This window comes from Nelumbo nucifera, chromosome 1 (genome assembly GCF_055504915.1).
Source record: "Nelumbo nucifera cultivar China Antique chromosome 1, China Antique-T2T, whole genome shotgun sequence".
In the NCBI taxonomy this organism is placed as follows: Eukaryota; Viridiplantae; Streptophyta; class Magnoliopsida; order Proteales; family Nelumbonaceae; genus Nelumbo; species Nelumbo nucifera.
In genome coordinates, this window is record NC_142649.1 from 189,610,149 (window position 1) to 189,663,075 (window position 52,927).

The following is a 52,927-nucleotide window of genomic DNA, read 5'->3' on the forward strand; positions in this document are numbered from 1 at the left end:
TATGCTGTGGTATGGATGAAAAATTGATGGATACCCATATACATTTTATAAATGATATACACAGTTAATCATAAATATCTAATTTTTATATTTTATATGATAAATGCATTAATGAATTAATATTAACCAATAAATAAAACAATAGTAAAATAATTAAAAAATTAAAAAAATATATATTTTAAATATTTAAAAATATTATTTTATTGATATAAATATTAAAAAATTAAGTAAAACAATTAATATTTTATTGACAAAATTATTAAAAACAATATTTAAACAATTGAAGCATGGGATCAAAAATAGGGTTTTGATCAAACGGTAATGAAAAACATACAATAGGGTTTCAGAGAGACTCGTAAAGCATGGGATAAAAAATAAACCATGGAGGGGATGCATCCACGAGTTTTTCCTATTGACACTATATTGGGGTGTGGCATGGACCGATTCCGTCCATACCCAACCGAACAGGTCTTCATCCTGAAACGGTCCCGTTTACGAGATGAACACGATGCCGAACACCGCCTTAACCCCTCGGAACCGTGGGCTCCACATCTTAGATGTCCTTAAAACGAGATGGGATCTGCTCCTCACACATGCGCCTCACATTAACCTCACAAACACATCCCACAGTGCATTGAAAACATCTCTCATATTTATGTGTGATTATTTTATGAGAAATATTTCCAATACATGATGAAATGTGCCTTTGAGGTCGTTTTGAGACGCCCTATATCAGGAACAGATCCCAATACCCTTAAAACAACGTGGGGTTCCACAAGCTGTCTGGGACAGGCAAACGATTAATCAGAAAAATGGGCGGCCTCATCCACCATTCAATTCATACATAAATCTTGAGGTTCATGCAACTGTGCCTTTGCGAGGAGAGGACAGAGGAGTCTGCATTACTTGGATTCACCGGATCTATGCAGTTTATCCGAAATCCGCATCTTAACAAACGAAACACGACGAACCATAAAACAATCGATCTGGGCCCTATAAAAATGTATCCTAGATCAAGATGATCGCGACCCACTCTTCAATGGGCCTCAAGATTGAAGATCAATTCAATTGGGCCAAAAATAAATTGCAATAATTTCAGATGGGTTCCCACTTCCGAGCGCTGATATTTGATACTGGCCTTTCCGGATCTGTCCACTGATGGATCCTGATCTTCTGTTTATATGCCACATGGTAAGTTATGAAAGCACCAGACTGTTATTAGCCGTTCGATGTATTCCAACTCCAGCCAAATGCAATGGGTATAAGACTATATAGAGTCTTTGTTGGTTCCTGGCGTGACAAATAAGTTGGAGCCGAACCCAGATCTGGATTCAGTTAGAATCCAGGTGGATTATACGTACACTACCTATATCTGACCTGTTCAAGACGGATCCCTATGCGGTGTCATATGGGTTTCTCGGAAAAAGAGTGGATGACAAAATCTGACGTGTACAATACCATTCCATCCTTGAGAAGAGGTCCCACCGAATTTGATCTGACTTTCCATCATGGAGTTTTCTTTTACGTAAAACCAGACCAGGCTCCGGTCTACTACACAGATGACTTTACCGAATCTTTTTTTTTATTGTACAGGATATTCCATCTATCTTCTCTGTTACGTCCATTTTGGAATCAAAATTGGACATTGGAGTTTGAACAGACGGGAGAATGGGATTAACGGTAATTCATAAATATAATAGAAATAAAAAAAATGAGAAAAAAATGCATTGAAACTTGAAAAAAAATCAAAAGTAAATCAGAAAAAGAATACAATTTTGTTTTTTTCTGGTTCATATAAGGCCATGGGGTTGCTGTTGCTCGGCCACAATCCTGTTGGGCCCATCTGGAGCTGGGCCAAGCAATTTTTTTCAATAGGTTGATCCACAAAAGCAATACTGACCTATTTTTGCCGAGATAACTCTATGTTAGTATTTAAATACATGGGCCCGTGTTCTTTATAGCTGGGTTTATAAATTTATTATTGGCATGGAACTTCGTTATTGATTCATAGCCCATCTAAGGCCATATTTGGTTCATTGCCTGTAACCTCATTAGCAAGAATGAATGAGATATAGATGTTTAGATATTTTCTTGCCACAGAATTCATTCTTCCCGTAACGAAATTTGAGCTTTAGCAAAAATTTGTGGCACGAAAGATTTTCGTGCCCTACCATTTTTTTTTTATTTTTTTGCGTTCGAGCTCGAGTCTCTCGACTTCGACTGAACCCTCTCGACTTTCAGTGAACCCCCGCTCTGTGTACAAGGTAATCGCTCGCTCCTCTCTCTCTGTAGAAGGTAAACCCTCGTCCCTCTCTCTTTGTACGAGGTACACCCTCGTCCATCTCTCTCTGTACGAGGTGCACCCTCGTCCCTCTCTCTTTGTACGAGGTGCACCCTCGTCCATCTCTCTCTCTGTACGAGGTAAACCCTCGTCCATCGGATGTTCGATGGACCAGACGGTTCTGCCTGTTTTTTATGATGTAGATCCATCGGATGTTCGAAAACAAAGTGGGATTTTTGCAGAAGCATTTGTTGAATACGAACGCGAACAACGTTTCAACGCAGAGCTGATGGGAAAACTACAGAGGTGGAGGCAAGCTCTTACAGACGCTGCCAATTTGTCAGGATGGGATCTGCGAGATGTTGCTAACGGGAAATCTTTCTAAAACCTGTTTATTTGCTACTTAATATCAATACGATATCATCGATTTTTGAGAATTGAGTAGTGCATGTTCTCATCTCATCATAATGAATAAAGAAAGAAAAAAATGTTATTAGAATTTCGTTTGCTTGCAGTTCATTTGCATTGTATAAAACTGCAAATGGGCTGAGTACAAATTGAGTGGAATAAAATTGGAAATAAAACATTTAAGTGAGAAAAAAAATCAAGAATAATGCTTGTTCTTTTTCTTTCTTCTTTTGTTTTTTGGAGAAGTTGGGAAGCAAAATGATGTGGTATGCACTTTATATGAGAGATAACGAAGGTAGAAGAAGGTGGATCAAATTTTGCATCTTCCAATGATTGCAAATAAGGCAATAATCCAAGCAAATCATAGTTATAACCAATTACATGCAAATCGAACCGTTGATATTTGATTTGGATTCGCTCTGCAAGCAAACATGGTTGAAGTTTTCTATTATCTGTTAGATATCCAAAAGAAAATGAAAATTGATACCAGTTTTTTGATGAATAAAACAATTGAAGTGGTAGAACATTCTATATTGAAATAAGATCTAATATCCAAATCATATTCTTTTCTTTTCTATTTTGCTTTCAATCCATTATTAAGCATTGATATGGACATTGACATTTGGCTACAAATAACCAAAATAAATGCCTCAATAGATTTTGTTTCTTGGGTCTTAGGCTTCATTCAATTCCATATATTTTTATCCTGCTTGTGTCTTTTCCATCACATTTGGCAGGCATGAGGCAAAGTTCATTCAAAGAATTGTTGACAAAGTATCTACTAAATTGAATAAAACGATGCTGGATGTTGCTATCTACCCAGTTGGAATAGATTTACGTGTAGATCACATATATTCATTGTTAAGTGTTGGATCTGATGATGTCCGCATTATAGAGATCTGGGGCATGGGTAGAATAGGCAAGACAACCATTGCCAAAGCTGTGTATAACTTGATCTTTCACAATATTGAAGGTAGTAGCTTTCTTGAAAATGTCAGTGAAGTTTCACAACAACGTAATGGTCTAGTTCAGTTACAAGGCCGACTTCTTTTAGATATCCTAATGAGAAGTGGCTTTAAGATTAGTAATATTGCTCGTGGAATAAATTTGACTAGAGAAAGACTTTGTTATAGAAGGGTTCTTTTGATTCTAGATGATGTGGATGAAATGGACCAATTAAAAGCATTAGCTAGAGAACACAATTGGTTTGGTCCTGGAAGTAGAATCATCATAACAACCAGAGATGATCATTTATTGGATGTGTTTCAAGTGGATAAGAAATATAAGGTTAAACAGTTAAATCATAATGAATCTCTTGAGCTCTTTAGTTGGCATGCCTTTAAATCAAATCATCCTATAGAAGGTTATGTAAATCTCTCAAACCGTGTGCTGCATTACATTAGAGGACTTCTTTTAGCTCTTGAGATTTTGGGTTATTCTCTTCTTGACAGAATATCTGAATGGGAAACCATATTAGAGAAACTTGAAAATATTCCACCTGATCAAGTTTAGAAAAAACTTAGAATAAGTTTTGATTTGCTAGATGATAAAAACAGGGATATATTCCTTGATATTGCATGCTTCTTTGTTGGAAAGAACAACGATAGTGTAACTAGAATACTGGATGGTTGTGGTTTCTTTCCAGAAATTGGAATAAGTGATCTTGTTAGTAAGTCTCTTCTAAAAATCAATCTGAGAAATGAGTTGAGGATGCATGATCTAATACGAGACATGGGGAGGGAAATTGTTCGAGAAGAATCTCCAGAGGAGCCTGGGAATCGCAGCAGATTGTGGTGTCATGTGGATGCTCATTATGTATTAACGAAACACAAGGTAAGAGCTAAAACACTATTTTTTTGGTATTTGTATGAAGTTTATTGGTAAATTATAAACATGGAAACTATTAATTAGTTTATGTTATTTAGTTGAAGCTAGAAACACATGTATATGCATAGATAAGCCCTTATAATAGTATAAAACATTTCAATTTCTAGCTTCCAATCTTACACAGCCCACCATGTATGTATATATATATAAAGTACAACTGCCACCCACCCAAGGAAAGGGTGTTGAGCCTCAAAGTATCTTGGTATTACAACATTAGCCAAAATAGTTCCTCCTTAGTAATCCCTTGCTTTGCTAGAGTGTTGGCCAGTCCATTTTCTGATCTTCTAGTCCACCTATAGTATACCCAACCTTCATTTTTTTTATCAGCAACACAAAAATAGAATTTGATTAAAATGAAAAGAAACAGAGTACAACTAGGAGTTGTGAGAAAAGAGCAACCCCATTAAGGAGTTAATCCCCCAAGAAATTACAAATGTGCCCAACACATCTATTGTCTCTGAACCCCTTGCTTAGCTGAACTATTTGCCAAATTGTTAGCATACCTCAATCTCCCTTGTTAGGCACTTGATTTCCCTTACAGTCTATCTATGGGTTGAGATTCCCAAGCTATTTGTTTGCACCCACCCTATTACCAACTTGGAATCCCCCTCCACCTCAATTTGTTGGAGACCCATCTGTTTAGCCAATCTCAAATATTGGAGTAGGGCTATCACTTCATCTTTTAGTGAATCACCCACCCCAATTGGTCCTAAATATAAAACCTATATTCTTCCTTCTGTAAAAGCAGATTTGCAAACTGCCATAGACCCAGCAAAGTGCATCTGGTCTTGTCTGGTCTAAAAATTAACCCAGGAAAGCATGTATTACAAGATTCCAGAAACATTTTATTAAAGAAAATATAAATAGCTTATTCTTAGATCTAGGGGGCCCTATGACCAACATCTGTCAGACCTCCTTTTTCTCTCTTTGTCTCTCTCTCTCTCTCTTTTGGAGGCTCTTTCTCAGACCTTCCTCCTCTTCCAGCTCTCAGATAACTAGCTTGTAAAAGAGCTACGATGGTCTAATCCCTCACCAGAGGGTACATAGTGTAGCTCCTTTGGGGGTTTGGTCATTTCTTGTCTTCTCTAGCCGATTTCTCCTTAGACTTTTGGAGTCAACCACCATTGCCATATCCATGGAACTTATACCTTCTCATTCTCTTAACACACCTCCAACACTGGATGAATCTAGGCTACCTACATTAGTTTGACCCTTTGTCGTAGAGAAGGAGTCCCACTTTCTTCAATAGTAGGCTTTGAGGACAATGAACCTGCTATTGCACTCCAACCTTTGATATGCCATCAATTGATATGCCATCAATTGATGTGGCAGACTGCCACTTGTAAATTGATGAGTTCGTAGGGTCTAATACACTTTAGTACACTTTAGATTATTATAAGCAAATAATTAATTAATTAATTATGTTTGCCATAGACCATAATCGTTCCTTCAAAGCAAACTTAATACATGCTTGATGTTTTCCATCGTAAATTCACATAATATCTGTGCTCAAACCTCAGAGGTAGCTTGGATATAAAAATGTATTAAATATTGATTATATTTATAAAAAATATGTGATTAAGTGAACTTTTTTATCAGATAACTTGTTCAAATCATTCCGCTTAAAAAGAAACGCAAAGAAAAGAAAGAAAGAAAGAGAAACCCAGAAAAAAAAAGACTTTGAGCTTGAGATCGGATCTGCTCCTCACACAGGACGCCTCATACCGATTTTATACGCATATTCTCATTGAAAATATCTCTCATACTTATAAGATATTTTTCACAGGAGATGTTTTTAATGCACGGTGGATGTATCTGTGAGACGCCAATGTATTGCGAGGCGCTCATGTGTGAGGAGCAGATTCCGTTCCACAACTTTCCTTCTTGTTACATATTGTTCCACTCAGGACTTTGACTTTTGTTGGATGTTTTTTGCCCGAGCCCAAAGTCCAACAGCCTCTGATTTATCAAAATCCAACCAAATTACAAACCACAATTCATCTTGAGACCTTTGCAGGGGACTAAGGTCTTCGGTGTGGCTATACCGCTAAGATGGTCCAGGCAGGCAGGCACTAGACTGGGCTCAACTGGACAGTTTGTGAATTGTGATCGACGGGGTTACAGAATTTTTTCTACGAGGGTGGGCCGATTCAATTGAAGTTCCAAATTGGAGGCCCGTCTGGACAAATACAAATATATCAAGAAGCGGATACACCCCATAAAGCCCAGAAAGATTAAAAAGAAGAAGCGAAGCGGATAGATACACGGGTACACCCCATGAAGCCCATAAAGAAGAAAAGCTGTCAGGAGTAAGCAACTTCTATATGGGCGAGCTGAACTGCTGAAGAAGATATTAACGGAACTGGAGGACAGAGGAGTTTCCAAAACAACCTTCTGTTCTAGAGCCTAGAGGGATGAGAGATGATTGTGGGCACACAGCTGATGGGGGTCGATATCATTATCAGTGTCTCTTGGATTTAGTTGGCCAGTGGCCACTCCAGTACATTGAGGACCCAAATGAAATTCTGGGCCATATTTTTTTCTTAGTTTTCAAGTAGTTGCTTTGGCCACTCACAGTGGCTGCCAGCATCACTGACGGGAAATTTGTAGCCCAAGATTGAGCTTGGCAATGGGGTATGGACAAGTAGTAATCACAGTAGGTCCCTCTTGTAGATACTCTATCTGATGTGTGGTTACATTTTTGCTCGGTCCACACTCTGATGATTTTCTTTTATTTCCTTTGTCCACTTAAAAAAAAAAAAAAGAAAAGAAATGAAGGGAACTTCCATCAATATCTTTCATAAGTTCAATGTAGGGCTGCAAACGGATTGGATGAGAAAACCCACATCCAAATTTGATTCGTTACTATGTGAATTGGAATCGGAGCTTATCCATCTTTACTTCTGCCCAACTCACTTGCCTCATTCAAATTTCAAACTTCAAAGCAAACATTTTTATCTCCGTCAACATAGTGGGCTGGAATTGACACTTATGTCCAAAGCCCAACAAAATGACCCGGCCCGCCAACCTATTTGTAAAAGGGAAATTGTTTAAAACTCACCATAAGTTTTCAGCATTTCTCTTAAACTCATTACAATTTTTTAAAATGTGTAAAATTCACCGTGTCATTAACTTGGCGTTTAACAGACTAACGGTGTTAATATATTACTATTTTAACCTTCATAGAAACTTATAAAATATATACAAAATAAATTAACTGGTGTTAATATATTACTATTTTAATATTTAGACATGAAAAAAAGGAAAACATTCAAAAAATATTTTCAAATATAAAATACATAAAAACATAGAAATTATAAAAAATAATAGAAAATGAAAACAAAATAAAAAATTATTTTCAAATTATAGAAACTATAGAAATTGAAAAACAAAATCAGAAAATAAAAATTGTAGAAAAACATAAAAAATTATAGAAAAACACATAAATTACAAATAAATAGCAAAAAATACTGGAACATTTATAGATTGTAGAAAAAAGAAAATGTAAAAAAAAACAGAAATTATAAAAAACATTGGAAATTATAACAAAACACTAAAAATGCAAAAGAACAACAAAAATTGAAAACTAAAAAAGACCATTTTTCCTCTAACTCACCATTCAAGGGTAATTTGGTCATGAAAATTGTTATTTATGCTGACATGGACACATCTGTTAAGAAGCATTAATGGTGCACTAACAGAAGATGAGTTTTGGAAAATAAAAACTTACTGACATGGTGAGTTTTAGACATTTTGAAAAGTTGTGGTGAGTTTAAGGGAAATGTTGAAAACTCATGGTGAGTTTTAGACAAGTTCCCTTTATAAAATCAATATAAGACACGTCGAAGAAGCTCTAGTCATAGGTTGTAAGTTTAGCTTAAGCAGACAACCTACGCTCCCTGTATATATGACATGAACCTTTCAGCTAGGATCATTGGGTGACTGGTGCAACTCTACTAAACATGTGAATCTGCTCAAAAGTACACCATTTATTCCTCTATGTGAGTGTGAGTTTTTGTCAATGCAGTTAGGTTTAGAGTTAGGAACTGTTAGAAGAGTAGATTAAATCAGAGTCGGTTACATGTACAGCTGTATCTTGCCACATGTACTCTCTGTTACAGTTGACTCAGTCTTGTCTATATATACATGTCTCTCTTGTAACTTAATTAATATAGATGGACTTTCTCATTCGACTCTTGATACCTGCCTTCATGGTATCATAGTGGTGATCCACCATTTTTGCTACTCTGATTTTCTTCCGTTTCGTTGGTTCCTCTGTTTTTGCCCTTGTAGGAAGATATCCAACTCTTGTCCGAGAATTTCTTCTCTTCTGTTCTTTTTCACCAAACTGGTTCTCCATACTTTTTGGAATGGAGATCGGAACTGATTGTCCATACTTTTTGCATCCTTCAGACAGTTTAGGAGCAGTGTTGATTCATGCCTACTCACTAGAGATAATTTTCCAATGTGGCAGCGTAGGATGACCAATGCACTCAGAGCCAAAAGCATGTTTGGTTTTGTTGATAGATCCCTACCACGTCCAACATCAACTGTGCTCGACTTTGGTGCTTGGATCAAATGCAACACCATGGTGGTTGCATGGATCAGTAGTTCATTAACAAGAGAAGTTTACGATAGCATTGCTTTCACCGAATCAATTGTCGTTATATGGAAAGAATTATGAGAAAGATTCTCTCAAGCGAACATTCCCTGAATTCATCAACTGAAGCATGATATTGCTCTTCCTCAGTAGGGTGAATTATCTGTATAGGTACATAGTGATCGTTCAGACCATCAAAGTACAGAGAATACTGAATTTATATTACACGGACGCTTGTGATGAACCCATAACTCATCGGACGCTTGCAATGAACTCATACCCGAAATGAGTCGTGATGAACTTTAGATATGCACAAATCTGCGATGAATTTTAGAGACACAAATCTGCAATGAACCTTATACACACACAAATTTGCGATGAGCTTTAGACATATGTAGGGTTGCGATAAGTTCAAAACTATTGTAGAACCGAGAATCACTGTAGACTGGGAATAAATATTAGTTACACGTGCGTTTTTAAATTAGACATGTGACAAAGCGCCCCATGGGCTTGGTAAAGATGCACCTACTAAATGATGATGTCACTCACGCCACATTGGTTAAAAGGATCACAAAAGGAAGTAGTACATGCAGATTATGAAAATCTTTGGACGAAAGGAAAGTTCACCCTAAAGATATCTCGTAAGACACATGGCGAAACCCTAGCAGAGTTCCCTGATGACTGACAGCGAATCCAAAATTCTCTTTCCTAGTAAGAATTTAACGCTTTTGGCTCATTCCTTTTAGGACCTCGAGATCCCTCCCTATAAATAGGGGTCCATTTCATAATGCAATCACCATCTTATCACTCACATTTGCCCTAGCCTTTAGCCTATCTCTTGCATTCGGTCTTCCTTTGTCCTTCAAGGAGACCCTCATACGTAGCCTCACCACCACATCTATAATATGTAACCAGCTATTTCACAAAGCTGAAAACATTGTGGGATGAACTCAACACTCTTACAACCCATCCAGTTTGTTCATTTTGAGCTGCAAAGGTCTATGCAGCTGAATGTGAAAAAGAGAAGTTACATCAGCTTCTTATGAGACTAAATGAGTGTTCCAATACAATCCAATCAAGTATTTTTGGATCGGGCTCTCTATCGTCACTAAGTAAAGCTTACTCCCTTGTTCCCCAGGAAGAATGCCATTGTCATCAACTTGTTGTCTCCCCTTGGACACTGCAACCAGAGGCGACAACCTTAGTTGCTAATTCATCCAAGAATGGAACTTCTTTGTCCAAATTCTTTTGTGAACATTGCAAGCGCATAGGATACACCAAAGATTGGTGTTATGCACTCATTAGGTATCCTCCTCACTAGAATTGCCACAAGAATGAAAAATTTACTACACAAGCCAATACCTCAAAGGCTAATAAATTAGCATCTTGTGACAATTGTTGGTAACCATTCTATTGTCTCACCAGATCAGTCATCTCCTATAGTTGGACTCACCATGCACCAATACATTTAATTGATCTCTCTCTCAAACTGTGAATCTCTTGATTTTGTTGCCACTACCACTACCGGTAAGCTTATTCCAACATTTATTGAATGGATCATGTACATGTATAGTGGTGCATCCGATTATATGATCTCTTCCAAATCTTACTTTCATTCTTCTAAATCTATTCATACCCCTTTAGGAGTGAAAGAAGGCTTATTTTAAGAAAAAGAAGTTTGCCTTCCCCCTTTATTTTTTTTCCAATTTTTGGTTGTATCTTTTTCATCGAAGCGCCCCTGATACACCCCAATACACCCCTGATACGATTCGATACACATATAAAAAGTCGAGACGCCCAATTTTCATGTGTATCCTGTATTTGTTTTTAAAGATACGATACGATATGCCTCGTATCGGGCGTATCATATCGAAATTTTAAACTTTGCCCATGACAACAAACCTCATGGTCAATTATATTATCATTCCACTCACCCCTTCGGACTCGAGCCGACCATCTCGACCCTAATGATTGACTACAGTTCCAATTAGGTTCAATGACTACATTTGTAAGCTTCCACCTTCCATCTCTAGGCTGAACCATGTTGCCTTGGAAGTTAAACCAAAATCCTATGCACCAAACCATTGCCAATGAAATAGTAGAATTAGAGCAAAATAACACATGGAAAATTGTCCATCTTCCTCTAGGAAAACATCCTATCGGTTCAAAATGGATGTACAAAATTAAATACGAAGCTAATGGTACTATCAAGGCATGTTTTGTAACAAAAGGGTTACACTTAGGTTGAAGGTCTTGATTATCATGACAACTCCTGTGGCAAAATTAGACACCCCTCGTTGTCTTCTTGCTGTAGTAGCAATCAAAAATTGGGATCTCCACCAAGTAGATGTTAATAATGTTTTTCTTCATGGAGATCTCGATGAAGAAGTCTATATGACCGTGGCTCAGGATTTACAACTATTGATGCTACTCAAGTTTGTAAAATAAAAAATCTCTATGTGGCCTTAAGAAAACCTCCAAAATGTGGCTTGCAAAATTTACACATACCCTAACATCTCTTAGATTCACACATTCCATTGTTGACTATTCCCTCTTCATTGCTTCTTTCAAGACTTCATTTGTTGCCATCATTGTTTATGTAGATGATGTCATCATTACTAGGAATGGTCACAAACACATTCAATTCATCAAGAAACAAATAAATGACAAGTTTGGTATCAAGAACCTTGGCCCCTTACAATTCTTCTTGGGCCTTGTCACACGTTTGACACATGGGATTTTTCTTAGTCAACACAAATATGCACTTGATATTGTCCAAGATATAAGACTTCAGGATTGCAAGCCCAGTACCACTCCAATGGAACAACAAAATCACCTTGTTGATAGTTCCAGCCCAGTATCACAAACTAGTGGGCCAACTTGTCTACCTCACTGCCACTCACCTAGGACTAAGTTTTGTTATTAATCGCCTGAGCCAATTCATGCATGAACCTCGTTAAGAACATTTTGATGTTGCACTTAGAGCTGTTCGTTACATTAAAGTCACTCTATCTGCTAGATTATTTTTCTTAGCCTCAAGCAAGCCTTAACTCCAAGTTTTTTGTGATTTTGATTGGGCGAGTTGCCCCCTTACTCGTCGACCCACCATTGGCTATCTTACTTAGGGGTAAATTCGAGTCGAGCTGAGCCGAATATCTAACTATTCGGGCTTGGCTCGCTCATACACTATCAGGCTCAAGCTCAAGCTCGATTCGAACTAGAAACTTGAGCTCAAATACCTCTGATTGTATGTCTCCCTCAACTGTTAAAATGCCGAGCCAAGGTCTCCCTAGCAATCGAGGTGTCGAGCTGAGATCTCCCTCAACTACTAAAGTGTCGAGTTGAGGTCTCCCTAGCAACTGAGGTGCCAAGCCAAGGTCTCCCTCAGTTGTCGAGGTACCAAGTCAAAGTCTCCCTCAGTTGTCGAGGCACCGAGCCGAGGCCTCCCTCAATAGTCGATGTGCTAAGCCGAGGTGACACCCTATATACATATATACTTAATTAGGCTCGCGAGCCTCACAAGCCTATATATTAGGATCAAGCTCGGTTTAGACCAAATCGATTTAAGCCGGGTTCAAACAGCTCGTGAACAGTTTAGCTTGTGGCCACCCCTAATCCTACTTTGCTTGGGGATTCCCCTCTCTCATAAAAGACTAAGAAACAACACACAATTTCATGATCCTCTGCAGAAGCTGAATATTGGCCCATGACTGCTGCATCTTTTGAACTTATCTGGATACAAGTTCGAACTCACTGTTACCTTGAATGGACCTCTAACTCTTTAATGTGATAGCAAAGTTGTCATTCACATTGCCGCCAATTTAGTATTCTATGAATGCAAATACAATGAGATCGATTGTGACTTTGTGCATGACCTCGTCCAGAGTCGGTTACATGTACAGTTGTATCTTGCCACTTGAACTTTCTTTTACAACTGACTCAGTCTTATCTATATATACGTGTCTCTTGCAACTTAATTAATATAGATGAATTTTCTCATTTGACTCTTGATACCTGTCTTCAGGAACATCTGCCGTCGATGAGGAAAACCCAGTATTCACTGCAGGTCTCCATACATCTTTGGGGTCCCTAATTTGCTATAGCGATACACATGGAAGACTGAAGACGTGGTACTCAAGAATCAAGATGAAGCACTCCACTGCAAGTCTAATGTGCGCGGACAACGTAACCCAAATCATCGATCTGACAATCTAACCATTTAATTACATAAGCGGTCCCTCACAAGTTTCAGGTTTCACCACCAATCTTCAAGCCCCACGCTTTCGTACTACAATACTAAAAAAGCCTTCAGATTTTCTGATTTTGTACTGGAACCCGGGGGAGCAGAGGCTGAACGGTTTTCATCCCAGCTCTACAGTGCTTATGGGCCAGCTGTTTATACAGTGATTACTTGAAATCCATTGTCAGAACTTCTAACATGAAAACTGAAAAGGTTAATTAAGAGGTAAATCACCTGCCAAAAGACGGCAGTGAACTGGAATCAACCAATTGGGAGGTCTTAAACATATACCATTTGGTACATATCATCTGTTATTGGTTATCCAACCTCATACATCCAGAGAACTTTTTTTAATAGACTACACTTCCAGATTCATTACAAACTGTAATTGGTTATCCAACCATCCTACTTACCACTCTATTGCAGGGGGTTACATTGGGGGTGCAAAGGTTCATTGTAAAAAGGGGAAAAAACCAAAATAAAATGAAGAATAGAATTAATTGGATGATCTCAAGACTCTCAACCACTCTATTGGCATATGACAATTAATTGGACCATACCATCTTGTAAATGCTGAGATCCAGACATGATCCATATGTGAATGCATCAAGTAACTTGTATATTTTACAAGTGAAAACAATACTAATATACTTCACCAATGAAAGAAGGCAGATAACAAACTAATAAAATAAGCAACTTAACAACCTCTTACAAACTAATTTATTCATGTGTTGATAAGAATACACCATTCAAATATGAACTAGGAGTTATCAGACATACAATGGGGTGCAGAAGATGGACCACTACACAGAGAGAACCAAAGTCCAACACTTCTTACCCACTTACAGTAATACCCAAAGCTCCAATGAACATAATCTAAAACTTTTCAAGCTGCAGAGATCTTCTGATTTGGCTTGAACACATACCTTATGAGAGACTCTTTGATAGGTAAAAGTTCAGGGAATTCCTTCTTCAATTTGGTGGCATCCAACTCATTATTGCTCCTTGGGGCAACAATCACCTTTGCCTGTTCCTCCAGGGTAAAGTTTTTCCACACAAAGTTGGGGTCAATGTAGTCTCGATACATCTCCAGGATCTCATTATGGCTAACCACTCCAGGGTTGGTGAAATTCCAGATTCCAATGAGGTTCCTCTTAGCCATCTCAATGGATATGGGGAGGAGTTCATCCAAGATTGTCATTGAATTGGGGATGTTGACCACCTTTTCATATCGAGTGATCTTCGTGATAAAGTTGCGAGGGTTAGACAGATCAGATGAAATGGGCATCCTGACTCGCAAGGTGCATACATTCTCATAGTTCTTGAGCAGATCTTCCACCTATAAAATTTTGGGACATGAGATTATTAGATTCTTTCAATAATCACTTAATGAGAAACTAGTGCTGATAAAGACAGGAACGGATACAATACTATCATTATCCTGCAGTTTTTGAAATAGTAATTTATTCAAACACAAAGCATGTATGCATGTCTTACTGCAAGAACATACTACAGTTTTGTAAAATAATTCAGGTTACCCATTGAAGCCCAGAGTCCCTAATCATGCAAAAGTTGAAATTTAGTATTAGTGACCCAACTGGTATCTAATTGGTAGATTATCAGTTATGGATCCAACTTCTAGAACCCCTCCTGCTTTCCCCCAAAGGAAAAGAGAAAAAGAAGTTCAGACGTACACTAAGAAGTTCTTTTTTTTTTTAGTAGATCAGAAGGTGGCAAATTGAAACAAAACATATGGTTACTGATAATGCCTAAAAGCTTCACAAGTTTTAAGTTTTTTTTCTCTTTGTTTGGTACATACAAGTTTTAAGGTCTGGTCAGCTGTTTAGCTGTGCATAGTTGATTCCACCACATTAATTGAGCCAGGCATAATACTATCTCAATATCTTATAATTTAATGCGCACATTGACCCTGGATCATTCATAACAAAAAGAATTTCTAAACCTCCCCACACTCACATTACATCATACGATACATAAGAAATAAAATAACAGATATCTTCCTTCCTTAACATTCCAAGATCCGATCTATTGAGCAGCTTGGTACCATCAACTTGAACGTACATGCAAGATTGAATCTCTACAAAACATTATTCATTCGAACCAAAGTAAATGCCTACAAAGTTGTAGATGTAAATCTCTACATATATTGACGACCCGAGTACAAACCATAGATCTACAAGATCATAGCATTCCAATTAAGAAAACACAGAAACAACCAATGTAATTCAAAGTCTTCTACATATCACAATCTGCATATCTAATTACAGTAAGTAAACACGAACTCTAGACATAAGAGATGTCAAGTAAGCAGGAATTGCTACAGTCATAAGAGATCTGTACATCTCCAATTTTCCCAAAAATTACAAAGTCAGGACCAGCAAGTACTGGCATACAGCTCAGTTAGAGTCAGAGAGAGAAAGAATGACTCACCATGGCCTTGGTCTTGGAATAAAAGGATCCAATAAAATTGGGGACATCTTCCTCCTTGAATCCGATACCTGAACCGAGCTGATGGTCCTGATCATACTCGAAGATGCAACCAGTGGCATAATTGATCAAGATCAAGCTTTTCTCTCTGCAAACATCGGCAAGGGTCAGGGTCCCGACGACATTGGTGCGGATGGTCTCGACCTTGTGGGACTCGCACCAGTCGACGTTGGGGCGACCAGTGACACCGGCGGCATTGAAGACGTGAGTGGGGCGTACGGTAGCGAGGTCGGACTCTAGGGAGGCTCGGTTCTCGAGTCGGCCCGATCCGTAGGCGAAGTCGATGCCCTGAGCTTCGCAGAGCTTACCGAGCAGTCCTCCAATCCACCCAGTCCGACCGTAGATGAGGAATTTCAATGGCTTATCAGATGCAGAGGTGCCGTTTGATGGAAAACCCATAGAGGTGGATGGAGAGAGAGAGAGAGAGAGAGAGAGAGAGAGAGAGAGAGAGAGAGAGAGAAGTAGAATCACTGGAAGGGAAATGTGGAATGAGTATGGAGAGCTCTGTGGTGTCGAGGCTAGTTTTAGCGCTTATGGGACACAGGAACTGAAAGAACCCCATTTCTTTTCCCTTTTTCCTCATTTTATGGAAACCCGTGTCCGTGAGCCATGACGTTGCGAGGGTGTATCAAGGCGGATGCTCCCTAGTCCCTACCCTACGCCCTTCCTAATCCTGATCGCCGCGTTCTAACATCCTAACAAAAACATCTGACACCGCACATCTCATACATGCGAACATCGCCGAATCCCACTTATTTGATGGGAATTGGGATCTGCTTCACATAGGACGCTTTACAACGATGCACATCCTACCGTGCATTGGGAACATCTCTCGTAAATAATAATACATAGAGTATGGGAGATGTTCTGTAGGATGTTCTTGTGAGGTCGGTGTGAGGCGCTATGTGTGAAGAGCAGACCTAATCTTATATAATGGCCTCCTTTTTTATAGTAAGATGTAGGGTGCCAGATCAAGTTTTTAGGTGTTGGAACTTATTTTGTTGGTGACGGGATCTGTTCCTCACAAATGGGCGCTTCACAGGCACATCCACCATGCATTGGGAATATCTTCCATGAATAATAACCAATAAGTACGGGAGATGTTCCCAATGCATGATAGGATGTGTGTGTATGAGGCGCCTGTGAGGTGCTAGGTATGAGGAGCAGATCCGGTCTCATTTTGTTGGCAAATGATTCCAATTCCACCTTCCCCTTTACCACACCATTCACGTTGTGGGTGTTTGGTTCCATTTATGTTTATTCGAGTTCACATTTCCACTTTCCAATACATGGTGGGGATGTGTTGTGGGGTGGAGATGTGATCTCCATTTATTCAATAAACGTTTTGTACTTGTGTGATTGTAGTTCACATCTCGACCCCACAAGGGGCTGCCCCACAACACATCCCCGTCGTGTATTGGGAACATCTCCTGATAATGACATCATTGAGATTGGTACTATCATCGGGAGATGTTCCCAATACACAATAGGGATGTGATGTTGGGCAGAGATGTGATCTCGTGTGACTACAAAGCTGAGAAACACATTTAATGAGGGCGTTTATGACACATAGGTGCCATTAGGCACCACATCAGCAAAATGTCAATAAACGCCTACCTGTTTCAGGAAGCTCCAAAATGAAGCTTCCTATAACGGGAGAGGCACACAGAAACCGAAGTTTGCTTTTGCAAACTTCGATACACACAAATGCAATTAATGAGGCATTTGTTGACTGGGTGCCCATGTGGCACTGTTAATAAACGTAAATGCAAGGTTCAAAATATCAATATGCTTGATACGCCGGTAGGGGCATATCGAGCGAATCGATCCCTTTTTTTTTTTGAAACCACTTCAAAGGGGCGGTTTAGGGCTCCTCCACTCCCTGAATCGGTTAGACCCCCAATACACCCACTATAGGCACGTATCGGAGGGTCCTGGAACGATGCGTATTGGCCAATACAGGCCAATACGTGCTGATACTTTGAACCTTGTGTAAAAGGAACCAAACATATATGCTATTTGTCTAATGCAGTTATAGTTTTTTTTTCTTGATCCTGATCATCAATTCCATGGTCTTGCGGGCCCTTGTGGGGTGGAGATGTGATCTCGTGTGACTGCAAAATCGAGAAACACATTCACTAAGGGTGTTTATGACACATATGTGCCATTAGGCACCACGTCAGCAAAATGCCAATAAATACCTACTTATTTCAGGAAGCTCTAAAATAAAGCTTCCTAAAACGTGAGAGGTGCATAGAAACCGAAGTTTGCTTTTACAAACTAAGATACGCACAAATGCAATTAAAGAGGCATTTGCTGACAGGGCGCTTATGTAGTACCGTCAATAAACGTAAACAGAACCAAACATATATGTTATTTGTCTAATGCGTTTATAGTTTTTTTTCCCATGCTGATCATCAATTCCATAGTGTTGTTGCGCAATAGATTTCCATAGTGTTGTTGCGCATTAGAAGTGTAGTATTGAATACTTTGAAATCTTGAATCCGAATCTACCTAACGAAAGAATTACCTTTTCAAATAGATCAATACAACCCCATTAATAGTCCTTGCATACAGCATTTAAAGGGAAATAAGAGATGGGGATAGAGTGTATGATGGAACCGAATAACCTCTACTTCACTTTTGACCCAGCACACCTCGGCCAGCCTGAGAGAAACTTTTCTACATATAGTCATGAATATAGGACATTTCTTGCACTATGGCTCACCCACTAATAATATCATTAGCAAAAAATAAGTGATTAATAACATAACTATTGGAACCAAGTCTACATCCCATAACATCAGTAGTAGACAAGCCCATTCATAAGCTACAAGAAAAATACATCAAACATCCATGTATAGCATAAATAAACAAATAAGGGGAAAGTGGGCATTCTTGGCGGAGATCTTATTGTGGTTGGATTGAAGGCTTAAGCATTTCATTCAACATCACTCTCATGTTAGAGTCTAGAGGCATAAAACGGCCCCCTGCGGGTGGTCCATGCAAAGTGCGGGCCGTCCCAGGCCATGCTGTCTTCCTATGGGATAACTTGGGGGGTTGACTCATGGCCCAAGCCTGTGCGGGCCCGTGCTGTGCCATGGGTTGGGCTGGTATATGAACTAAGCCGGACTATAAATTTTAATGTACACATTTGCTTATTTTATTAATATATTATATATTATTATATAATTATAATTTATATATAAATAATATATATGGGCCATGCTGAGTCATGTCAACATGCGAGCTATAGGCAATACAACCTGCTCGATCATACCATGTCGGATCAATCCACAGACCTAAAACCCTAGACCCAGCATGACCCACACGATCATATCAGGCCTGTCATGACCCACAGACCATATTTAGATCTCTACGGTTAGAACAAGCAATGCAATTATAAATAAAGTCAGAAAAAGGATGTTGAGAGCATTGATAGATCAAGTTTCTGTTATATGTCATTGATAGATCAAGTTTAATTAAAATCTCACCCATTGTACCATTTTTACTAATCATATAATGGATTAATTCGGAGGCCACCACTCTATTATCAAATAATATTTCTTGGAGGACTGAAAGCTCCTTGAGGTGAAATGATTAAATGAGGCAAATGAATCTTCTAATAATAATCTTAATGGTTATTTTGTAGATGGCATTGGTGAAATCAATCGGTTGAAAGTCAACTACTGCCTCCACATCAGATTTTTGGGGATTAAAGAAACATTAGTGGCATTAATCTCTTATGGCTGATGGGATTTTTGCAAATATGTCTTGTCTTGAATAAAAGCCATTAATTCATCTTTCAGAGAGTCTCAACAACTTAGGCAAGACCTTACCAACTGAGACAGCTGAAACTTACCCATGTTTTAAAACTTAAAAAGTGATGCTCCCTCTTACATCTTAGAGAGATGATGTTGGTCACTACTCACCATCTGATGCAAAAAGAAAAGGGTAATTCATCCGTCAAACACATAACCCCTCAATCTTGGTAGTGTGATCTGATCCCAGGGGGTGTGAAATCCAAGCTATTGTATTGATGATGGGATTTCTTGAAAGCAAAAACTCTGCATACATCCTGAAAGAATGAGCATTAAGACATACATTGGAAATATCTCCCCATGAATTTCATATATTCCCCAAGTGCAGTAGAATCCATATATATGCATAGAGATTTTACTTTTAGGATATTCAAGCTCTCTATATTGGTAGAAGGTCTGGACTCATTGATGACAGAGCCGATATCTCTTTAATGCAAAAATTATGAACATGGCATCAACTATACATTGAGAATATCTTCTAATGAATTTTAACATATAAAGTACGGGACATATTCCTGATGTGCGACTTGATGCGATGCTCTTAGGGTGTATACATGATTTTTGCTTTTATGAAATTTAATTTCTAAATGACAAAATAAAAACACGGGAGATGTTCTCAATGTGCAATGCTGTCAAGGTGTTAAGGTTAACACACTTTTTTTTTTCTGACAGCAAGTAAACAACTAAGAGACTGAGAAGTTCTGTGTAGCTGAGGACAGCGCCTTGGTTTCTACTTTTCCACTTTTTGAGCAGTAATCTCCATGTGTAATTTACATATCTAACTAACTAAGACCATAACCTGTGGACATACCATGTGTTATAAGACAGTATCTAAAACCTCCCTTTGTTTTAAAGACAATCTCAAAATCCTTTCTTAGCCAAAGACCACCTGTCAGGGGTATTTCCTTTGAGTTCTGTTTGGGAAGAGTGCGAAACCTTATACATGGTCCATATTTATATTTCTAAAGTCTAAACCTCGTATTTGCACCCAATATATTTATATTTGCACTCTTCACAGACTGAACAATAGCAAATGAAAGAATGCAAAATCACTATTCCATCCAGCATACATAGTATACCCTTGAGAAATAAAATATATCCAAAATGGCCTTAAATATTGGGTGTACACATGAGGAGCACAAATTGTACGAGTACGAGGGTTCAATAGGTATTGGTGAATTAACGGACGGTCTTGGTAAACCTTTATATCTTTGCAACTAAGGTTGTGTTTGGAAACGATGCAAATAAGTGTGAATATAAATTTGTAGAGTGTAAAATGGTTCATATAAATTGTAAAGTTGGTTAATTTTGCATTAATAAATTTATCTTCTTACCAAACAGATTTTTAGCTATAATGGATGCAAACATGAATTCCAATAAAGTATATGCATTTTTTTTATCAAAAGCCCACTTGAATACAAATTTACTTATTTTTTATTAATGTACTTTTACTCATTTGTCAATGCATAAATGTAATGTTGCCAAATACAGGCAAAATAAACCAGAGTACAAATTTACCCTGTACTGGGATTTACACTCCATTTGCATCATTGCCAAATGCAGCCTAATAGACAGACCAATTTAATATTTGAATTATAGCATTATCAATACAGCCAGATCTATGTGCTTTATCGTTTCCTTATTCTTATAACAATATGGGTACAACTTTGAATAAATTAATGAACAAAATTAAATCAAACAGCATTTATTAATGACCATACTAGTAAACTGTAGAGAGGTCGTTAGCATGTGAATGGGGTTTTATCATCAGGGTTAGAGCTACCGGCTACAAATAGATTGGATTGAATTCAGATAGAGGTGTATTTTGAACATGATCGATAAGAATCCAAGAAATCTGAATCTGGTTCAATATCTTTAAAATATGGATTCGAATTCAACTGATTTATACATTAGGATATCATATCCAAATCCAATTCATTTTAAATGTCAATAAATCTGTGTAAAACTAGCATACATCTACAAAATTAAATATAAAACAGAACTATATCTTGTAAATACAAAAATTAGGTTCATTTAAACCCTACATCTCACTTATTTGTAAACAACATCAACATCATATAGAAATTCTAAAAGGGTTTTTTTTTATTGCACGTGTATATATTATAATTGAAAATATTCTGAATTTGATCTAGTTATCACTAACTTTGGATGTTAGAATATATAGGATTCATAAAACCATATGACAAGGGGTTTGTTGTAGGCAAGGTTCAAAATATCATATGAACCCACCAAAATGCCAATTTGTTTAATGGGTTTAAATATTAATATCCATCTTTGATATATGTATTTGTGTCTTTATCAAACTGGAAATAAAAAAAAAAGTAAATGAAATTTTGATTGTTAGATTTCAGAAAAAAAAAAACAAAAATCAATTGTTAGAAACTCTTGGTACACAATTTTTATATATCTAATGTATCAATACTTTGAACCTTGTTCATACTATTTGAATTGAGATGGATGAGGATACTCTTTATGTTTGGTTCCATTTATGTTTATTGACGGTGCCACATAGGTGTCCCTTCAGAAAATGCCTCACTAATTGCATTTGTGTATCGAAATTTGCAAAAGCGAACTTCAATTTCTGTACGCCTCTCCCGTTTCAAGAATCTTCATTTTGAAGCTTCCTGGAATGAATAGACGTTTATTGGCATTTTGCTGATGTGGTGTCTAACGATGCTTATGTATCATAAATACTCTCATTAAATGTGTTTCTCGATTTTTCTGTCATACAAGTAAAAATGTTTACTGAATAGTAAACGGAACCAAACACCCTCATAATAACCTCATGAATTTGACAACTGAACTGAACTAAACTTGACGACCTGCACAAAGGTCAGAGAACCCTGAAATGATTTTTGGGGGAGGAGCACTTCAATGTTCAAATCAATAAATGAAAGTGAAGAGATCGGCTAGGCCAAGCTAATTAAAACAAAGTGGTCATAGCTGAGCAAAGTAAAGAGCGAGTGAGCAAGAGAGCACAAGAAATTCTGAAGTCAAAGAGTATACGTTCTGCTTCTGCACGAGGAACTTGAGGTATTGATGCCAAGTTGCCAACCTTGGTGGGGTGGCAGGTTTCGTTCGGTGTTTGCCACGTGTTCCCACTTCATTCTGGGTTGTGACATGCACCAAAATTCGCCCTCGAGACATAGGGAGGCATGGCACATCGTCATTCACGAGCTCATTTGAGGATCTGGGCACTCAGTGGCCTTGTCTTTTCACTGGGCTTCCATGTGGCAGTTAGACCCAGGCCCGATCTTGTAACCCACAACTTGATTATTTTAGTTGGAGATATTTAGTCATGAGATTTTTTCAATACCCGATGATTAGTGATTCTTACCAAAAAAAATTGGAAGAATGACGATTCAGCCCAGGATTAGAATTTTTAGGCCAAAGTACAGTTGGGTGGATGCCAAGTAAGAATTGATGTTAATTCACAGGCAGACACTAGTATATAGAATATGGGTTTTTGATATTTTAATATTTTAACCCTCAGTAAAAATCAAAAATCTATATTGGGCCCATCCGTAATTCTCGGAAAAAAATTGATTATTGATTCTGTGGCAGGAGCTTGGAGGAATTTGAGACGTATCATCTCAGCAAGGTTTAACTGGGCTGTGGAACCAATGATAAAGTTTCACGCCAGTATTTAAATACATAGGACCCGCATCTTTTACAGCGGGCCCATTGACCATTGAAATTGTTACTGGCGTGGATTGGTTCCACAGCATGCGCCATTATCATCTAATATCAGTCTCACAGCCTCTAACCCGCAAATAAATCGTAAACAGGTGGGAGTTCTATCTAAGATTCATATAGTGAGTCAGGCACGCCTAATTTAACTGAACAAGTTCCCTATAGCCTGCTTAGCTTTGCCTTGCCCAACTAGTTCAGGTTGTAGCATTTAGCCTTTATTATACACCTTTTGGCTACATGTACTGTATGTCCCAGTCTTGGCTAAAAAGACAATTTAGTTTTTAAATGAAACTCTACTAGCCCCAACTCCAAGGCCTGTCCTAATGCTAACTCTCAGCTAGATCTGGGTGCATATCAGACCAAGTTCTTGGATGAGCATCCAGAGGATAGAATCGAGCATGGGCAGGGGCGGAACCAAGACTTGAGGCAGGGCCCTCCACCCTCCCCAAAATATTTGAAAACCTCTGCAGTTGGTGACTGGCTGGTGCACCGGGGACATGGGGGGAAAAAATTAGGAAGCCTTCACGTTACTCGACATCATCTTCTCATGTTCTGCTTTAACTTTTGACAAAAAAGAATGAATACAAAAACAATAGGTAGGTACACCATATTTAAAGATCCATTCTAACATAAGAACCCCCCCCCCCCTCCAAAAAAAAAAGTATCACCTATGACCAAAGGTAAAAAAGCACTGGCTTCAGTTTTGGGATCGAACACTTGTGAATATCAAAAGCATTTTTCTGTCAGTGAAGATGCTTAGCTTGATCCTGAGTAACATGGACATAAAAAAGGAAATGACAGACATTATTTTTATGGGCATTGCTTAATGAAAACAAACAAACAAATACATTAATAAGAATAAAAAGTTGGAGTAGATGCAGCAAATTATAACAAAACTACGTTTTGGTCATGGCTATTAGGTGCTGTAGTCCCACTTTATATGCCCCTTGGGATTGTTTACCCCTTTCCTCTAATTGATTCACCTAGGAGACAATTGACATATCGCCCCAGTACTGCATACATGATTCTAAAGTAAACCTACAATTGACATACAAGCATTACAAGATCATGTGAGCACAGTACAAGCTTAAGATGTGGCATTTGTAATGTTATCAGTAGCTACTGTGACTGACATATGACACTAAAGATACATACCTACCATATACAAAAGAATCCATTAGTGATTAGACCATCATTTCTACAGCATTGATGCCACTAAACATATATACAATAGACTATGCATTCATTATAGTTATCTATAATGCATAATTTCACCAAACATACATCCACCAATCATTAAGGTGGTTCTATCACAGTTTCCATGATAAGAACTCAAATATCACAAAAAGATCCATGACTTATTTGTACTTAAATATACAATTTGTATTTCTCTAACAAAGGACTTCTTCAAGGAAAGAAAAAACTTCTGCAAGCACCAATAAATTGGTGATCAAGAACCAGAGTTAGGCCTCACCAGACTATCCCATTTACAAGCCGATATCCAAGATCAAATGGCAACCTGCTATAGATAATTGTTGTCGGAATTTTTTGTTGGATGGTTTCATTTTCCTAACACCATGTTTGGATCTTAGATCATTAAAGAAATTGCCAAAAACCCACACGAATAGTGAATACCAAAGTGTCAGTTCTACAATTTATTTTGGACTGAAATTTGTTATGTGATTTCCATGGGATTACAAACATAGCTTGTACATGAAAAAATGCAAAGCATTTCTCATTTAAGACATCTATTGCACAACCTATGGTTTTCATTACTTGTACCTCCAAGCTAACCTGATTCTCCCATCTCAAATGAATAAGTAGATGTTGTTACTTCTAATTCCAGTTTAATTTATCACAATAATACAGCCATGATGGTTATAAATGACAAATAAATATATAAAAGAGAAACAAAAGAACATCATGAAGCTAGCTCACCAGAAGACGGAACAACTTCACATTAGAATACAAGTTGGAAGAGAAACTTAAAACTGGTAGCTTACCTCTCTTGTTTGATTGACAAATTCTGTACTTGTCAGGCAAAAGCTACGTCAGAACGAAATACATACTTGACACCTTTTGTAACATTGCGGGCTTCATGTAGCATACATTTATTCCCATGAATGTGAAAGAGTGCCATCCCTTCAATAGGAGCCACCTTCATATGTAAACCATTCACGTTAAAAGCCAGATCCTTCCAAAGAACATGATAACTGCAGTTCATCTAAGGAATATAAAACAGAAAAAAGAAATGCCTTTTAGGAAAAATTAAAAGAATTTAAACGAATTACCTCAGCGACAACACCTCTTCTGGAATCATAAAAGACTGTTTCCCCTCCAACTAGAGGCTCCTCAGAAGAATCACGGTTGTTGGTTCGATCACCATTTGCCTTCTGTCTTGACCCACCACTTAGATATATTAACAGTGTGTAATGTGTCTGGCGGCCATCACCAAGATCAACACTTTCATCAATATGTCGCCCAAAGCGTTGGCCCACCTTGTACCTGAAATACAGCCACAAAGTACATTCAAGAGTGAAAACATTTCTAAGGGGAATCTGGTGTAAAAAATAAAGGGGACTCTGATGCTTAAGCTGGTGGCGCAATGGTTCTTGTGCTGAAACATCATCACGAGGTTCTCTGTTTCATCATAGGGGAATGTTGTTAACCGCAAGGCAAACTGAAAACAATAGGAGGGTTACACTTGAGAGCAGCTGACTTCATCAAATCGACATGAGTTCCTTACAGGCAGAATCATAGTTACCCGATTAACAGATGATTCGACATATTAATTTTGATCTTCACTAAGTTATCTTAATTTGCATAAAAAATTTCTATAGTTACGGTACCCCCTTTGGAAAGATTGATCTACCTGTAGAATCTAATATTTGGGTTTAAGCCGACGGCAACTTTCCCCCGAATTTTAATATCGGTAAAAAAACTTTTAAGGCCAGATTCCCATATGGTTTCAGCAAGAACAGGGTCGTTCACTGAAATGCGATCGTTGTCTCTATACGCTTCCCCTTTTGTTGGACCAAGACTCCCTTGGTGGACGAAACCAATAGATTCTGCAGCTTTAATGAACGCCCTAGATTCAGCAGAAGTGAGGAAACTCTGCACCTGAAAACCTTGAACGAAGTTGTAACTGTAAGTCTATGACAACCCAATTTAGAATCACAAGAATTAGTTTATGAACAAATGGTATCTTCATAAAATTCAAATGGGTATTTCCTAATATTGATTTTCGTGCATAATAGTGAACAGACAATTCACTATTACTTAGCTCAATAACAAGTAATTGCTACTGAAACAATTTATTTGCTCTTACCCAAAAAGAAAAAAAAAAAAGCAAAAGCTTTGCATAGATTTCTCGACGACTACATGTGAAATAAAGATTAAAATTAATAAAATAAAAGTTTACAAATAAAGAGGGATTCATACGGTGAAGAGATGGGTATCTCTGAGGCGCGTAATCTGGAGATCCCGCTTGGGTTTGATCACCGGCCACTTTGTTTTCTTCGCATCTCCTCCTCTTTCATTCATTTTCCCTTCCCTTTAAGATATCTGAGTATCAATCACAGGATAAACGAAGCCCTAATATTAGCACCATTCGTGGGATTTTGTTTTTGTAGCAGGTATTCTGCATTCAGGCGAGAAAGAGGCATCAACTAGACGACTAGGGAGAAATGTAAATAGCAGAGTACTAAACGACACGTTGCCCGTAAAACGCACTAAACGACGCTGGGTAGGACCCGCATCAAAAGCCTGAATAGTCCCACCTAGCTTCTAAATCCAATTTCTTATTGCGTTGCACAAGCAGCAGTGATGACTTCTTGCTGCAATAATTCACCTCTGAGGGAGCTGGGTCTATAAAAGAAGAAGAACTATGGTATGCAGAAGAAAAGGTCTGTAGGTCTGTAGGTCTGTTGATCAATGGTTGGTAAAAGCAAGTCAGATTGATGTCCAGCGTGGTTTGGTGGCTCCTACTTCAGTACTTCTCCAAGTGTAATCGTCCATTGAGTTGGCCTTACTGAATTGCAACTTGATGAAAACGAATGTTGAGCTCCTTTTTTTATCGTAAAATCTTAATCCTTTTCAATAAATGTAGACACGGTTTACAGTCAACACATCCATTTCAACCCCCCCACACACAAAAAAAAAAAAAATCCATTCCTTGTTATGTTGAGCACTATACAATAAATGGACCCAAACCCTGTATACTATGAATCTTGTCTCGATTGATCTGTTTTGTGAACTACTCAACCTGTGTATCAACTGAAACCAATTATCATTTATCAACTAAATATGGAATTAGGCCTTAGAGAAGGAAGTGGATTGACAAGAATGATCAGATTGTGAGATTTTCTTGGATGGCAAAAAATGTTCCTGCTATGCTCCCTCCCACGTCTGGAAAAGTCTCGCAGCCAGGAAGAGGCTTCACCTTTCCCTTGCTATCAACTTCGACTGGGTACTTTAGGAGGTGGCACCTCATCTCTGTCACGTCCACAGCTGCAAACTGTTTCCAGTTCAACTCCCCTACTGACCTGACCCTCCTAACACATTCTAGGCTCTCTGGTTGTGTAAAGCATTCCTCAACAGCTCCTATGTGCTCTGCCCACAGTGACATCCTATATCCATATATCTGAAAGACACAAAATCAAGATTAATCAGTGTTTGAAGTTAGATGAATAACTAATAAATTGAAAAGCTTTCATCTGATCGTAGCTTACCTGTCCACGAGGAGAACGCAGTTTTCTTGCCCAAGTATGTGAAGGTTGGTAGGCACCCATAGCAATTTCGGTGTCTCTAGTACCCTCCATGGAGCGCTGGTTGATGTTTGCTGATCCTAATATTACATACTCATCATCAACTATCATTCCTTTTGAATGAACATAGATCATGAAGCGCCGACTTTTTTGACAGAGTGCCTGTGCAACCGATAAGCAACACATTTAAGTTGCACAGAATTGAAGGATTATTATATTTTTTTGCTAAAATTGTGAATAATGAAATTCAGTTCCAAAGGGACACCAAGCATATTGCTTGGTGCAATTATCACAAAAAGAGTTTTGGTTATGAATATGTAATTAGTTGATCCACTTCTGGTTGAAACAATTGCAACTAATGTACATGTTTCTTGCAACTGGTTTAAACACAACAAACTATCAGAGGAAAATATGTATTTCAAGAAGAGATTTAATGATAGTGGGATAAGTGAGTTTACCTGAGGTGTGTTTTCTGCATTAGGGCTTTCTACATAGGAAGCTTCGTTTCCATCTACAGCCTCACGATTGCCAAGGCAGAAGAAATTCAAATAATCTTCTGGAACATATGTCTTTTCTAGCCCAACCTCTTCCAATGCTTTGTATATAGTCCCGTACATCATTTGCATTGTTTTATTCTGCCACAATAACTACAGTTAAACAAAATGTAAAGTTCCCACATTGTAAAATGTATTCTTTAAGTTGTAAAACACCTTCATATTACATTCAAAATGCTACTTCATAGTGTAAAGAGATAGCTATAGTTCAATTAATCTTAGAGATAGTTAATGATTGACAGAAATAATGTGACATTGACATCACAGAAAATAAATTGCACTCAGATGGTGCACAAAGCATCTCACAGAATTCACACATGGAACAACAAGAAATTGATAGAGATGAGAGAGCCAAAAAAACATTGATAGAGATGCCTGCACATTAGAACATGATTGAGTTGAATAAACTTCAATCTTTATCTGAAATAAAATAAATTAATATTGGAACCTAATTTACCATCTTGTTTATAGTACAACTCATGTTCCTTGATGCTATTTCTTACACACAATTAAATGCATCTAAACAAGATCCTGAAGATTGAAAATTGTCTTCCTAGAATATGCAACAATTTTCATTCAACTGAAGTACTAGTCCACATCAATGAAGGTCCATTAAATAGCTTGGTATTAACTGCCAAGTCTATCCACAAGGATCTACATTCAATCACGGAGTTCTATAGAACTTGAACAGTTGGTGCAATGTCCTTAAAAGCATTTTTTCAGTCTTTTGATGGTCTATCTTCCCATGTGGATCATGACCAAATTTCCTATAGATATGTACAGAATTTCTAATCATATTTACGTTATGGGGATAAAAATAATAAAGTTTAAACACAAGATATGAAGCAATAAGTTCTGTGATTGCAATGACATTGGGAGATGGATAAAGATAGGCTCCCTGCCCCCACCCTTAATTAAGGTCTTAGACATACATAGGCATGAAATAGACTATTGACATTTGACCCCTTTCCACCAAGAGTCGCTTTGCTATTTATGTTTGGGCTCTTGCTATTGCATTCTTGTAGTGTTTGTAGTAAGAAACGACCAGCAAGTAATAACTGATAATCACATAAAAGAGAGTTGATGAGTAATAACTGATCCGCCATACCCATGCATCAACAGTGTAAGAGAATATCATGTTGCAATAGTTCATCCTCTACATAAGCATGTAGTGTAGAGAAAACAATTCATTTCATCAAACCATAATCCGAACTGCTTGAGCTAAGCTATAGGAAATCCTTCTTCACCATTTCACACGTAATGCAAGCACCCTCTAAATAGACTAGGGACAAGAAGTGCAAGTCAAGATCATCACTGGAGTTTGAAATCTAATGTGAATTTAGAAATAATAATTAAATCATTGTTCCCCAAAAACTTGATGGGTCCACGCAGTTTAAAGAGATTTAATCAGATTAACCATTAAGTTCAAAGGATAAAGAAGAATTATTTGAAAGAAACCCTATATTCATGGCTCAGAATGGACTTCAAGAAAGTAGCTGGAGCATGCCTGCCAAAAGAGAATCCTCTGAGTAGCTGCACCAGTTGGAACACCCTCTGGCCACATTGGAATAACTATATAGGCAGCAAACCTCTCATTTGCTCTGATTTTATTCGCGATTTTTAGAGCAATTTCCATTGGTATTAAGTTGTTAGCACCTGCATATAAGCACACATCTACATTCATTAAATAAAATAGAAGTATTGAAAATCACCAATAACTTCAGGGTTCTCGTCCTGTTCTAAAGTGGTAGCCAAGAAGATATTAAAGGTGAGGGACTACATTTATTTTTTTTTTTAATTTTGTGTTATTTAAACAAAGAAAAGATGGTAAAAACAAAAAGTGGAAATTCTTAGTAACAATTTCTGATAAATACAACTAGTAAATCAAAAGCAACTTAGAGTGAGAAGTCCATTCTGAGAGTGTTAATACAGGAACCTTACAGCATTTCCTCGTGCAACTGCTTCAAGCCAAACCATGAGTTTGGGGCACAACAATAGGGTAAGTAAAAATATCATAAAGGCCTTTCTTGGATTTGGGTATCCAACAATGGCATCAGAAAAAATTTAAAATGGTACATTGTAACTCCAAAATGCCCAATGCACCAAAGGATCAGATAATATGCTTAAAACAGAACTGCCAAAAGCACCACATATTAAATGCCACAAGGACCAACTAAATACCCCCAAAACAGAACTGCCAAAAGTACCACACATATCCCAAACTACATGGAAAAATAACAATTAAAATAAGCTATCATATAAATTTAAAATAAAGTGGGTGATGTAATATGTACTATGTGCCACAAGGGCATTTTTGTCTTTTCTTCTTTTATTTTGTATGGTTGCCCTAGTCTATATATACAAAGTCTGGCGCCGCCAGCCTATTCTTTTGGCTCTCTCAACTCTTTCTTCTCTTCTCCCTCTTTTTTCTCTTCCCTCTTCTTCCTACCTGACTGAAATCATGGTATCAGAGCAGGACAGTGCTCTGTAAATATTTTCTTTCCTGTTTGAAGCACTCCTTTCATGTTCCTTGGACTGAGAATGGAGAAGACTAGTTTGTCCTGGACCCGAGAGCTCTTCGGCTGCAACTTTCTCCTCAGTTTCTGGGCTGAAACTCAACAATAGGGATTCCAGAAGCCGGTAGATGATTGACTGAAACTTCCTAAGAGGTCAGATGTTACCTTCTCTTCCATTTTCTACTTTTTCTTGGACTGGTGACACAGCGTGACGCACTCGACCGGACGACTGAGTCGGCTTCGGTCTTGAAGCCTCACGAAAGAAAAAAACTAGGCGTAGCCTTAGTAGAGAGAGAAAAGGGTGATAAGAAATTCTTGTGTGTCTCATTAAACTCAGAACAGAACTATTTATAATACATACTGGTAGTCTTGTAGAATAACTAGGAAAGTAAAACAACTAAACAACTAGGAACTGAACTTGGCGTCCACCGTCCGATAGCCACCATCATCCAATGCAGGTTGGATATGTGAGCTGTCGACATTATCCGCTGCATGGTTCTCTCTAGATGTCCTTATCTGATGCAAGTTCCCTTCTAATTGTGAGCTGTCGCCGGCTGGTTCGGTGGGTCGTGAGCTGGACCTCCATCATTCTCCCCCGCTTGGAAGGAACTCGACCTCGAGTCATGATCGGGATATGCAAGTGTCGCTTCCGGTAAATAACGATGAAGATCAGCGACATTAAATGTTTTGGAGATACCCATGTGATCTGGCAAGTCCACTACGTAAGCATTGTCATTGATCTTCTTAATGATCTTGTATGGGCCGTACTTCCGAGGCTGTAGCTTGCTATGTTTCCCCACGGGTATGCGTTCCTTCCTTAAGAACACCATGACTTCATCACCAACGTCAAACACCTGGCACCTGCGATGCCTGTCAGATGCAAGGTTATACTTTGCATTGGTCCTTTGAAGTTTCTGTTGTACTTCCTCCTGTACCGACTGGATCTGTCCGGCTAACTGCTCTGCTGAAGTACTAAGGCCTGGTACCCTGGGCAGCTTCACCAAGTCCAACGCATGGTTAGGTACTTTCATATACACAATAGAAAATGGGGATTTGCCTGTAGAGCTATGAACTACGTTGTTGTAGGCAAACTCTACTTGCGCTATGGCAAAGTCCCACTGCTTCGGCCTTTCTCTGCAAATGCTCTAGATCAGGTTACCCAGAGTTCGACTTACCACTTCTGTCTGTCCATCAGTCTGCGGATGAGCTGTACTGCTGAAATTCAAGGGTGAGTCAAATAGCCTCCACAATGTCATCCAGAAGTGACTTAAGAACCTCGTATCTTGATCCGACGTGATGGTCTTAGGCACCCCATGTAAACGGACAATCTCCCTAAAGAATAGTTTGGTTGTCGCTGTTGCATCCGCGGTCTTCTTGCATGGGAGGAAATGTTCCATCTTGGAAAACCGATCAACAACCACAAAGACGGAGTCCATGTCTCTTGGAGCCTTCGGTAAGCCTAGCACAAAATCCATAGACAAGTCTTCCCAAATCGCCGTAGGAACAAGTAAAGGCATGTAAAGGCCAATATTCTGGGTCTGTCCCTTAGCCGTCTGACATATATAGCACCTACTCACAATAGTGGTCACATCTCTTCTCAATTTAGGCCAGTAGTAACGCCCCTTGACAGCCTCAATCATCTTGTCCCTCCCGAGGTGTCCTGCTAAGCCACCTCCATGCAAATCCCTGATGATTTTCTCGCGGAGGGAGATGCAAGGAATGCACAGTTGGTCCCCCTTCATAAGAAAGCCATCATGTACGTAGAAATCACCCGCTGGTTGTTGATTCATGCATTTTTCCCAAACCTGCTTGAAGTCTTCATCCTGGGCGTACAGATCCTTCAAACATTCAAAGCCCACAATTTTGATACTAAGAGTCTTGATGAGGGCCACACGCCTGCTCAAAGCATCGGCCACTGTGTTCTGTTGCCCAACCTTATACACAATTTTGTATGGGAATTTATCAATAAAAGCAGACCACCTTGCATGTAGATCACTCCTCAACTGTTTTTGCTTACTTAAATACTTAAGAGCTTGATGGTTGGTGTAGAGGACAAATTCTTTAGCAATCAAATAGTGTTCCTAGGTCTTTAATGCTCTTACAACAGCATAAAATTCTTTATCATAAGTGGACTAGTTCTTCCTGGCTTCGCATAGCTTTTCACTGAAGAAGGCAACTGGTCTCTTTTCTTGTGACAACACAGCCCCTATGCCGACTCCACTAGCATCACACTCTACCTCAAATAATTTGTCAAAGCTTGGCAGTGCTAAGACAAGAGCGGTGCACAACTTCTCTTTTATGAGAGCAAAACTTTGCTCTTGTTCTTCTCCCCATTGAAACTTACCCTTTTTCAAACACTCAGTGATAGGAGCTACAATGCTACTAAAGTGTTTGATAAACCGCCTATAGAAAGTTGCTAACCCATGAAAACGCCTTACATCTGTGACGTTCGTTGGGGTTGGCCACTCCCTAATGGCTCGCACTTTCTCCTCATCCACCTTAATTCCGTCCTTACTTATTATGAACCCCAAGAACAACAAACTATCGCTCATAAAAGTACACTTCTTTAGATTAGCATATAGTTTGTTCTCCCTTAATGCACTCAATACTTCTCGGAAATGTCCTATGTGCTCATCGACAGATTTGCTGTAAATCAAGATATCATCAAAATATACCACAACAAATTTACCAATGAAAGGGCGTAGTACCTGATTCATTAGTCTCATGAAGGTGCTGGGTGCATTAGTTAGTCCAAAAGGCATGACTAACCATTCGAACAATCCATCTCTGGTTTTGAAAGCCGTCTTCCATTCATCTCTGCGATGGATTCTGATCTGATGATAACCACTCCTGAGATCGATCTTGGAAAAGACCACAGCCCCATCAAGTTGATCAAGCATGTCATAAAAGTACACTTCTTTAGATTAGCATATAGTTTGTTCTCCCTTAATGCACTCAATACTTCTCGGATATGTCCTATGTGCTCATCGGCAGATTTGCTGTAAATCAAGATATCATCAAAATATACCACAACAAATTTACCAATGAAAGGGCGTAGTACCTGATTCATTAGTCTCATGAAGGTGCTGGGTGCATTAGTTAGTCCAAAAGGCATGACTAACCATTCGAACAATCCATCTCTGGTTTTGAAAGCCATCTTCCATTCATCTCTGGAACGGATTCTGATCTGATGATAACCACTCCTGAGATCGATCTTGGAAAAGACCACAGCCCCATCAAGTTGATCAAGCATGTCATCCAGCCTAGGAATGGGAAACTTGTAGCCAACAGTGATTTTGTTGATTGCTCTGTTGTCGACACACATCCTCCAACTCCCATCTTTCTTCGGTGTTAATAATGCCGGTACTGCACATGGACTCATGCTGACTTGGATGTGCCCCTTTCTCAACAGTTCTTCTACCTTCTCCCGTAAAATCTTGTTCTCTTTAGGACTCATTCTGTAGTGTGGCAGATTAGGTAGGCTAGCACCAGGAACAAAATCAATGTGATGCTGGATGTCTCGCATGGGTGGGAGCTCATTAGGTAACTCGTTAGGAACTACGTCATGAAACTCGTCGAGTAGTCCCTGCAATTCCACGGGAATTTTGTATAGTGCACACCCTAGTGATTCACTCACACTTTCCCCCTTTATCACCAGTAAGTGGACCTCGCGGGTATCCTTACATTCTCTTACAAATTCAGAGTGGTGGTGTGTTATGGTAAGAAAATTCCTCTCTTCTGCCTTTGAAGCCTTGGTTGGGTTCTTTTCTGCCATAGGTAATAGTGTATAGCGCACACCCTCTTTCTCGAGCTGGTATGTGTTCTTTCTACCCAGGTGTTTGGCATCTGCATCAAACTGCCAAGGCCTACCAAGCAAAATATGGCAAGCATCCATATCCACAGTATCACAATAAACCTCATCAGTATACTTACCAATAGAGAATGGAACCTTACAGCGTTCCTCCACGCGTACGCCCCCGACTTCCTTGATCCAACCAATCGTGTAAGGGTTTGGGTGTTTCTCAGGAATTAATTGCAATTTTCGTACCACATCCCTGCCGATAATATTTTCCTGACTGTCGCTATCAATAATTAATTCAAATAACTGACCTTGTATCGTGCACCTAGTGCGAAACAGCCGGTGTCGTTGTGCGGTATCTTTGCTTCTCTGAGATAGCATTAGCTTCCTCACAACACACGTGTACCCTTCATGATCATAGGTACCTTCTTCGTCTTCTCCATCAGGTCCACAATATACTTCGTCGTTATCAACTTCTTCCTCATCCCTCTCCACCATGTTAACTGCCTTTCTTTTGGGACAGTCACTAGACCTATGCCCAACTTCATTGCACTTGAAGCACTTAAAAGGAGCAGGTTTTGCATAGGGATTAATGGCTTTAGGAGGGTTTGAAGTATTACCTCGAGTGTTTCCTCCTGTGGCGGTCTTACTGGCGTTAGCTACACTCGGCGGGTGGGAGGGTGGTGCTCCTTGGGTTGGCTTGCCCTTGTCGACTACTGCCGGCCTGTTGTCGCTCCCACTATACCGTCGATAGTTATCGGCTCAGGTCCTCTCTTGGAACATTAAGTCAGCCTTTAGAGCTAAGTTCCTTGCTTCCTGCACGCTCAGAACCATCTGGACGCCAATCTTGTCTCGGATAGCAGGTTTCAAACCACTCAAATAACGGGCTGCCTGTTGATTGTCACTTTCTGATAACTGGTTCCGTTCAGCCAATCTCAGAAATTCTGAGGTGTACTCGTTCACACTTCTGGTTCCCTGCGCACACCGTTGATATGATTCAAACATATACTGCTCATAATCAGGAGGTAAAAACCTACCTCTTATTAATTGCTTCATATGCCTCCATGTTCGAACTGGACCTCTTCCTTCTTTGATCTGAGTCTCCCTCATTCGTTCCCACCAGACAGATGCTCCTCCCTTCAATCGAAAAGCTACTAATTTCACCCTTCTTTCTTCCGGGATCTCCATGTACTCGAAGAAACGGTCGACCTCGGTGATCCAATCTAAAAGGCCCTCTATATCCAGATCTCCACTAAAAGTAGGAATATCCACCTTGAGTTTAAATTCATCATTATTCTGATGGTGATTAAAATTGTTGGGATTTCGCCAATTCCTACCGGTTTTGCCATCACCGGGAATAGCTGGAGCAACGCCGAATTCTAGCTCGTCGTTGCTATCATCATCAAGAATAGGGTTCCTGGGTATAGGATCGATGATTGGTCTACCGTGGTCGTTTCCTCCAGCTTGGTGCAATGCGTTATCCCTATTCCTTGGAACATCCTCTCATAACAAAGTCCGTAGTTGTCCAGCGATCTCTGCCAACTGTTTCTCAATGTTACGAGTGGCTGTACGCTGCTCTTCGATTTCTCTCCAAACAGTTTGTAACCCCTGATCTCCGTCATGGGGTTGGTTGCGACTGCTACCGTCTTGATTGGCCATCTGGCTGGGCAAAATCCCGTTCTGATACCACCTGGCGCAGCGTGACGCACTCGATCGAGCGAACAAGCACCGGACGACCGAGTCGGCTTCGGTCTTGAAGCCTCATGAAAGAAAAAAACTAGGCGTAGCCTTAGTAGAGAGAGAAAAGGGTGATAAGAAATTCTTGTGTGTCTCATTAAACTCAGAACAGAACTATTTATAATACATACTGGTAGTCTTGTAGAATAACTAGGAAAGTAAAACAACTAAACAACTAGGAACTGGACTTGGCGTCCACCGTCCGATAGCCACCATCATCCAATGCAGGTTGGATATGTGAGCTGTCGACATTATCCGCTGCATGGTTCTCTCTAGGTGTCCTTATCTGATGCAAGTTCCCTTCTAATTGTGAGCTGTTGCCGGCTGGTTCGGTGGGTCGTGAGCTGAACCTCCATCAACTGGAAACTCCAGAACCCTCTCAGACTGAACAGGGACAGAAGCAAAACTTCTTTCTTTCTTGGTTCTTGGTGCTGTTACCAGGAACAGGTTAATGTTTGCCTTAACCAAATGGTATAAAGGAAGTTTAAACCCCTTTTTGTGGGTCTGATGATCCAGAAACCTGTGTGCATGTGGAACCTTTTGTAGGTCACGAGTGACCTGGTTCATCTGGCCAGTACAGCAGTATATTAATGATTTGTGGCTCATATTAGCCTTGGAGAGGTCTGTTAGACCTGTGAATGTGTGTGACAGAAAAGGCTGTGTCTGTGTTTTAGCAGTTAAAAACACTTAAAGTGAGGGCTGTGCAGTCCTTTGTGTGTGTGTGGACTGAAGAGAAGGATTGTTGTCTTCTTGGAAGTGTTATCCATGAATTCTGAAGACTCTGCAACCTCGGGAACCACCACTAATCAGGGTGGAATGAACAGTGGTCATGATTCCTTGAATTTTCCAATGACTATTACCCACTTGGATGGCAGAAACTACTTGGCATGGTCTAAGGAGATGCAGCTGTATATTACAGCCAAGGATAAGGCAGGATATATCAATGGGAAAATAAACCTAGGGCTGGTACTGCTGAATATGATAAGTAGGATCAAGAGAACTACATGATTATGTCCTGACTCTTGACATCTATGTTACCATCTGTCAAGCAAAACTTTATGTGGGCGAAGACAGCAAAAGAAATATGGGAACAAGTGAAGGCAACATATTCAAAACAAAGTCACTATGCTAGAATTTATCAGTTACAGGCAAAAGCTTCAACATGCAAGCAAGGAGAAAGGAGCTTATCAGCTTACTATTCTGTCCTCGCTTCAGTATGGAAAGAGTTAATTTACTACCAAAGCATTGAATGAGAGAGTGAGAAAGATGCCAAAGCAAATAAACAGCTACTCTCACAGCAAAGAGTGTTTGCTTTTCTTCTAGGTCTGAATCCCATATGTGAACCCATTCGGGTACAAATTTTGGGCAGCAAGGGTTTTCCTTCTGTCCAAGAGGTATATGCACTTGTTCAGTTTGAGGAAAGTAGGAAGTTTTCTATGAATCATTCCAAGGGGGAGACCATTGCTTTAGCTGTAAAAGTTAATACAGGTTCAAGAAAGGGGAAAACGAAAAAAAAAAAAGGATGATAAAGATAAACTATGGTGAACTCACCGTCGAAAATCCAGGCATACCCGTGAGACTTGTTGGGAATTGAATGGGAAACCAAAGTGGAAACAGGAATTGAGCAAGAAATCAGCACAAGAACAGAGCAAGTAAGGGTGTTAATGGACCGGTTTTGGATTGGACCCTGTCCAGTCCAAAATCAATTTGGACGGATTGGACGGACCAACAAGACATATTGGATTGGACCAATCCGGTCCAAAATATTTATTAGATTGGATTGGATTTGGTCCATCCGTAATAAATTTATATTGGATTGGGTTGGATTAGGCCAATATCTGGTCCATTGATATAAGATAAGAATATAGGTGTCAATGGACCAAGTTTGGGTTGAAACTAATCTAAATCAAAACGAATTTGAACAAATTGGATGGTCCAGACATTGAATTGGACCAGTCCAGAATGGTCCAAAATATTCATTGGACTGGATTGGACCTGGTCCATTTATAATGGAATCGCATCGGATTGGATCAGATTGGATCAAATCCAGTTCAATTGACACCCCTAAGAGCAAGAATCCAAATCATAAGAAGTTCACCTCGACAAACTTAGCATCTCATGAGCATCAGGGTGGTTTTTCTACCATGAGTTCTTCTCAAGATTGCCCCCTTGTTTTGATCCCAAGGAGGACATTATCAATTCCTTTTGTGACCATTTGGAGCAATATGATAGGGCCCTTAGACAGATAGATTTTGGATCCACATCTTCAACTTCGTTTGCTTCCTTGTTAGGTAACTCAGCCTCTACTTTTCATATATCTACTAATAACCTAGAATCCCCATGGATTATTGATTTTGGTGCCTCCAACCATATGACTGGTAAGTCAACCTTGTTGCAATCATACACTCTTCTCTCTAGCAAAGATAAAGTGAGGTTAGCTAATAAATCATTCTCCTCCATTGTTGATCAAGGATCTATATCTTTGCCTTTTGACCTTTCATTATCCAATGTTTTACATGTTCTAAAGCTACCCACTAATTTGTTGCCCATTAGTAGTATTACACATGCCTTGAATTGTTCAATAATCTTATCTTCCATACTCTTGTATTTTTCAAGATTTGGCCTCCGGGAGGACGATTGATAGAGGGAACATGGTCGATGGTCTCTATGTGCTAGAGAATAAAGTTGGTCTTGCGGTCTTAGTGTCTTTGATTCAGTCGAGTAAGAGTCAAGTTATTTTGTGGCACCATTGTTTGGGCCATATGTCTTTGGAGTCTTTGAAGTACTTGTTTCCAGATTTGTTTAAGTTTGTGTTAGTCAGTGATTTTTAGTGTTAAGTGTGTCAACTGAATAAGCAAAACTTCTTTTCCCTAATGTAATAAAAGATTATACTTTCCTTTTTATATTGTGTATTCTGTTGGGGGCCTGTTAATATTCCAACTGAGAATGGCTACAAATATTTCATCTCCTTTATTGAGGACTTCTCTCGATATACTTGGGTTTATCCTATGCACTCAAGGGAAGAAGTCCCTAAACTCATAAGAGATTTTCAGCATATGGTCTACACCCAATTTCAAACAGAGATTCAAAATTTTCAATCAGACAACATTAAGGAGTACTTTCATGATGACCTCATAGAATTCTTTGCATCCTGTGGCTCCCATCACAGGAGCTCCTATGCTAGAACCCCTCAAAAAGATGGGGTTGCATAAAAAAAATCTCCACCTTCTAGAAGTTGCTTGGGGACTGTTGTTACAGATGCATGTTCCAAAAAGATTTTGGGTGGATGCTATTCTAACTACTGCCTATGTTATCAACAGGGCGCCATCTCGGTTACTAGAATAAGTCTCCTCATCAATTCCTCTTCCCTAAGGCCCCAATGTTTCCTATACCTATGCGTGCCTTTGGGTGTTAGTGTTTTGTTCAAGACCTCTCTCCTACTCGTGGTAAACTTGATCCCAAAGCTATCGTGTGTGTTTTTCTTGGTTATCCTCTTTCTTAGAAAGGCTATCATTGCTTTGACCCTGTGTCAAAAAAAAATATTTTGTCTCTATGATTTTTCTTTCTTTGGAGATGTTTCCTATTTTTTGTTTCCCCTTAGGGGGAGAGTCCAATTGAGAAGAAACAGAAATAGACACAAGTTTTATTGCCTTCTCTTCTTAATCCTCCTCCATTCTGTGTCTTCCAGAGACAACGTTACAAAAGTCAAGGCCAACAAAGTTTAATTGCCACAGAGTCGCCAAAAGCTATCCAACCAATGCCATCGGACTCTCAGGGGTTGGATCCTTCATCACACCCAAGTACCATTATTCCAGTCAATACCCCTAAACTTATTGACATTGACACTTCAAGTTGTGAACTAAACCTCCCTATTTCAAAAAGGAAGGGTGTCAGATCATGCACCACACACCATCCCATGATTCATTTCTTGTCTTGTGAGAACATCTCATCATCATTTTGTGCTTTTTTATCTTCCATTGATAATGTTCCTCTCCCTAAGAGCATTGTAAAGGCTTTACTTGTTCTTGAGTGCATAGATGCAATGAAGGAAGAAATCAATGCCCTACACAAAAATGGCACGTGGTAGTTGGTAGATCTTCCCAAGGGAAAGGAGCCAATGGAGAAATAGGTGTTCTTTGTAAAACATAATGTAGATGGCACTGTGGAGAGATACAAGGCTCGACTGGCTGCAAAAGACTTTACACGGGTGTATGGAGTTGATTATGCTGAGACTTTTTCTCTTGTTGCAAAAATGAATTCTATCTGGGTTCTTCTCTCTTTAGCTGCAAACCTTGACTACGAACTTCATCAACTAAACACAAAAAATGCCTTCCTGAATGGTGATTTGGAGAAGGAAGTATTCATGATTCAACCTTTTGGTTTTTGTGCTAAGGGCAGTGAACAGAAAGTCTACAAATTGAAGAAATCTTTATATGGCCTAAAATATTCTCCAAGGGTTTGGCAGGTTTCACTAGGCAATACAACACATGGATTTTAAGTAGTGTCAAATTGATCACACACTCTTTATGAAGAAGGAACAAGGAAAAACGACATTCTTGATTGTCTATGTGGATGACATTGTTATCACCAGAGACTAGGTCTAAGAGGTACAAAGGTTAAAGAAATTCTTAGCTACACAGTTTGAAGTAAAGGATCTAAGGCCTTTATGCTACTTCCTTAGAATTGAAGTTGCTCGCTCTCAACAAGGTATCTTCATTTCTCAAAGGAAGTACACCCTAGATCTTCTGAAGGATACAGGAAAGCTAGGAGCTAAACCTATTGACACCCCTATGCCAATCACAAACTTGGGGATTACAGTGGTGAGATCTTGAAAGATTCAAGGCAGTAATAAAGACTTGTGAGCAAGATTCTCAATTTATCTATGACTAGGCCTAGCATTGCATATGCCATGGGTGTCCTCAGTCAATTCATGTAGGCACCCAAGGCAGCACACCTACAGGTAACAAACATGGTTCTCAGATACTTAAAGAAGTTCCCAGGAATAGGCCTTCTCTTTAAGAAGCATGGACATATGAGGGTAGAGGTTTACACTGATGCTGATTTGGGCTGGCTCAATGGACGGCAGAAAATCCACCAGCAGATATTGTACCTTTGTAGGAGGAAATCTTGTTACTTGGAGAGGTAAGAAACAAAGTGTGGTGGCCAAATCGAGTGCAAAGGTAGAATACAGGGCCATGTCACATGGAGTTGCTAAATTACTATGGGTCAAGAACCTGTTGGGTGTATTGGGCTTTCACTTTGATGATCCTATGCCACTCTATTGTGACAATAAATCTGCTATTAACATTGCAGCCAATCTAATTCTCCATGGCAGAACCAAACACATTGAGGTAGGCAAACATTTCATCAGGGAGAAACTTGAGGAGGGAAAAGTGTGCACTTCATATATTAGCTTTGAGGAACAACTTGTAAATGTTTTTACTAAGGGATTAAACTCATTGTAGCATTATGATCTTTGTGACAAGTTGGGGATGATTGACATCTATGTCCCAACTCGAGGGGGAGTGATGTAATATGTACCATGTGCTGCAAGGGCATTTTTGTCTTTTCATCTTCTTTTATTTTGTACAATCGCCCTAGTCTATATATTCAGGGTTTGGCGCCACCAGCCTATATTTTGGCTTTCTCAACTCTTTCTTCTCTTCTTCCTCTTCTCTTTCTCTCCTCTTCCTACCAGGCTGAAATCAGTGGGTAAATATTAAATTCTATTTTGAGTCTGTTGATACGAAAATATTCAAGCACATTCACATCTACAACCACAAGGTGTATTACCAATAGACAATGATACAATTATTAAATTTTGGAAGGATGTTCCAGCTATTATTTGACCTGATATCTTTACAAAATTAATCTGAATATTGTATTGTAACTATGTAGAGTGGTAGTGCCATAACTAACCTACTAATGATAGTGATGACAATTCTGAGCCAGAACAGAATTTTTCCTGATATTAAGCACCAAAAGGTAAGAATAGTATTTAGTCTCTTATGTTTACATACTTCATCAAATGCTTTTTAGATGGATAATTGAAAATGGTGATGAATGTATGATGAGCTATATATCATAACCAGCATGGCAGCACATATTACTGTCTCTGATCTTTATTCTAATTAAACACAGATTTCTTGGTAGATTTTGGAAGTGAAATTATAGTTATTTTTACATCCCAGCAATTTTCAACGGAAACATCCATGCTCTTCTTAATCAGTTCTCAATTCAGTGGATATACTCCAAACATCACCTTTTCCCTCTAGCATATTTATTTTCTAGTAAAATGAAAATGCACTTAGAAATAAAAGTAAAAACCTTAAACCTTGGTTTCAAGAATCGGACAGATATCAATCACAAGTAAAATGTAAAGAATCTGGAGTAACATCATATCAGATACAGAATATCACATTTTAACAGTCCAACAGGTAAAGAATCTTCAGTTTGTTGACAACCCAAACAACAAGATAATCTTCATTCCACCAAAATAGGGTGTAGTCATAGTTCCTCACCTAAGTCTTTGTATGACGACCAATTATATGACGAACCAAGAAAGTATTGGTTTTCAATATAAATGAAATATTGGGCAGCTCGGATGGCTTTTACATATGCTGTATGTATGCTCATGTCGATCTGGACATTTTTACCACAAACAAGGTTCTGTTGCATTCAACATGGTAGTTAATTAACTATGAAAGAAAAAATGATAATAAAAAATAGTCCCTAGAATCCAACAACCACAAAAATGAGAAAGCTAATATGTTATTCTCTTCCCACCTTGTTTATAGCATCTTTTGGATCTTTGGGAAAGCCTTTCACAGAGTTTGAATCAATTGAACGGAAAATCTTCATTTTTGGAGGATATCAATAGAAAAAAGTTATAAGAACCATATCAATTACTGAAAATCTAATATCAGTAATAAGCCATCCAATTTACCTGGACATGCCAAGACTCCGGATCATTCTCACTTAGGCAAGCAGAATCATGAAACCCAATGATGTCAGGAATTCTTTCTAGTTTGAGTAAGGCATCGTCATATGATATTTTCAGTTTTTTAATCCCTTGAGGTTTTGAAGCCTTCAACCAGCGCTCTTCAAAGTTGGTAAGAACATCATAAGCTGCTGGACCTTCAATTTTACAGTGCAAATCATGCCATGGTTCTCTTGGACAACCAATGGTAGATCCCTTCTCAGATGGAAATAAACAAATAAATATCATAAAGAAAATTAAGTATTTATAATTTCAAAAAATGAATTATTGGTAACGGCCTAACGTTTGAATTGAGTTGATTCTACTTGGCCAAAAAAGGGCTTGCTTTTAAAGGTTTTCCATTCTCTTATCGCCATGACAAAAATGATTTAAAAAATACATGCATTTTCCATATAAATCTGTGCACTGTGTTACTAATAATGATTTGGAAAACTGGACTGGACTAGATGATTGAATCTTCTCTAACCATCAATCAGTCACCAAAACAATTCAGATCAACTCCAGGACCATTTCTGGTCAAACTTGGTCTAAATTCATTTATTCATTCCTCTTAGTGGTTTATTTATTTCTAATGCTCCTTCCTTTTTTCTATTTACTGGTTGAACACTTTGAATTCAAACTTCTGAACCATTAACAACAGTCCCAACCATTTGACATTGAAGGCTGTTTGATAACTGAAATGGCTGAACTGAATAACTTATTACTTTGTTTTTTAGTGAATAAGTTATTAGGGAGATTGTGAACTCCTTAATGGATAATCTGAAGTTGGTTTGATTACTACACCTTCAAATTCCGTTGTTTAATTACTTTATCCACTAGAATACAAAGTAATAAGTCCTTGAATTCAGCCACTTCAGCTATCATAAAAAACTCCTCAGTCAGTACCATGGCCGCAAGGCACCAACCCCTGGTTGAGTAGAGCACTATGTACTCTGGCAAATAAGAATACTATATTTAATGCAACAAATTAAAGAATATAATATGTAAATGTTTATTAGAACAATATGGCATTTATGCAATGATTATAGTTATAAAGAATTCGAGGAATCGAACAGTACAGAAATACTGCAAATATGCTGTAAGCATAAGAAAAGAAACTTGTCAAATATGCAATATCAAATTGAAATCCTAAAACTTGACCAGAAGAAGAATTAATAATAACTAAATGCCAAAAAATGAAACAATAAACTTATGCATAAAGCATGTTAGAAAATATTAGTATATAACATAGCAGAAGATGCAAAAAATAAAAGATGTGTCATCAATAATTTAAAGTGATCTTTAAATGGTCCTTCTTTTAGTTTCAAGGAAGAGAGGGTTCATTGTATTGGGTATAGTAGGTGGTTTTCAGTTCTCTTCTATTGATGATATCTTATCACTGGATCTTGAGTTCAACTATGATGCATTTCAAATATTTGCTGTATGTTAACTCAAAATTTCAACCAATCACATTAAAGACGCTGCATGGTCTATTTACTTTTCATTGGTTCATGTTACACAAGGTATACTTACCACTAAAGTTTTTAACAATGTTAAAGATGTCACTGTGACGTGCTGCTTTATCACTGGTTTGTTTACCTTTGAATTATGTTGCAGCAATTTCTATAGAATGCACCATAAATTTTGCTCCAGATTTTATATCTTCTTTTTTATTTTAATGAATTTCCTTTTTCTATCAAAAAAGAAAAAAGTACAGTGCTTCCTCTAGTTGAATTGCAATTTCAGCTTGTTAATATGAGCAACATTAAGGTACAAAATTTACCTTATATTATGATGCACACACCTCATAAGTTACATGTATTGAAGTTATAATTTGATTTAAAATAAATTCAAATTATAGATTGGACTATCTTATACACTGTTTGTCCTCCCGGAGAAAGGAAGAACATGTAAAGTTGTTTGGAACATTTTCCCCAACCCTTAAAACATGAATCTTGACCCATTGGTTTCAAGCCTATGGTGTTCATTAGAAGTGTCTTACTGCAATATACCAAGGTGCACTGAGAAATGGGCAAGGTCAGTGTTACGGTCCCAAATGTTAAATGGCTTGGCTTGATGTGTTTCAATAGTCTTGAGTCTTTTGGTGTATTGGTCAAGTATGTAACAAATGGTATCAGAGCCTACCACCACATTTCAAGTTCAAATCACAAAAAAGGGATAGCTGGGAGAAGGGAAGCCTAGAGCAGAGTGAAAGCCATAATGGAAAGGCTACCTAGAGAAGAGTTAATGCTGCCAAGGGGAAGGGCTACCTGCTGCTAGATTGTAAGTCATCATGGAGAGGGCTACCTTCTGCTAGAGTGAGAGCTTCCCAGAGTGAAGCTGCCGAGACATCGGCTCCAGAAGCATGTTGGTGTGTTGTGGTCCTAAATGTTAAACAGGTTGGCTTGATGTATCCCAACAGTCTTAAGGTTTTTGGCATATTGGTTAAGCAAATAACAGTCAGCTAAAGCCTAAGTAAGTTGAGTAGAGATTTATTGAGGGAAGTTCTCATTTTGAGAATCATAAGTATGAGTGAAGCCCACCAGAAATATGGAAGAGCAACATAGTTAAACAAATTAACAAAAATAAGGATAATAGGTTACCGTGAATGTAGGGTTATGATAGTCATCTTTATGCACCGTTTCTAATGTCGTAAATAAAGTGTGTTTGGGGGTATCATATCGCCCATCACATAAATCAAGTCCTCCAACAAAAGCTATAATTTTTCTCTTGTTATGACCACCATCGACATCCACAATGACAGTTTTCTGATGATGTGTATAGATTGCACCAACTTCCTGGGGACCAAAAATTTAGAAAGATAAGTTCCTTGCAAATTTCCAATTTCAAACACCAAGAATGAAAGAGATACGTGACAAGAAACTCTAGAAATTAAAAATAAATCCTACTAGCATGAATAAAAATTTCATGGGTGAACATCCACCTAAATATAACATGAGTACAAGTATTGATTGATGTGGGAGTCTATGACCTTTGGTACATAAAACCATGACATGCACAGATAGAAGAAACCACCACCCTAGATATATCAAAGTAAAAGATAAAAATACAAAAAGAATAATTGAACTTTAATACAGATAAGTAAATTTTCCAAAAGCTTTAAGATATTACTGACAATATAATCAGGAAAATGTCCATGTTTCAATGCCAGAGAAATTACTAGTAATATATTGTCAGTGAAGTTCTTAAATTTACTGAAGGAATAGTTCACGCAGTAATTTTTTTCTCTTCCATTAGTACGTGATATTATTGATAAATGTCAACAATAATCTGTAGTTGTATAAAACAGTCAAAAACTTGACTAGTATGATATGATACAAAGAAATATTCAATGATTAGCTGATTTCATGAATTCAAATATGGAATTTGAACATGATACAAAGAAATGTTTAATATTTAAAGCTGTATCTCTAGCATATAACCATATACATAAAATAATAATTTATTACTGACCTGTTTTTTTGCCCAGCTATGTCGCTTACCAGCAGATCGGGAGCACAGTAATACTTGTACTGAGGAGTTCCTGAAAAATTGGCGAGTCTCCTCATCATGGGTTTGCATCACTCCATCCTACATTTCATGGGATGATAAGCAGACATAAGGCAAAACTCTCTTATAGAAACTTAGCTCTGAATAAAAACTTGATTCAGGTATGACATTTCAACCAGAACCAAAATGAAAAGATCCATGAAGGATACTGATTTTACTTAACCAAGAACCATATAGGATCATAACAGGAAAAATTGGAGAAAATAAGCACAAATAACAATAGCATACAGGAACCGATATGTGCTTTTACTTTTCTCTCCTTTTCTTTTGGAACTCTTTAGGTGACAAATTAACATTCTGATACTGAAGAGATTGCAATGGGCATATCATCATCAACATCTAAGCCTTGTCCCAACGGTAAAAGGTAATAGCTATTATACCACCTGTTAAAGCAATCTTTTGGTTACAGTTGCTTGGTCATTGGTAACTAATTTCAGCACTTTAGAATAAAGGTGATCAAGCTATCCCCCCTGGGAGGGCGGGGGGACACATATGATATAAAACATATGATGCCCAGATACAAATACAGACAGGGAAACAGATAGGGGAAATGGGGATACAACTCTCAATTCCCTAAAATCCTGGACCCACCCCAAAAGTTGAGCTATAGTGAACATTTGAGCTTTAGTTTCAGAATTTTAAGCATCCAACTGAAAATCTTCTTCACATAAACTGATCTGTTAATAAGTAAATCAGGAATCATCCTCTTTTCTTCAGTGAGTGTAATCAAGGTATAAAACCTACAGCCTCATTTTTGTGGAACAAAATATTAACCATTTCACTTGTGGGCTTAAGCTGTTTAGAGTTATTCCATTAACCTTTTTCCTTCTTATAATGTTCAATGAATGAGTTTGTAATAATAATAACAACAATGATAATGACAACAAAAACAACAAGGAGGTTATTTTCCTTACTGTTTTATAACCCAAAATGTTCCTTGAAGTTGGATCATCCCATACAAGCAGCAGTACTCTCACACCTTCCTGTGACTTGGACTTAAGAAGATCCCCGAGGGTGCATTCTGATGCATAAGGAGCATCTCTAACCAGTCTGACTTTGTGGTACACAGACCACCCAGTAATATAAATTAATCGACGGGCCTGACTTAATGCATCAAAGATGTCATTCCAACATTTCCCATTCTCAGAGTGCATTCCATGATCAAGCTTCATATTTGGAAGGTAACCATCAGGAACATGGGCATCTTGATAAAATGTAACTCTTCCACCTTTCCTAAGAGGAAAATATGTACCTGGAACACCACTATAATCGGGACCCGACCCAACTCCGTTATGGTAAAACGTCAGCTTGTCTATTGGGGTATACTGAATTGACAGGGTCAAGGAAGCTCCAGGCTTGCAGGGCTTCCCAGTTGAATTGAGGACTGGAAAAGTTCCCTCAACCTTTTCTCCTGAAAATATCTTCTCAACTGGGATCTTAACAACCCCTATAAGCTGGGAACCCACAACATCATTGTCTTTGACAACAAAATGCACCTCTGCAGCATAATGGGCAACAGGAACATAAAATCTCTGCATCCAAATGGGGTTTTCGCTATTACTTATCACATATGTCCTGCCAATTACGGCATCAGATACAGATATAGAGACATATGGATCACTGGTTATCTTACGAGACACGTGAGCTTCAATTTTGTTGCTGACATTCACTGGTAATCTGGCAAACATGTCACCTAGAGTCCTATGGAACAGGTCCATGTTCGGAAGGTTTGCAGCTTTATACACCAAAATATCTAAATTCCCATGTAACAGCAAGACTTTCAAAGATGCCTCAGCTGATTGAAGTGTCACAATCTGCAGACTCTGACTATAATGTGAGCCATCAAATGAAACCGAATGGGAAAAAACTGGTTGTGGAGATGAAGCAATTGAACCTGAATAAAAAGTCTCCCCACCACTCGAAAATGAATTATTAGGATAACCATACATATCCGCTCCGTTACTATACCTAGCACTTTGGCTTTGAAACCTCAGAGGAGGATTTGAGACTTGTGGTGTAGATGGCAAATTCGGGGCAGTGGGAGGGTAATCAGACAATTGCACCTTCCCTAGAAGATCTACAGGAGGATAAAGTGAGGGGCAGGATGGGGATGAATCACCTAAACCATCATGATTTGGAGAAGAGACAACACTAGTATGCAGTGAACTATCTTGGTGGGGGTAACCAGAGAAGCTATTGGCACGGCCATGAACTATCAGGTAACTTTCAGGTGGAGGATATTGAACGGTCTGTTGCGGAGGGTAATGCGATGTACCATATTGAAAAATGCCATTGTGTTGTTGTGGACTAGGGTGATGAGAATTATGTATTACAGGGGGATTGGGATATGGGTGTTGATAGAGGGGCATAGCTCGATAAGAAGGTTGGGGATAATGATATTCTAAAGACCCAGAATGACTCGAGTATGGAAGAGCAGGAGGACAATCTGGGGGTGGTGGGTATTGTTGATAATTGAAGGAATGAGTTGCAGATGAATTATAAGAATAAGTATTACCAAGAGATGGTCGTGTTGGAGATGGTGCGTATGGATCTGAATTTGGAGGAGGAGCAGGGGTAGGAAGAGAGGGAGGTGGAGGGTATCGATATGGATCGTGGTAAGGATATGAACTGTAGTTCTCCATTAACAAACAATGGATTTCTAACGCTAAACTACTAATAAAACAGAGAGTGGAAGGTAATAGAGAAGAAATCAAAGATGGGTCTGTTTGTTTCTTGTCGATGGTTTATTGTTCTTCGGTTGGACATAACTTAATGGATTACTACCAGATGATTTGAATTCAGTTGAACTGAATTGGATCGTTGGAACTAAAATAAACAAAACAAGGAATGAGAGGGAGTTACCGTTGAGAGTCGTTCATTGGAGATGTGACAGCTTCCCAGCTCCAGGCGGTTTTCCAAAGAAACGAGTGGGAAAGAAATATATATGACGACGACGGGGTGCTGGAAATTGGAGCAATTTTTTTGGGTTTTTTAATTTTTATTCTACGTTCTCGTCTATTTTTTTTTCTTCTCTGGTTAGGGAACCTTCAACCCACGATCATTTCTTTGTCTATTGCTTGCTCGTGTTGTTCTAGCTTCTCTCTGTGTCGTTTCTTTCTACTTCGTAAATCGTAATTTCAAGTCCTTTCTTCAGCCGTGGCCGAGTAAAACTGGATCGTCACGTTTGATTCTCTTTAATTAATATCGTTGCCTTCTGTCCGTAACGCGATAATGAATATTGATCGAGTATTCGCGCGAAATAAAAATAAAATAAAAATGAGTAGAATAGGAATAGGATGATAAGTTGACAACCACCCCCACAGAGTCACACACTCCCAACTGTCGTAACAAAATAAACCGCTGAAGAAGAGTCCGGATCTACTCCTCACAAGGCGCCTCACATCATGTCCTGGCCGTACATCGGGAACATCACCCATACTCGCATTTATATTTCATGGGGAGATGTTGCGCGCTCTGTGAGGAGCAGATTCTAATTCCCTAAAGAATGGCCCGTTTGAGAAGTACATTAAAAAAATCAACGGTGGCGATGGAACACACCATAAGCTTCAAACGTTTGAATTGAGATCTCGTACCAACTAAATACATTCCAACCCTTTATCAATATGATCTGACACCACACATCTCACCATAAGACATCTCACCATAAGACTGAGATGTACCATAAAAGTGAGACCTACCATACATGAGATGTACAGTGTTAGATTGTGTTGGTAGGGTATTGGAATGTATTTTGTTGGTAGGTGATTGGGACTTCCAAACAAAACGTTTGTGGCATGATAGGGTAGAAATCAGATTTGATCCTCACAAAACCATATTAGACTGTTTTCACATCCCCGTACAGGTTACACGTGTATTGAGAATATCTGTCCATGAATAAAAAGATATAGGTATGGAGATGTTTCCAATGCACAGCTGAAAAAAGTGTGAGAAGTGAACCATGTGAAAACAATTTTGTGAGGACTGAATCCAACCTCGGTAGGGTAATGTAGGAGAGACAAATCATAACCAACCCGACCCGAATACCCAACATAACCAGTTAAACTCACCAAATCCATTTGGAATACGAATTTAGATCAGGTGAACGCTTAGTGTTCAGCTAAACCTTGCTCTTGGAATATGGGGGTGATAAGACCGAGTTTGAATCTCTTACCCGCATTTATCGCAGCCACACATGGAGAACATTTCATCCTCTATAGCATTATGCAGGGGGAGATGTTCCCAGTTCACGGGGGATAGTGTGTTATGGATAGACATGGGCAGGGTTCTCGTGGGCGGGAGATCCGAAATCGACAAGACTAGGGTCTGGAATCGGGACCCTCATACCTTGCTAGTTGGCAAATGTGGGGTATTAGAAATCTTTAACAGCATATTTGAGTGCATGGGAAATAAATTGTAGCGCTGCAGATGAATCAACTGGGATTGGCAACACCTAGATCTAAATTTGATTTGCTAATATTTGGATTCAAGTAAATCCAAATCATAAATGGATAGTTAATTGCAGTAATGAATTTAATTGAAAATGATCAAAATATTATATATTTATTTTTAATAAAATAAACTAAAACTTGCTTTGATATTATATATCATGAATAAAATGAATTGAAAAGCTAACTAGTATAAAGCTTATACCCCTGACCCTTTAGTAAAAAATACACCATTCAAATAAATTTTATTGTATAGATAAAATCTTAATTTTAAATCCTCGATAACCCAGCGGTAGGGGCGGGCCCAACCTGCAAATTTATACATATTAGGCTTGGATTTTAGGGCATTGGGCTGGCCCTAGGTTCAAAAGTTTGGACTCTTTTTATTTTTTGGGCCAGGCCTAGGCCTAGCCCGCATGTATGCATGCCTTTGTATTAAATTTTATTTTAATGTGGGCTAATTGGCCAACCCAAGTGCATCATCAAATTGTATTATTATTTAACTTTTAAATTTAATTTATTATATTTATTGGATTTATTGTATTTTTTTCTATAATTTATTGATTAATATTTGTTAGAGATTAAACTATTATTAGATATTGCACTATTTATTGACTAATTTAATATATTTTTAGTATTTATTGTATTTTTATAATTATTGTATTCATTGTATATTTATTACTTATTTGTTTTATTTTCATTATAAATTTATTTTCAATAATTATGTATTTTCACTATAAATTCTCAATAATTATTTGAGATTAAACTATTTCTATTTATTAGAAACTAGAGTATTAATCTATCTAAAATTAGGAGTGTTCACGGGTCATTTCGGTTCAGTTGAAGACTATTTGGCCAACTAAACCAACTTGGTTGGATTGGGGAATTGGTCACCCGAAACTAGATGTTAATGGGCTGGGTAGCCCAACTGGTTGGCCTAGCTCGGCCCATTCTAAATCATGCTTGGACAATGTTTTAATCCCACGGGCTCAGGCTTGGGTTTTAAACATTGGGCTCAACTATTTTTTGGGTCGGGCTTGGGGTTTCCCAAATAAGCCTGTCCTAAGCCGGACCCAAAAATATTATATATAGTAAAAAATAT

General features: G+C 38.5%; 4 protein-coding genes across 9 annotated transcripts; 1 reads left to right on the top strand and 3 right to left on the bottom strand.

Annotated features, from left to right (window-relative positions):
* Positions 1–2,447: 2,447 nt before the first annotated feature.
* LOC104596295 (disease resistance protein RUN1-like) lies at positions 2,448–4,644 on the top strand. Its single transcript, XM_088900399.1, has 4 exons — positions 2,448–2,593; positions 3,427–4,057; positions 4,202–4,522; positions 4,615–4,644. The coding sequence occupies exons 1-4, from the start codon at positions 2,448–2,450 to the stop codon at positions 4,642–4,644; spliced, it is 1,128 nt and encodes a 375-aa protein (XP_088756525.1).
* A 9,394-nt stretch (positions 4,645–14,038) lies between these two features.
* LOC104596207 (bifunctional dTDP-4-dehydrorhamnose 3,5-epimerase/dTDP-4-dehydrorhamnose reductase-like) lies at positions 14,039–16,323 on the bottom strand. The gene is made up of 2 exons (XM_010257274.3): positions 15,868–16,323; positions 14,039–14,755 (listed from the first exon to the last, which is right to left on the bottom strand). Exons 1-2 carry the CDS (start codon positions 16,321–16,323, stop codon positions 14,303–14,305), a joined length of 909 nt encoding a protein of 302 aa, XP_010255576.1. The 3' UTR covers positions 14,039–14,302.
* Positions 16,324–16,334: 11 nt separating this feature from the next.
* LOC104596209 (2-oxoglutarate (2OG) and Fe(II)-dependent oxygenase superfamily protein) lies at positions 16,335–27,155 on the bottom strand. Of its 3 annotated transcripts, none has more exons than XM_019197572.2 (5): positions 26,901–27,155; positions 26,332–26,579; positions 25,751–25,964; positions 25,463–25,617; positions 16,335–20,002 (listed from the first exon to the last, which is right to left on the bottom strand). In XM_019197572.2, exons 1-4 carry the CDS (start codon positions 27,000–27,002, stop codon positions 25,495–25,497), a joined length of 687 nt encoding a protein of 228 aa, XP_019053117.1. In that variant the 5' UTR covers positions 27,003–27,155; the 3' UTR covers positions 16,335–20,002; positions 25,463–25,494. The 3 variants fall into 3 exon arrangements, with proteins under 3 accessions (XP_019053117.1, XP_010255579.1, XP_010255580.1); XM_010257277.3 differs by lacking the exon at positions 16,335–20,002 and adding an exon at positions 23,958–24,226; XM_010257278.3 differs by lacking the exon at positions 16,335–20,002 and adding an exon at positions 24,126–24,497.
* A 418-nt stretch (positions 27,156–27,573) lies between these two features.
* LOC104596208 (phospholipase D beta 2-like) lies at positions 27,574–50,598 on the bottom strand. 4 transcript variants are annotated; one of them, XM_088895672.1, is made up of 11 exons: positions 48,295–50,597; positions 47,285–47,401; positions 46,414–46,608; positions 43,778–44,026; positions 43,618–43,686; positions 43,353–43,500; positions 30,287–30,435; positions 28,684–28,872; positions 28,190–28,387; positions 27,800–28,101; positions 27,574–27,702 (listed from the first exon to the last, which is right to left on the bottom strand). In XM_088895672.1, the coding sequence occupies exons 1-10, from the start codon at positions 50,020–50,022 to the stop codon at positions 27,808–27,810; spliced, it is 3,336 nt and encodes a 1,111-aa protein (XP_088751798.1). In that variant the 5' UTR covers positions 50,023–50,597; the 3' UTR covers positions 27,574–27,702; positions 27,800–27,807. The 4 variants fall into 4 exon arrangements, with proteins under 4 accessions (XP_088751798.1, XP_088751797.1, XP_010255577.1 ...); XM_088895671.1 differs by having other exon boundaries at positions 27,574–28,101; positions 48,295–50,596; XM_010257275.3 differs by having other exon boundaries at positions 27,574–28,101; positions 28,684–28,860; positions 48,295–50,594.
* Between the last annotated feature and the right edge of the window lie 2,329 nt (positions 50,599–52,927).

What these genes read in the sequence shown, in the direction of transcription:
- LOC104596207 (XM_010257274.3), bottom strand. Translation starts at nt 16,323, where the DNA reads ATGGGTTTTCCATCAAACGGCACCTCTGCATCTGATAAGCCATTGAAA. An exon ending in ATTCCAAGACCAAGGCCATG is followed by an intron (nt 14,756 to 15,867) that starts GTGAGTCATTCT and finishes AAAATTTTATAG; the next exon opens with GTGGAAGATCTGCTCAAGAA.
- LOC104596208 (XM_088895672.1), bottom strand. Translation starts at nt 50,022, where the DNA reads ATGGAGAACTACAGTTCATATCCTTACCACGATCCATATCGATACCCT. An exon ending in ATGCAGAAAACACACCTCAG is followed by an intron (nt 28,388 to 28,683) that starts GTAAACTCACTT and finishes TCGGTTGCACAG; the next exon opens with GCACTCTGTCAAAAAAGTCG. An exon ending in TGCGTTCTCCTCGTGGACAG is followed by an intron (nt 28,102 to 28,189) that starts GTAAGCTACGAT and finishes TGTGTCTTTCAG; the next exon opens with ATATATGGATATAGGATGTC.
- LOC104596209 (XM_019197572.2), bottom strand. Translation starts at nt 27,002, where the DNA reads ATGAATGAAAGAGGAGGAGATGCGAAGAAAACAAAGTGGCCGGTGATC. An exon ending in CCAAATATTAGATTCTACAG is followed by an intron (nt 25,965 to 26,331) that starts GTAGATCAATCT and finishes GCTGTATTTCAG; the next exon opens with GTACAAGGTGGGCCAACGCT. An exon ending in GAAGAGGTGTTGTCGCTGAG is followed by an intron (nt 25,618 to 25,750) that starts GTAATTCGTTTA and finishes TTACATATGAAG; the next exon opens with GTGGCTCCTATTGAAGGGAT.
- LOC104596295 (XM_088900399.1), top strand. Translation starts at nt 2,448, where the DNA reads ATGGACCAGACGGTTCTGCCTGTTTTTTATGATGTAGATCCATCGGAT. An exon ending in GGAAAACTACAGAGGTGGAG is followed by an intron (nt 2,594 to 3,426) that starts GCAAGCTCTTAC and finishes CACATTTGGCAG; the next exon opens with GCATGAGGCAAAGTTCATTC. An exon ending in ATCATCCTATAGAAGGTTAT is followed by an intron (nt 4,058 to 4,201) that starts GTAAATCTCTCA and finishes GATCAAGTTTAG; the next exon opens with AAAAAACTTAGAATAAGTTT.